This window comes from Ochotona princeps, chromosome 20 (assembly GCF_030435755.1).
Source record: "Ochotona princeps isolate mOchPri1 chromosome 20, mOchPri1.hap1, whole genome shotgun sequence".
Taxonomy (NCBI): domain Eukaryota; kingdom Metazoa; phylum Chordata; class Mammalia; order Lagomorpha; family Ochotonidae; genus Ochotona; species Ochotona princeps.
Genome location: NC_080851.1, coordinates 38,619,959 through 38,692,047, shown reverse-complemented (window position 1 = coordinate 38,692,047; position 72,089 = coordinate 38,619,959). Strand labels below are relative to the sequence as shown.

General features: G+C 43.8%; 1 protein-coding gene, 1 long non-coding RNA gene and 1 pseudogene across 2 annotated transcripts; 2 read left to right on the top strand and 1 right to left on the bottom strand.

The window, feature by feature from the left end:
- Nucleotides 1–8,694: 8,694 nt before the first annotated feature.
- Nucleotides 8,695–13,784, top strand: LOC131482809 (uncharacterized). Its single transcript, XR_009247309.1, has 3 exons — nt 8,695–8,815; nt 12,045–12,087; nt 13,698–13,784. It is a non-coding gene; the product is annotated as an uncharacterized LOC131482809 (long non-coding RNA).
- A 9,362-nt stretch (nt 13,785–23,146) lies between these two features.
- LOC131482761 (ribonucleoside-diphosphate reductase subunit M2-like) lies at nt 23,147–49,501 on the bottom strand (annotated as a pseudogene).
- Nucleotides 49,502–50,269: 768 nt separating this feature from the next.
- On the top strand, nt 50,270–51,740 carry LOC131482760 (zinc finger protein 501-like). The gene has a single exon (XM_058678163.1). The coding sequence runs from the start codon at nt 50,270–50,272 to the stop codon at nt 51,668–51,670; it is 1,401 nt and encodes a 466-aa protein (XP_058534146.1). The 3' UTR covers nt 51,671–51,740.
- Nucleotides 51,741–72,089: the final 20,349 nt, after the last annotated feature.

Here is a 72,089-nt window from a genome sequence, read left to right as displayed (position 1 = left end):
AACAGTGACAAAACAATACACGATGAGTATTAGCCTAGCACTTCAGAAACTTCTAGCTTCCACTGGAAAACCTGGGCTCCACTCTTAGTTTTTCCCTGATAGTACACACCTTGGGACACACTGGTGATGGCTTAAGGCACTGGGGTTCTGCAACCCACAGGAAAACCTGCATTGAGTTCTCAGCACCCAGCCTATGACCTGACACATACCTGCAAGTTGTGGACATTCGGGAGGTGAACCAGTGAATTGGAATTCTGATTTTCTCTCACATTCTCTTAAACAAATAATCAAAAAGTACAATGTGATCTTGCATGTCAGATCATTGAAAGACAAGTGTATGACATCACGAGAGTATATTCAGGTTTTTTGTTCCCTTATAATTTAATATATACCACTTTCAAAATGATATTACCAGCAATGAACAAATTTGGTACAATTTACAATTAAAAAAAGGAATGTAGAGGTGGTGAGGGTTGTTTGGACTTAGCCACAGCATCAGCTGGCAGAAGCTGGCACTAGGGGCTAATTCTCTCAAGTCAAACCACAGAACCACCAGAAGAGTGCATAAACTGGGATTGAGAGAGACCTGGGAGGGAAATAGTGGGCTCCTCCATCTTGGGTTACTATTCCTGTGGGTGGGCACGAAAACTAGGATGGGAGCTGCGGTGGCTAGACAGATAGGCACTCAACAACATCCGGGAGAGCTGGAGAGTTGAGCTGGTTAGATGGAACTAAGCTTCAATACCTATCGACATGTACGAGAGCCAAATGGGATGTGGGACAGACTGGACTAGTCTATTGCATATACGGAAACCAGGATAGGGGTCGGGCCTGGTGGGGGTTACTGTGCGTCACTCTGACTAGGCTGCAGCTCTCACTGGTTTATGTGAGGCCGAGTATGTGTTGGGAAGAACCAGGCTGGACTGCAACACCCATTGGTTCCAGTGCAAGTCGGGGCTGAAAAGAACCAACCCAGTGATTGAAACCACCACCAGCTGATCATGGTGATGGACTGTGCTGGGCCCTGTGCTTGCAAGAACATACAAGAATCTGGTCTGAGGATACCTCAAAGCTTCTTTGGGGATCTCCCCAATCAAAATGCCGGACTCAGAACCCTAACCAAGAAAAGACAGAAGGCAGAACAAGTCAATCAACCACCTCAGCTATTTGTTGACAGCGAAATACTGCGCAAATGGAGACTCTAGGATGAACTATAACAATCAGTGGATTCTTCAACGACCTCATTGTGCTCGGAGTGGAGAGACTGGCAGCAATTCATAACTAGTGAACTATCAAAACTACTTGAGCAAGTATCTCAGAGCATGCCCACATCTGAGACTTGAGGTGCGTGAAAACTGGGTGGGGCTTCTCTCTCAATATCCCCCTTTACCTCAGATACATGAAGGAAACAATATGGAAATAATAGTCTTACCCACTTTCCTATAGCCCTTGAACTTTTTTACCATAATTAACGATGTAAAGATTGTTAAAAACATAGTAAAAAATATCAATCAAAAACAAAAAAAAAGATCAACATTGAAATTCATGATCTTCATTTGCAAAAAAAAGGGAATGACAAAAATGATATACAGGATGGGTAAAAAAGAAATTCTGACTGTAACATACCCGAACTTCTTTGAAATAGTAAGTGCTATTTAAAATTGGGTTGAAGGCAAAGAATGGTAGCCTAATGGCTGAGGTCCTCACCTTGAACACAGAGATCACAATATAGCTACCAGTTCATATCACAACCGCTCCACTTCCCAAGTCACCTATCTGCTTGTGACCTGGTGAAGAAGTAGAGGGTGGTGCAGTCTTGGGACCCTATACTCATGTAGCAGACCTAGAAGAACCTCCCGGCTCCTGGCTTCAGATTGCTTCGACCCTGACCAGTGAGTCCACTCTGGGAGGGAATCAGTGAAAGGAAGAGCTTTCTGTCTCTCCTGTAAATCTGATTTTCCAACAAAAACAAGTAAATCATTAGGATTTGTTTGGGATTATTTGCAAATATTCATTGCAGACACTAGGGAACCTACCCAAACAAACATTTAGGAGACACCAATCCTTGACATCTTAATCAAGGACAGAAATGCGATCCTATAAGATATTCAGTTAACATGAGGAGGTGTGGGCATCTGGGGGAGTGGCTGAGAAACTGCTTAGGAGACCCTCACCCTACACTGGACTTCCGGTGAGTCTGCTATGGTTCCCCAACAAATTCCATCTTGTTGTCAATGCATTCCCTGGAGGCAGGCAGGAAATCTCTCAAGTATGTGAAACTTTGCAACTGCTCTCATGGACACAGATTTACTTCCTGGCTCCTGTTTTTGGCCAGACCTCATCACAATCTTGCAGGACTTTAAGGAATTAACCACCTGATGGTAGATCACTCTGTCTCTGTGACTTGTATAAATGAAATAAATTCATAAAAATTATTTATAGGGCCCGGCACAGTGGCCTGGTGGCTAAAATCCTAGCCTTAAATGCGCCGGGATCCCATAAGGGCGCCGATTCTAATCCCAGCAGCTCCACTTCCAATCCAGCTCCCTGCTTGTGGCCTAGGAAAGCAGTGGAGGATGGCCCAATGCATTGGGACCCTGCACCCTCGTGGGAGACCTGGAGGAGGTTCCAGGTTTCCGGCTTCGGATTGGTGCTCACTGGCTCATTGCGGCTCACTTGGTGAGTGAATCATCGGATGGAAGATCTTCCTCTCTGTCTCTCCTCCTCTCTGTATATCTGAATTTCTAATAAAATAAATAAATCTTTAAAAAAATTATTTTTAAAAAGATAAGAGAAAAAGAAATATTGTTAAAAACAAGAATTGGCATGGATGTTTGGTGCAGCTTTTCGCATGCAAATTTGAGGACCACAGGCTTCTTCTCAGTGATTGTAAACAGAGCAGCACATTATATGAAGGAAAATCTTACAGAGCAGCAAGGGAAGGTACATACCGCCCGGCCGGCCGTAATCAGGACAAGTTAATGCTGCATTGTCAGTGACCAGCCAGGGGGAACTGCTACTTAGCAATGTGATCAGAGACCTCGGTGAACACTAGATGAAGAAAAGAAAGTCAAACCAAGTCCCTGAAACTCACAAAATAAATAAGTGCACATGGAGGAAATGTTAGACTGCAATCCTTCTGCCCTAGCAACACCTCATATACCATGAGAATTTATCCACAATTTGTAACCTAAGAACATTGCCCCGTATGTAAAACACTTACCATGAATTAGCGTATGAGAAATAAAAAGCAAGAAAAAAAATATTGTCACCAGTATCAAAAACTAAAGCAAAGGCCAGCATAGTGGTATACAATATGTAAAGGTGCCAACTGCACCACCAGCATCCCATATGGAGTCAGCTGCTCCACTTCCAGCCCAGCTCTCTGTGAATCTCTTGGGAAAAGCAGTGGAAGATCGTCCAAGTGTGCCTGGGAACTCAGCTTGGTCCAGCACTGGTCATTTTAGCCATCTGGTAGTGAGCCAATGGGCAGACCTCTGTCTCTTAGGTATAAACTATTAACTTGAAAATAAACAAATACAACAAACAAGAATTAATAATTATAATAACAAACAAACAGACATTTTTTTTTAAAGATTTATTTTATTTTTATTACAAAGTCAGATATACTGAGAGGAGGAGAGACAGAGAGGAAGTGGAGCTGCCGGGATTAGAACCAGCGGCCATATGGGATCAAGGCGAGGACCTTAGCCACTAGGCCACGCTGCCGAGCCCCAAACAGACATTTTTAAGGTTTATTTAACTTGAAGGCAGGGAGAAAGAGATCCATCTTCTGGTTCATTCCATATATGGCAGCACTTTCTGGGCCAAAGCAAAGCAAGGCAATTAGAGCTTCTGGGTGTCCCACAGAGGGGCAGAAGCCCAAGTATTGGGGACATGAAAGGCTGCTTTCCCAGATTTCCTAGTGAGGAGCAGAACTGTAAGAGAAGAAGCCAGATCTTGAACCCATATGCAGGAAAACTCAGGAAAATCAGGCCAACTTAAAACAAAACCTGAAGGTCGAACAGTCCCCAGCACTCTCCCCTCCTCACTGCACAATGTGTTACAATGTGAGATCTATTGCTCCAGGTCAGTCCCGCAGTGAGGACCCCAAGGTCCCGCCACCGGCGCCCTCCCGCCCCGGGGCCTCAGGAGATGCTCGAACACTCACTGTTTCCAGCTCCTCAGGGGTCGAGCGTCCTCCAGGGGCTCCTGCGGGGAGGGAGCGCACAGGGCAGCACCGGCTCAGCCACCTGCGCTTCTCGGGAGCACAACCAGCAACGCAGCAATGGCGGCGCCGGAGAAGAACTTCCCGCCTGCTTCCACAGGCTTTCATATGCGCGCGTGATTGGACCGCTCGCACAGACCTGGCATGACACAGAGAATGTACAACCAATCAGAAGCGCAATGGGTGCAGCACACCCCTAGGAATTCTGGAAGGTGGGGGGAGTAAGGGGCGGGGCTTCACCCCAGGCTGGGCGTGGCCTCCTCTGTTGCAGCTTGAGCTTTCCAACAGCAGGAGCCGCTGTCGCTTCTCACATAAGTCCACCTCCTGGCCTCTCCTTCCCTCCCTGCTTCACGTTCAAGTATGGAAACAGAGGGATATATGACAAGAGTCTCCAATTACAATTAGCTGAATGTTCAATTGATTCTGAGACTGTTCTTTATATTGGCTTTTTTCCCATTAGTTCATTTGACTTTAAAATGCAGAAATGAAGATTATTTTGATAATATGATATAAATTAATCTTTTCAATCTTCATTTCTCTTAGTGATGCCCATTGCCTTATCTATATTTTTTGTTTTCATACTGTTCCATATCTGTTTCTTATTAGCACATAGTAATTTGATTGTATATATTGATCTCCTGCCCAGAATTCTTGCTTGATTCTCTCATCAGTTTCTTTGGTTTTCCACAAAAGGTCCATTAGCATATATTGATAGTTTTGCTGCTTAAACTTGATCGTTCATCTACATTTTCCTTCCTGTGTTTAATCTGATGATTAGACATTCACAACAATGTGTAACAGATAAAGTAACAAGAGGGCTTGTCCAGATTCAATCTAGGGGAAAAATTTGCAGTGTTATATGTTATAGATATTATATTTATATTTCCTATGTTGTAGGGTTTTTTGACCCTGAATATGGCAGCAACCTCTATTCTTCTCTCAGGAAAGAAGAATTTTCATGCAGACACAGTGTTTTATTTTTAAAGATTTATTCATTTTATTACAGCCAGATATACACAGAGGAGGAGAGACAGAGAGGAAGATCTTCCGTCCGATGATTCACTCCCCAAGTGAGCCGCAATGGGCCGGTGCGCGCCAATCCGAAGCCGGGAACCTGGAACCTCTTCCTGGTCTCCCACGCGGGTGCAGTGTCCCAATGGGCCGTCCTCAACTGCTTTCCCAGGCCACAAGCAGGGAGCTGGATGGGAAGTGGAGCTGCCGGGATTAGAACCGGCGCCCATATGGGATCCCGAGGTTTTCAAGGCGAGGACTTTAGCCACTAGGCCACGCTGCCGGGCCCATGCAGACACAATTTGGTTTAAAGCAAGATTTATTAGAAAAAGTTGAGAAAGGAAACTCCAGTCCTAGTGACGGGAGGGGGCTTTGAGATTATCTGCCATAGTGGCAGGAGGACAAGTGAAAAAAAGAGACCCTAGTCCCCTGCCATAGTGGTAGAAGGAAAAGGAAAAAGACCCATTTCAATGGTGGAGAAAACATCTGTTAAATGTTCCCCTCAAAGATGTTTCTCCATAAACAAAGAAAATTCCTGGTTTCCATGGTACCTGACCTTGGGACAAAAGACCAGAAAGGTGTCACCAGCCAACTTCCTCGGTCCCTTTCTAATGATAAAGAGGCCAGTCTCAAGCCCTCCCCCTTGGCAATGGCGGGAGACAGATTAAGGCTGAGACTTCAGGCGGGGAATAGATATGTTAATGTCGCCCTTATCTCTTGGGGAAGCATTCCAAATAAGTTAAGATATGCACTTGTCTTGAGAGAGACTTGTTCTGGGGAATCCAAGACATGGTGGGGAAAATACCCCTTCATATTTGAGGAAATGACTTGGGGACCCAGAAAACCCTAACTGCCTACTATCCAATCTAACTCCTGTCACACTATGTGATGCAACATATGCATTCCTGTAACTTTGTTTCTGTTGGGGTCCATGCAGTGAATGTGGGTCACACGAGGGTGTGAAGAGTATTGTTCCATTGCAGGCAGGGCCACAAGGAACTTCCCACTGTATGGCAGGGCCCAGTGGATGTCTCTACAACCACCTGAATGCAGCTCCACCTCCCTTTGCATGGGCACCGGACCACCCTGCGGAAGAATTCTAATCCACTCAGGCACTGTTTGCTACTGTGAGGTTGGCCTTTTGCACAATGTGAGCTTGGAGGTTAATATAAATAATAATAATATCTTGCAAAAGGGCCTTGAGTTCCAAACTCAGCTGGAGCTGGACTCCTGCAAGTGGTGCCCGACATGAGTGCTCAATGAAGGTAGGTCTTTTCTTTCTCTTTACAGAGTGGATAGGACTTCACCCAGCGTGCCCTAGGCCCCCTGACAGAAGGTCAGGTTAGGAGGGTCAGGTTAGGAGGTCAGGTTAAATAGTCAAAACGTATATTGAGAAATTGTGTACCCTCTGTGCTGTAATATGGGCCAGAGTGATTCTAGTAAAAGAAATCTATATGTTGATATTATTAAACATACCTTACAGAGGAAGCGCATTAATGTTAGCAAGAAGCAATTATTAGAATTTTTACAATTTGCACAAGAAGTTAGCCCGTGGTTTATTGAGCAGTTCACTTTAGACTTACACACATGGGATCAGGTAGGGAATCATATAAAAAGGTGGTATCGGAGTAATGGATGAGTGGGCATGCCCCCTTCTGCATATGCCATTTGGAAAGTTTTATGGCAGGCACTAGATGTGGGACCTGAGCCTTATCCCATGCCTTCAGCCCTTCCAAGAAAAACCACTCCCCTTCTTGATCCTAAGAAGGGAGGCGTAGGACTTAGTTATGGCTCAATGGAAAGTGTACATCCTGAAAATACCGTAAAATTTCATAAAACTGATCTGGAAGGTTTAACAGATGAGGAAGAATATTTTTTTTTTTAAGATTTATTCAGTTTATTACAAAGTCAGATATACAGAGAGGAGGAGAGACAGAGAGGAAGATCCTCCGTCCCATGTTTCACTCCCCAAGTGAGCCACAACGGACCGGTGCTGCGCTGATCCGAAGCCGGGAACCTGGAACCTGTTCCATGTCTCCCACACGGGTGCAGTGTCCCAATGCATTGGGCTGTCCTCGACTGCTTTCCCAGGCCACAAGCAGGGAGCTGGATGGGAAGTGGAGCTGCCGGGATTAGAACTGGCACCCTTATGTAAAGATTGTCAACAACAACACAATAAAATAGATTATAAAAAAAAAAAAAGAAAAGAAAGAACTGGCACCCTTATGGGATCCCGAGGCATTCAAGGCGAGGACTTAGCCGCTAGCCTCAGGAAGAATATTTTTTAAAACCAGTAATATTTAGATCAGGGTTTAGAGTTTGTGGAAATGGGGCAAATGGCTGAATTACATGATAAAACGTCTCCTGGTGTTAATGATAAGCCCTTAAGTTATTCCATTAAGCCATGTGAGCCCTTTCCAGCTAGACCAGATCCAGAAAAAAATGGTTTTAGAGGGGCAATGCAGCAGGCTCATAAGGAAGGTGATTTTTTGTATTTAGTTCCTATTGTCTATGAATGGGATGAACCTGAATGGAAATCATTGCCTTATAAGCTTATTAAAGAACTAAAGCATGCTCTCTGACTATGGGCCAAACTCCCCGTACACTATGGCAATGTTGGGAGGACTAGCAGCAAAGTGGATAACTCCATATGACTGATTTCAGACAGCCAAGGCTTGCATCACAGGAGGAAACTTTCTTTTGTGGAAAATGGAATATGAGGAATTAGCTAAGGCAGAAGTAAAGTCTCGTGGATCTGTGAGGTGTGGCAAACCTTCTCTTACCTTAGACATGCTTTTAGGACAGGGCACTCATCTTGGCATTTCAGAACAACTTACTCTGCCTAAGGCGACATTACAGCTTATCTCCTCCCTGGCATTGGGAGCATGGAAATGCCTGCTGTCTCCAGATCAAAACTCTTCAGGTTTTGTAAGTGTTAAACAGAAGCCCAAGGAGCCTTTTGAAGATTTTGTAGCTCGACTCACAGAAGCAGTGAGCTGGACAGTAATTAACAATACAGCTACAGATCTCATAGTTAAACAGCTAGCTTTTGAAATGCTATTCCAACTTGCCAAACCTTCATTCAGCCAGTGAGTAGGACAGAAGACTTGTCAGGCTATATACAAGCTTGTGCTGAAGTAACTCCATCTTACATGCAAGGGTTAACTATTGCTGCAGCTCTTCAAGGTCAAACTGCCACTCAGATGTTAAAGAACATTAGAGGCAATCAAAGAAATAAAAAAAGAAACAATTGCTATTGTGGTGGAGTAGGGCATTTCAGCCACAGCTATCCTGCTAGAAACTCATCCCAAAATTTCAGACCGGAAAAACTTATATGGATACTCCTAAACCCAATTTAAATATTCCTTGCATTGTCTGTCCATGGTGTGAGAAGGGATTTCATTGGCAAAAGGATTGTCAGTCTAAATTCCACAGGAATGGATCAGTTCTATTGTCTCACAGTGGATCTAAATTGAGCAATCAGCCTGTACAGGGTCAGAAGCAGGGAAACGGAAGATGGGCCCTGTCCTGGGCCCCCCAAGTAATGGGGTCATGTATGGATATTGTCTCTAAAAGGTACAAAACTAAAATGTTGAGTATTGCATTAAGCAATAGGTTAAAGCAAAATAGATTTAAATGTCATGCTAAATGTTTTAATTGTGGTAAGCCCAGCCACTTTAAAAAACAATGCCGAGCAGCATCTCTTTTAACTCAGAAATGTGGCACTAATACTGCTATGGGTCAATGCCTTAAGATAAGTCCTAAATGTCATAGAGGTGTACATTGGGCAAAAGTATGCAAATGTAAATCTAAAATTGATCATGATGGCCAGCGCCTGTGGTCAGGAATCTCCTGGCGGGGCCAGTCTCAGGCCCTGAACAATCAAAGGTTTAAAAGACCGCAGTATCTTACCCAAGCTGTGCCTATAGAAACGTAACAGATTGAAAACCTGATATTGATTGTGAAAATGCTAATTAAAAGTTGGTATCTTGGCAATTAATTATACTACCTACTGTTCATACCCCAACTGGATGCTTGTGACAACAAGGGCCTTTAGAGTGGCTACATCTCCTTTCCATGTATAAAAAGGTTATTACTCCTTATTGTGTTTTGATCTCCACCTTAATTACAAAGAGATGTCATAAGAATAAGGAACTTTTGGGCCCGGCACGGTGGCACAGTGGTTAAGGTCCTCGCCTTGCACACTCCAGGTGTGCAAGGAAGGGATGGGATGTAGGGCCACAACGGTTAGAACCGGTACTCCTATGGGATCCCAGGTATATGCAAGGCAAGGACTTTAGCCACTAGGCTACCTGAATTAATTTTTTTTAGTGTATGATCAGACACCAAAGGTACATTGTCGGCAATGCCCGTGTCACCTCGTACCTGAGCCGAGCGGAGGGACTAGGGTTACAAACAGAGAACACAGAAGACAGCACAAGACAACAAGCAGTGGGTCATTCTTGGAAAGAGAATGCCATTTGTTTGAGGTTAGCCTGCATCTTTTATAGTCTTTCCAGTTCCTCCCAGTATTTTCCCAATGCTCAAGTAACTCCTAAGCTCCCCTGGGGGCATCTTAGAAAAGGGGAAGTAAGGAAGAGGGAACTTGCTGTCAAGCCAGGGCCTAAATGTATCAGGCCAAGATTGCCCATCCTGTTATCCCTTAGAAACAAGCTAAGCTGTGGAGTTAATCCTTGGGAGACCAGGGCCTACACTCCGGGATCCCATATGATCACTGGTTCTAATCCCGGTGACCCTGCTTCTCATCCAGCTCCCTGCCTGTGGCCTGGGACAGCAGTCCAGGACGGCCCAAATCTTTGACCCTGCACCCGCGTTGGAGACCTGGAAGAGCTCCTGGCTTCAGATTGGCTCAGCTCCAGCCATTGTGGTCACTTGGGGAGTGAACCATCGAAAGGAAGATCTTCCTCTCTATTTCTCCTCCTCTATGTGTATCTACCTTTCCAATAAAAATAAATCTTAAAAAAAAAGAATAAGGAGCTTTTTTTTTGCAAAGATGTAAATAATTATTCCTTATAGCTCTAAACAGCTTACTTTTTTAATATCCAAGGATGAGACAAGACAAATAGCACTCTTAACCCTTATAGATACAATTTCAAACCAGTTAGCTAAAAATCCCCTTTTACATTTTGGTAAGTCATTCGGTTATATTTCAAAAGATTTGTTCCTTAACTCCTTTGTTTTTAACCCTTTTTGTTTCCTTAACCTGCTTCTTTAGTCTTTACAGATGGTCATCTAACAGAACAGCTTCTCTAATCATAAATTTTGAAAACATCCTTATGGGCCAACGGAAAGGACATGATTTCCTTTTAATGTTTGGAGGAGGAGAATGCTTTCATTTTTCCACAGGGCTTGGACTTGCGGATTTGGATTCCAGATCGACTAATTAGACATTCTTGTCCAAGTTACATTTCTACCCCTCTGCCATTTCGCAGCGGCAAGCATCCTCTACAGAAGTCCCTCCTCTTGCTCAGCAACTTCAGGATTAAACTCTCAAGCCTCTCCAGCAGGTACTCCCTGACCTCCTCCCCCTTCTTTCTGTTAGGGTACTCATCCTACCAGTGCAGTTTCTCCAGGACATTTTACTTTTTTTTCTTTTGTCCAGTCTCACACACCCAACCTTTTTTAGCCAAGAGCAGCAGGGTAGGAGATAAACTAAACTGGGCCCACAGAAGGATACGCAGTGTCTTGTACTTCATACATAATGTTTTTTCATAATTAACATTTCTTTTTTAACTATTAAATTTTTATATTGCAAATAACTCTTAAGGTATTGTTTAAGGCATTCCTTTAAAAGTGTAACATTAATTGGTGTAAAAGTAACATCTAATCCACTGTTAAATTTTTTTCCAGGTATGGGTTGCACCCATGTGCTTTTATCTGCTAGTCTTTAATTTAGATATATAGTCTTTTTTTTTAAAAGATTTATTTATTTTATTACAAAGTCAGATATACAGAGAGGAAGATCTTCATTCCAATGATTCACTCTCCAAGTGAGCCACAACGGCTGGTGCTGCGCCGATCCAAACCCGGGAACCTGGAACCTCCTCCAGGTCTCCCACGTGGGTGCAGGGTCCCAATGCATTGGGCCGTCCTCGACTGCTTCCCCAGGTCACAAGCAGGGAGCTGGATGGGAAGTGGAGCTGCCGGGATTAGAACCGGCTTCCATATGGGATCCCAGGGCTTTCAAGACGAGGACCTTAGCTGCTAGGCCACGCCACAGGGCCCGATATATAGTCTTTAAAATACTGTTTCCAACATTTTCTAAAACATTCATCATTGATTCATGGAATTGCAATCTGATCCTATGTTGTAACAACAAAGTTTTAAAAGCACATGTTATTATAACATCTCTTCATAATTGTTTTTATCTAATTAATGATTATATTTTTCTAGTTAGCTCCAACCAACTCCAGACCTGACTTTGCTGAAGTGTCGCAGAATATGATTAGATTCTATATTGAAGTGATCATTGTGTTTTCTGCCTTTCAGTATGTTCACAATGCTTAAGATTGATAAAAGTTATGTACTTATTTTATAGGTATTTAAGTGATCACTTATTGCCAATAATTACATCTCATCTATATTGAGTTATATAAAGAGATTCTATTTCAACTAGATGTTATAAATCTTGACATCCTTGATATGCATTTTAAAAATTCAAAAGTTTTATTTAATAGATGCAACTGAGTAGGCATTTGGATTGTATTAAAGACACTGTCAGATGCCAAGTGGGGCAAAATTTTGTCATATCAATACACTACTATAAAACAATTTTTTTTCACAGAAGTCTAATTCAAATTTCAGTATTTCCAAAATTTCCAGGACAGGTAATGCTTAATAACAAAAAAGCCAGAAAAGGATAAATGTTTACAGTTTTGTAAATATGTCTAGACTGTTAACTGCATGTCTCCTAGGTTAATTTATATTGCTAGGATAGCTGAAATCAGAGTCTTCAGTAATGACCAATTTTTTTTTTCTCTCAGGGTTTCAGTTCAGACTGAATTATCATTACTGACTTTTCACTTAGTAATTTTTTAATGGGTACTGCTATCACCAAGCTTGGTTTATAAAGGCGCCTTAGTAAATCCTAAATTCATTGGACCTGATCTCTTGTGCATTTTGTAACATTTTGGAGGCCTCAGTCAGAGGGTATTAGCCATCCTGAGTTCTAGAGCCTGACTCGGTAGCCTTGGGAGTCCACTGGGCTGATTAGCATGGCACCAGCTGCCAGTGTTGGCTTCCTGGCTCACAGGATTTGCACTGACCTCTGCCTATATACAGATACCTCATCATCCAAATTTGCTTGTTTTGAGTACTCATCTGGGACTTGAGAATTGGATGCAACACAACTTCTTGAGTCAGGTTCCATATGAAACCCTCATTACCTATTTAAATTTGAATGAGTGTGGTGGCCACCTATGTCTGTCTTGCTGTACGTGTTCTATAGTTTAAACAAAAAAGAGAGAGAGAAAGTGTGTGTGTGTGTGTGTGTGTGTTTTACTGTTTGGCCTCAGTGATCCATGAGATCAGACGAGAAATGGGCACGATAGATCTTAGTTTTATGCCATTTTTTCCCAGCTACAGTTATTATAAAACGATTTTTAATTGTTATTATACATTACTACATTTGCTAGTTGGGAAATGTTATACTTTTAACTAACTCTTAAAGTTTTTGTAACAAAAATTATTTAAAGAACAGATGTACTTGTCTGATATATGTTCCCTAAGCCATCTTGGTAAAATCTTTACCATAATCCATTTTGTATTCTCTTCCATCTATATTTGTACACTATCTGAATAACCTTGCAAACTTAGTTTACTACAAACAACAGGGTAATTCTAACCAAGTTATAATTTTAAAATGTCTAAAGATCTTAGATCATTACTGAAACTACTTTATTGTGCTGTCCTAAACTAAGATTGCTTTTGGCTCACATAATGTAAATCTCAGACTATCATTGAAAATGTTCTAAGTCATCCATATGCTTGTGCTCAAGTTCACTTACCAAGTTATTCATGGTATATTCTCACTGCCCTTTTCAATGTACGGTTTAAGCTTGTATCTTTGTTTTAAATGTTATTTTCTAAAAATGTTATTTAATAGTTTTTACCTGATATTGTTACTAAGAGTGATTAGCTTTCTCTTCACTTCTCTTCTACTTCCTTTCTAAAAACTCCAAAAGACCTCTCAGAATATACAGGTAGATCTCCAGAATTTATATAGGTATGATTAACTTATAAACCTGACATTCCAAAGACTGCCTCTACAGCCCACTTTCCCAGAGGCCCAGAGGAAGAGTAGTGAGCTAGGTACCAGGAGGAACCCTGGTACTATCTCTCCTTCCTGCCTCCCTCTGGCCCAAACAACAGAGTTTCTCTAGCCTCAGTGCTACCCTGCTGAGATCCACAGACACTTCTACCCGGAGCTGTTTTAAAGGCCAAGTATACACAGAAGATTAACACCTGCCATGAGGACATGTCACGTGTACATCTGCTGACTACCCTCAACCATCAAAGACATCCCTCGCAGAACTCAAGCTACTTCCAAAAGGACTGCTGATACGTAACATTCCTCTCTTACAAGATGTAGCCTGAAGCTCCCTCTTGCTTTCCTGAGATGGCTCTGTATACACTGTAACTTGTACAAAGTGTGTTGTCACTAATTGTCTTAATTGTTCCCTGATGCCCTGGTACTTTTGGTGTCTTGAGAAGGTCCTCATATGTAAAGTTACCTGTAAATTTGACTGAATCATGGTATGATGATGTTGCTCGTTATGCTTTGGAATTGTTTTCAACAACTTTGTCCATGCTTTGTGGGTCTCATTGCATTTGTTACCCTTATTGGACCTCTTACACCTGGTGCAATAAGTTCATAGGAAACTTTTGGTAAAGAATTAGAGGCCAAGATTGGGGCATTAGAAGAAGCAGGTATTTATATTGACAATGAAACTTAACATTTAAAAACCAGATTTGGTACCACTTGCCATAGTATTTACAAATGGATTTGTGTCACTCCTCTCCCTTAGAATGACTCAAATGTCTCTTGGAGTGATGTTAAGACTCATCTCCAAGGCGTGTGGAATAACACAGCTACTAGCCTTAGCATTCAGGAATAGCATGCCCAGATTTCTGCCATCTCTCACTCTCATCTTCAGGCTCTCTCTGCAGGAGGCATTACTAACCAATCCTTATGTTTCTCTTTCATCTTATTTCTGACAAGACTCTTTACTCTTTTTATAAATTTAGGAATCACACTAATTGTTCTTTTTGTATTGTTTTTTGGCCCAGTCATCCTCCAACGTTTGAGCTCCATGGTTCAAGCCACTCGCAGAGAACTTCGCACCCTCCAACTTAATAATAAAAAATAGGGAGATGTTGGGGTCTGTGCAGTGAATGTGGGTCACACAAGGGTGTGAAGAGTATTGTTCCATTGCAGGCAGGGCCACAAGGAACTTCCCACTGTATGGCAGGGTCCAGTGGATGTCTCTACAGCCACCCGAATGCAGCTCCACCTCCCTTTGCATGGGCATCAGACCACCCTGCGGAAGAATTCTAATCCACTCAGGCACTGTTTGCTACTGTGAGGCCGGCCTTTTACACAATGTGAGCTTGGAGGTTAATATCACTAATAATAACATCTTGCAAAATGGCCTTCTATGATTCCTACTGTCTGGGCTGTCCCCATTGACTTTATGCTAATCAAGGGACCTATATTTAGGGTTTCATTCTTTCCTTGATCTTAAGGTTCTCCTTTTTTTGTGATACAAGATTAAGTTGTAGAATAAGAATTGTAGTAGGAAATCCTGTTGTTTTTAGGTAAAGCAAATGGAAGAATTATCCTAGAACCACCCACTTGAGCCAGAGTTTGACTGTTTCTGTATAAATAAAGCGGACAGCTTCCCAGCATGGTCCATTATGATCATGAAATCCTAGTGGTCCTTCTTTCTTTCTTCTTTACGCCTCATCCACGCACCCTTCTTGAGTTCCGAACTCAGCTGGAGCTGGACTCCAGCAATAAATGCTAGTGCTAGGTAAGCAGGACAGCTGGGTTAGTCTTTGGGGTCCAATGTTTTAGTCACTCCTTACATTCACAGGCTGGAAGAAGCAGAGAGGGGCAGTGTCCAAGTCAGAGTGTGGCAAGTGCTGTCACAGGAGCTGTCCTGTCCAGCAGGACAGTCAACAGGGTCACAGTCACCTAGGAGAGAATGAAGGGACAAGAGACACAAAGAATGGACAGCAAGACAGTAGGTCTGATCAAGCTGTCAGTTTATTGATTTCAACTGAGGGTTTTTATATTCTTCAGTAACTAAGGCTCAGGGAAAGAGAAACTGGGACGCAAGCCATGGTCTCAAGACTGATTGTTCGTGAGCAGCCACCATATCAACAATAGTAACCAACATATCGACAATAGCGTAGGTAATCAGTAACAAGATGTCGGTAAGTACAGCATCAATCACATTCTGAAACAGTTGCTAGGAACAATTGAAGCTAAGCGTGTGATTAGTTTCATAACTTCTTTCCCAAGCATCTAGCCAACCGGGGGTTTTCCACTGTCCCATAGGTCTATATTCAAAATGGCTTCAGTGTGGCTATAGTGCATGGCTCCTGACAAGGAGCAAGCACAGTTACCTTGAGTGGTGGAAGCAGACTAGGTGGAATAGTTGAGGAATTAATTCAGCAGGGCTTGAGGAGCTGTAGATTTTGGTCTTTATCTTAATGTCAATCACTTTGAAGGGCTTTTAATGGTTATCTAGGAGTAAAATTGACAAACTCAGTCCTGAGGAGACATGAGCCAAAGGAGATCACTGGGTGGAGATGACACACTGAAAATTGCTGTAGAAACGTTGAGGGGCCTGGTGTGGTAGCCAAATGGTTGAAGTCCTTGCATTGCATGTGCTGGGATCCCATATTGGTGCTGGTTCATGTGCTGGCTGCTCTACTTCCCTTGCAGCTCCCTGCTTCTAGCCTGTGAGAGCAACAGAGTATGGGCCAAAACATTAGGACACTGCAAGAATGTAGAAGATCTGCAAGAGTCTCTTGGTTTCTGGCTTCAGATCAGCTCAGCTTCAGCCATTGCAACTGCTTGGGAAATGAATTACTGGATGAAGATCTTTCTCTCTGTCTCACCTTCTCTCTGTAAATATGACTTTCTAATAAAAAGAAATGAACCTTTATTTTAAAGAAAGTAAAAAAAATTAAATAATATATTGGAATGTGAGGAGGGAGCAACGGATTTAGTTGGTTGTATCATGGCAGGCATTACGGGTATGAAATTAGTATCTTTCTAGTTAACAAGGTAGAAAGGCTATTCCAGAGAAGCAAACTGCAAGTAGAGATGGGCAAGTCCAAAGACTTACAGGAATTTTCCAAAACACATCAAATTATCCTTCATAGGTTGGGACACAGGGCCGGGGTTGGTGGTGAGCCTCAGAACATGCAACTGGAAATCTGTAATGTCAAGAAGTTTCAGATTCCTGAAGGTTATATCTGGGGTGTTGATCTGCATCCTGAATATCAGGCTTAGAGCAAAGTTGTCAGGTTTTTTTTTTTTTTAAAGATTTATTTATTTATTTTATTGCAAAGGCAGAGACACAGAGAGGAGGAAAGATAGTGAGGAAGATCTTCCGTCCAATGATTTACTCCCCAAGTGTGAGCAATGGGCAGTGCTATGCCGATCCGAAGCCAGGATCCAGGAACTTCTTCCAGGTCAGCCACATGGGTGTAGAGTCCCAAGCCTTTGGGTTGTCCTCGATTGCTTTTTTTTTTAAAAAAAGATTTATTGGGGCTCGGCAGTGTGGCCTAGTGGCTAAGGTCCTCGCCTTGATCCCATATGGCCACTGGTTCTAATCCCGGTGGCTCCACTTCCTCTCTGTCTCTCCTCCTCTCAGTATATCTGACTTTGTAATAAAAATAAAATAAATCTTTTAAAAAAAAAAAAAAGATTTATTTATTTTTGTTGCAAAGTCAGATATACAGAGAGGAGGAGAGACAGAGAGGAAGATCTTCCATCCGATGATTCACTCCCCAAGTGAGCCGCAACGGCCGGTTCTGTGCCAATCTGAAGCCAGGAACCAGGTACCTCTTCCAGGTCTCCCACGCGGGTGCAGGGTCCCAATGCATTGGGCCATCCTCGACTGCTTTCCCAGGCCACAAGCAGGGAGCTGGATGGGAAGTGGAGCTGCCGGGATTAGAAATGGTTCCCATATGGGATCCCAGCACTTTCAAGGTGAGGACTTTAGCCGCTAGGCCACGCCGCTGGGCCCAAAGTTTTGTTTTGAAACTGTTATATTGCTGTAGTATAGAAGTAGAACTTGAGGCTAGAACTTCCAGGCTAAGCTCTATGCACCAGTCTGGGTATTCAATAGAGATACATTTGGGTCCGGCGCAATGCTGTAGCAGCTAGATTCCTCACCTTGAATGTGCTGGTATTCGATATGCACAGTGATTTTAATTCCGGTGGCTCCGCTTCCCATCCAGCTCCCTTCCTGTGGCCTGAGAAATCAGTCAAGGATGGCCCAAAGCCTTGGGACCCTGCACCCATGTAGGAGATTTAGAAGAAGCTCTTGGCTCCTGGCTTTGGGTTGGGTCAGCTCCAGCCATTGCAGTCGCTTGGGGAGAGAACCAGTGGATGGAAGATCTTCCTCTCTGTCTCTCCTCCTCTCTGTATATCTGCCTTCCAATAAAAACAAATAAATCCTTCAAAAAAATAGAAAAATATATATTTGCTGTTCAGCAGTGATGGACTTGGTGTATGTAGCTAATAATCATACACATGGACTATTGAGTGATGATCAATAGTCAAAGTTTATTAACATCAGACTGTTGAAGAATGAGGGTCATATGGGCACTAGGGGGGAGGGTTTGAGGAATTTAAATATCAACTGCTAGAGGGAATTGAAATTGAGACTACAGTGACTTGGATGCCTGGCAGACATTCCAAGAGAAACACGAAGCAGAGGCCTTCCTGTGTACATACATGCAAGAGGTGTACATAGGCCTGGAGTCATGGAAGTAGCTATAATGTCTCTTGTAAGTCAACCCCAGTGTCTGTTGTTTTATTGCCTCATGGAATGTTGCCCGGTTCTTATCTTCCCACAGAAGAGCTGTTTATTTACCTTGTCCTTGCAAATGTTAAGGGCCATTGTGACCATGAGAAAAACCAAGGTAATCTGTACTCCACACAGCAGCTTTCTCATCCCTTGCACTATGATTTTGTTAAAGTATAAAAATCTTACTCTCTTTGGCTTGGGGCATCATCCTGTGAGATGATGGCTGCCCTACTACAATAAGAAAAAGTCACTTCTACATGAAGTCATGCCCTCCCTTTATTTATCTCTACCATCTGGCACCTATGCGAGGGTGTGAGTGGGCAGTGTGGAATGCGAAAAGGAAGCAGTTCAACATATGAATGAGAATGCTCAAGAGAAGTGAACTTTTGGTTAAACTGGTCAGCATGAGAAGTTACCTTTTCTGATTACAAGCAGTACGTGGAAGTTTTGCTGGAGCTGGTAAAAGACTCCGGACACGAACTCCACAAAGAGACATATGGAGAGTTTTTTGGGTTAATAAATAAACATGGTCATTGGTTTCATTTCAGGGGAGGTATTTTAACCTGAAACCACCCCAGGGTCCTTGACGTGGGGCATGCTTCTGAGGGTCGTGCTCAAGATGTTTGATAGTTCAACAATTATGAACTGCTGCAAATCTCGCCACTCCAGGCAAAATGACATCATTCCAGACTCAATTTGTCCGGATATTCACTGCCAATACTTGGCTGTGGTTGTTGATCAATTTGTTCTGTGCTCCATCTTCTGGTGTACCAATCTGCATCTTAATATACAATCTAGCAGATAGAGAACATGGGTTCATCTCTTACCTTGGAACAAATTTACAATTGATTAGATTTTAATTCTACAGCAGTTGATCCTTTCAATAATTTTAAATCTCTTTTTTTAAGATTTATTCATTTAGGACCTATTGGCTAAGGTCCTCACCTTAAATGTGCCCCAGATCCCATATGGGCACCTGTTCTAATCTCGGCAGCTCTGCTTTCCATCCAGCTTCCTGCTTGAGGCCTGGAAAAGCAGTCGGGGACAGCCCAAAGCTTTGGGATCCTGCACCCATGTGGCAAACCTGGAGGAAGGTCCTGGCTTCGGATCAGCATAGCACTGGCCATTGCAGTCACTTGTGGAGTGAATCATCAGACGGAAGATCTTCCCCTCTGTCTCTCGTCCTTTCTGTATATCTGACTGTGCAACACAAATAAATAAAACTTACAGAAGACAAACCAAGATTTATTTGTTTAGTTAGTTTTGCGTGTTTATCCACATAAGGAGAAGATTACTTTTATTTTTATTTTTGAAATTTATCATACAATTCTGTATAGTCTGGTATTCCCTTCCCCCCAGTTTCCACCCCCTCATTGATTTTTCCCATAATATCAAAACTCTTCATAAGGAGTTACAATTCCATCAGTCTGCTACTTCAGTATGCCCTGATATTGCTGCTACAGACAATGTCAGACAGTCCATCATCCCATTGTCTAGATATATCCAACTCATTCATTGGGAGTCCATCTTTTGTTTAGAAGTAGGGATGCATGTTGCAATGTGTTTTCACATCTGGATATGCTAATCTCCATTACTTCACCACTATACATTCCAATTTGCATGACAGATTCCTTATATTAGAGAGAACATATGGTATTTCTCATTTTGTGATTGACTTATTCCACGGAGCATAATGGTCTCTAATTGGGACCATTTAGTAGCGAATTGTATAATTTCATTTTTTTAATGACTGGAAAATATATATATGTTTAGATTTACTTTAATTGGAAAGGCAGATAAACAGACAGGAGAAGAGACAGAGAGAAAGATCTTTCACCTGATGATTCACTCCCCAAGCAGCTGCAACAGCTGGAACTGAGCCAATCTGAAGCCAGGAGCCAGGAGCTTCCTCCAGGTCTCCCATGCAGGTACAGGGTCCCAAAGCTTTGGGCCATTCTCGACTGCTTTCCCAGGCCGCAAGCATGGAGCTGGATGGGAAGTGGAGCTGCCGGGATTAGAACCAGCGCCCATATGGGATCCCGGCATGCGTACAATGCAAGGACTTTAACACTATTGTGCAAGGCTCATGATTAATAATATTCCATGGAGTAGATGTACCACAGTTTCTTAGCCACTCCTATTTGGGTGGGCATTTGGGTTATTTCCATGTCTTTGCTATTGTAGATTGTACTGGTGTAATTATAGAATTACAGTTCCCCTTATCATATGTAATTTTAATCTCTTTTGGATATATATTTCTTTTGGGATATCTGTGTCTAAATATTGTATTTCTTAGAGAATACTTTAAGAGTTATATTAAATCATGCAGCAACACTGTCCATAGGGTACAAGAGGCTAAATATTCTTTTTTTAAAGATTTATTCATTTGGGCCTAGCACAATAGCATAGCGGCAAAAGCCCTCGCCTTGCATGAACCAGCATCGCATATGGGACCTGGATCTAATCCCAGTAGCACTGCTTTCCATCCAGCTTCCTGCCTGTGGGCTGGGAAAGCAGTCGAGGACAGCTCAAACCTTGGGACCCTGCACACACATGGGAGATACGGCCGAAGCTGCTGCTTCTTCTCTCTTTGTCTCTTAAACATTGTGGTGAATGTGTAATCAGGAAGTCAAATGCACAATAGAAATTTCAGCAACAGAACGATCAATCTACACTAATGGCCCTTTTACATACAGAGATAATCCTACAAAATGGAAAACCAAACAAACTGATGAGAGAATTAAGAAATATTTCTAGGTGGAGATCAATATATACAATCAAGTTACAATGATTCCTGACTTGGATTTATTGGCTTTAGGGAACACTAAGTTAAAGACTGGAAGAGCTCCATATTACAGGAATGCTTAAATAGTGACTTGCATAAATACAAACTGTGAAGACCTAACAATGCACAAACCAAGTAGCCACAATGGCGTCACGAGGACAAGACCCACAGCACACCCAATACCTTCCAGAAACACTGCAGCCCCCCAAAGCTCCTCTCCCCAGACATAAACCAAGTTAAGCCGAACTAGCTATTAGCTGTATTTATACTCTATTTCCATGGAACATGTAGGAAGAGCCCATATTTTCCACTCAAGTTTAAGAAGCCAGCAGGTGCCATGCAGACTTGGGTAAATATTAGTTACTTTGAGAAATTTCTTATTTCCAGAGAGTATAGAATGATTTTCAAAGCATGAACCATAGGTAACACCTAAAGTCATCCCTAACATTCTAACCTGAATATGGATGGACCAAGGCCACTGTACCTACGTAGGCACACAGAAACAAAACAGCACTCAGGAGCCATCACAGGTCTGGCTTCTGCATGGAGCAGGATGAGGCAGCAAGGACTCCTGGGAAATCCACCATGCTATCTCTTAGATCTTCACACACAGCAGGCTGGGAAGAGCCCACTCAACCTGGGTACTGGCATCCCCACCCCCACCAGCCCCCTGATGTCACCCCTCAGCTCCTAAGGCTGGAAGCTGCAAGCGCCTGGCCTTGAGACTGCCCTGGACATCTCAGGCCACAACACTACCTCAGCTGGACCAGGAGCCGTGGGAACAAAATCAGAACAACCTTCTCTGCAACATCAAACTAGGAGTGTACAGGGCTACCTTGCAGTTGGTCAAAAAACAATTAACTGAAGAAAGTAAGGGTTAAAAATCACGTCATTCAGGCAAGTTCCACTGATTCTAGTCGCTTACAAATTCCTGAATTAGCTCCCAATGGTGGTAAACACAAGATTCTCTACTTTGTAGAAACCAAATGAATGGGACTTCCCCCCTACTGGTAAAATGTTTGTATGTGAAATGCTAATTATATAATTCTGTGATGGACTATGTCAATCAGTGGATTCTTCAAAGACCTCATTGTGCTTGGAGTGACAAGATTGGTAGTGATTCATAATTGGTGAACCATCAAAACCACTTGAGGGCCTGGCGACGTGGCCTAAAGGCTAAAGTCCTCGCCTTGAACGCGCCCCGGGATCCTATATGGAAGCCGGTTCTAATCCCACCAGCTCCACTTCCCATCCAGCTCCCTGCTTGTGGCCTGGGAAGGCAGTTGAGGAAGGCCCAAAGATTTGGGGCCCTGCACCCACGTGGGAGACCTGGAACAGGTTCCAGGTTCCCGGCATCGGATCGGCGCAGCACCGGCCCGTTGATGCTCACTTGGAGAGTGAATCATTGGATGGAAGATCTTCCTCTCTGTCTCTCCTCTCTGTATATCTGACTTTGTAATAAAAATAAATAATTCTTAAAAAAAAAAAACCCAAAAAACTACTTGAGCAAGAACCTCAGAGCATGCCCTACATCCGGGACCTGGGGAGGGTGAAAAATGGGGTGGGCCTTCTCCCTTAATACTCCCCTTTAAACATGAAGGAAACAATGTGGAAATAATAGTCATACCCACTTCCCTATAGCACTTGAACCTTTCTTTACCCTAATTAACTATGTAAAGATTGTCAAAAATATAATAAAAAAAATAAATAAACATGAACTGACAAAAAAATGTTAATTATATGGAAGCTAGTTATGTAAACCCTAAACTCTGCTTTGAAGCTGTGAGCTGACATCTGGCAATGCCCATCCCACTGGGCTCCCCTCGTGCAAGAACCGAGGTGGCTGCTGTCAGTGCCAGGGTGAGCTCACAGGCAGGTGGCGGGACTGTGCCTGGAAGCGGACCACAGCCAAGCCCTGTCCCAGGTGTCCCAGGAACTTTCCCTGATGTTCTCTCTAGTGACGAACAGCCCACTGAGGTAGCCACACACAACCTTGAGAGGCCACACACCAACACTTGGGACAATTCATGGGGTAGTTTGACAACACTTCCAGCTCATCTTTTTTTTTTTTTTTCAGATGGATGGGTAAAGAAACCAGCCATCAGAGTGCCTCTTCATAGTTCATCTAGAAGTCAGCGTCCAAGGTGAAAGAGTTTTCCGATGGACTTGACATCACTCCCATCCTCTGGTACTCGCCTACCCGTTTTTCAAAGTAGTTCATCTTCCCTGCCAGTGAACTGTTCTCCATGCAGTCAAACGGATTATCTACCCTGAAAATCTTGCTGAAGCCGAGCTCCAGCAGCAGCAGCCTGTCTGCCACGAACTCGATGTACTGCTTCATCACAGCGCAGTGCATGCGGATGAGCTTGACGGGCAGGGCCTCCGTGAGGAACTCCTGCTCGATCCGCACGGCGTCGACCATGATCTCCCTCACTCTCTGTTCAGAACATGAGGCAGGCGAAGTCGCAGTGCAGACCCTCGGCCCTGCTAATGAGTTCATTGGAGATCAGGCCTCGCTGCTTGAGCCAGAAGACGGACGCGAAACAGCCAGGGAAAAGAAAACGCCTTCCACTGCAGCAGAAGCTACGACCTGTTCTTTAAAGGTCGCCTCTTTGTCCTCCAATCCAGTGCAAGGCCCAGTCGGCCTTCTTCTTGACACAAGGCATCGTCTCGATGGCGCTAAAGAGGAATTCCCGTTCCTTGCGGTACTAAAAGGAAGTGTTAGAATAAGGAAATATTTCTGGGTGGAGATCGGTGTATACCATCAAGGCACAGTGCACCAATAAGAAACAGGTGGCCTCTTCATACCTGAGGCGAAGCCCCGCCCCACTGCCCCTCCCTCCAGAAACTCAAGTGTCCGCCCTCTTCGCCATCTTAATCCTGGTTGGCTGCGCATGCTCTGACACCATGCGTTCAATTACGCGCGCCCAGGGAACACGATAGAACACCGCGGGATCTTCTTTGCTTTTCTGGCGCCGCTGTATCCCTGGTTGTGCTCCCGGGAAGCGCAGGTGGCTGAGCCGGTGCTGCCTTGTGAGCTCCTTCTCGCAGGAGCCCCTGGAGGACGCTCGACCCCTGAGGAGCTGGAAGCGGTGAGTGTGCGAGCATCTCCTGAGGCCCCGGGGCGGGAGGGCGCCGGTGGCGGGACCTTGGGTTCCTCACTGCGGGACTGACCTGGAGCCTCAGGACACACCTCGTGCAGTGAGGAGGGGAGAGTGCCTAGGCACAATTGCACCTTGATTTAGGGCCTTTTTCTCTCCTTTTTAATTTGACCTATCTTTTCTCCATTTTTTAAAGATGTATTTATTTTTTAGTGGACAGTCATATTTTACAGAGAGGAGGAGAGACAGAGAAAGCTCTTCCGTCTGCTGGTTCACTCCCGAAGTGACCGCAATGGCCGGAGCTTTGCCGATTCCGAAGCCAGGAACATGGAGCTTCTTCCGGGTCTCCCACGCGGGTGCAGGGTCCCAATCCCAAGGCTTTTTACCGTCCGGCACTGCTTTCCCAGGCCACAAGCAGGGATCTGGATGGTTACTGGGGCTGCCAGGATTGTTCTGGTAGCCATTTGGGATCCTGGGCGCAGGCAAGGACCTCAGGACTTTAGACACCAAGCTGCCTCTCCAGGCCCAACATTATCTGTTTAAGAGAACTGTTTTCTGTGCACAGTAGGTGTGAGAGAAAAGCAATGATTGCCACTTGACACAGCACAGGAAGGGATGGATCACTGCCCTGTGGGTGTGTGTGACTGTGGTTAAGATGACATTGGGACTCCTGTGTCTCCATCAGAATGCCGGGGTTTCAGTTCTGTTCACATGCAGTGTGCAGCTAATGCCCAGGCTGGGAGGCAGCAGACATGGCTTGGGCACCAGTGTGAAAAACCAGGTTATTTTCAGCCTTGTGCCATTTGTGGGTATGGGGGAGGTGAGCCCGTGGATGAAAAGGCCTGCCTTTCTATCTCTGCACAGTAAATAAACAAAACTAAGTTAAGTTTCCACAGTCTTAGTACATCTCCTATTAGCTAACTTAAGTTGCAGACGTTATATCAGAATGTCCTCAGTTTGTGAGCCCTCTTGAATAATTTATGTGATCCTGAGTACACTCTTTCCTTTTTGTTTTGTAGTTTCAAAATTGTAGCCAACAACCAATTTATCCTTGCTGTCTCATTCCCCAGAAGGATAGCAATAGAATGGGGGTTGCCGGGTCCCAGCATGATGACCTAGCAGCTGAAGTCCTTGCCTTTAACCCTCCGGGATTCCAATTTCGTGCTTGTTCTAATCCGGCAGCTCCACTTCCCATCCAGCTCCTTGCTTGTGGACTGGGAAGGCAGTCGAGGACGACCCAAAACCTTGGGATCCTGCACCTGCGTGGGAGGCCTGGAAGAAGTTCCAGGCTCCTGGCTTCGGATCAACACTGCACAAGTTGTTGCAGTCAGGTGGGGAGTGAATGATTGGACAGAACTTCTTCCTCTCTGTCTCTCCTCTCTGAATATCTGACTTTACAATAAAAAAGGAAAAAAACTTAAAGAAAGAAAGAATAGGGGTTGCCATTTAGTGTGGCAGCAGTGCCCTAAAACGGGAGGATATCCGTGGTATTCCCTCTAGTTTATAAGCTAATTGACCCCTTGGATCATTAATATTTTCTGTACCTACCAGTTGAAGGATATTATGACCCTGGAAAGTCAGAGAGCACAGGATTGCAATTGGTTGGATTGTGTTTGAATGATAACAAGCAAATGGATACCTTTTGTGTAACTGATTGGATATCATTTATATGAGAACAGTTGAGTGGACAGAATGAGAACACTTGGTAGGATATACAAAACAAAGGAGTTCCAAACAAGAGTATAGAATCAGTTGATGGGTTTTGTTGATAAGCTCAATAATTCCTCCCTTATCACATATGACCCTCAGTGTATAAAGTCTGATGCCACTTACAAACGTCCACTATTGACCATCAGTCAGTAGTCCATGCATGTTATGGGCTGCACACACCAAGTCCATTGCTGCGGAACAGCGACACCTAGCCACAGCCTCATTCCTAGGTGACATATTAGTATCAAATAATTAGAAGCTGATATGTAAAGGGCAATGCAGAAATGATTGATGCATTCTGGGTTCTCTCAGCGCCGCCTACCTAGGGAGTAAAACCTTTGCAAGGGCCCAGCTAAACCCTCAGAGTATGTTCTTGGGGTACACAGCAGCTTCGTTTTGCATGCTCAAGTGGGTTCAGTCAGAGGAGAGCTTGTACCAAAAAAGAATCTTTGCCAAGGTAAAATTCTGGTGGCCTAGAGCACTTAGAAATTTGTGAGTGTGTTAGCAATTGGTTGAATAAGTTATTTCAGAGAATATTTGCAGTGGTCCAGTTCCAGTGACAGAGGTTATAAATGTGTAAGTGTATTTGAATGGTTTGCTAAAAAGTTACTTTTGTGCTCAATATCTGGCCCGAGGATCTTAAGACCCTGGGGATTTACTGAGACATAAGAGCCCTGGTCTGTGGAACTTGAACCTGTCAGACCCTAGATAAGGTTCTGCTAAGGAGATAGCTCGGGGGGGGGGGGGGGGGGTCCCTGGGTAACTGCTTAAAGGACACAACAACCAGAGTTAAGACCTATCATCCACCAACATTAACTTGCTGCTGGGCATAGAGTTTGAACCTTGACCCTGAGGCCTCTACTAACTCTATATTAGGGAAGAATGGAATTGCTTTGTAATTGACTGTTTGGAATTGCTTTGTAATTGACTGTTGATGGTAAATTGGTATTAAACAGACATAACACAGCTGGTGTTAGAAGTGATAAAAGAAAATCCCAGTGATCACTCTAACTTTGGAACCTGTGGCTGCAGAAGAGAACTCAGCTGCTGGAGGAGGCACGCCAGGCTGTGAGGAGTTCCCAGGTCCACTTTGTCACATTTCTGGCTGCTTAGAATCCCCTCAGTCAGTGAGATGGGCCCCCAATGTGCTCTGTGTCCTCAGTCGGAGTGATCCCCAAGGCCTGGGAAAGGGGGAAGCTGCTGAGTGTGGGTCTCCCTGTGAAGTGTAAGCAGGCTGCTTCCCAGAGCTCATTCTCTGTCATGTCTTTGTGCTTTGATTTATAGTTTGCTCACTTATGGAGTGATCGCGTGCCCTGATTGGGATGTTACATCTTTGTTTTCTTGCATGGAAGCTGGGTTTACTCAGTGATCTCAAAGCAAGAAAAGAAAACATCTTGGCAATTTTATTTTCTGCCAAGTTTCAGTAAGACTGAAAGCAATATAAACTGAATGCCTAGTGAGAAAAAAGCCTTTGTCAGTTCAGGTCTTGGTCTTTCCTGCTGTTGTTCACAGAGGTGACTGCATCCTGCCTCTGTCTGATGTTTGATGCTTTGGATTGCTTAAAATATATTTATTTGGTAATGATGCTTTTGATTGCTTAAACTTTATTTCTTTGTTAATGTAGCACAGCCAATCAAGCTGCTACCTGCATGTGGGTGCCATTTCAAGATCTGACGGCCTCAGTTACAATTCTGCTCCTCACTAGCACATCTGGGAAAGCAGCCCAGGTGTCACAGGTGCTTGGGTCCCTGCTCCCTGTGGGACACACAAAGGAAGCTCTAATTCTCTTGCTTTTGCCTGGCACAGCAAGTGTTACCATATATGGAGTGAACCAGCAGAAAAGATGATCTCTGATTCTCTCTCTGTGCCTTTCTAGTAAAAAAAAAAAAAAAAAAAAAAAAAGCTTTAAAAATATGCATTGCCTTATTTTCAAGTGAAAGTTAATAAAAGAGAGAGATCTTCTATCCAATGGCTCTCTCCCCAGATGGCCCAAATGAGCAATCCTGCACCAAGCAGAGTCCTGGAGCCTGCAGCTTCCTCCAGGTCTTGCATGTGGGTGATCAGGGCCCAGGCACTTGGATGATCTCCCACTGCTTTTCCCAGGTGATTACAGAGAGCTGGGTTGGAAGTGGAACAGGTGACTCCATATGGGATGCTGGTGTTGCAGTTGGCAGCTTTACATATTAGACCACAATGCTGGCCTTTGCTTTCGTTTTTGATACTGGTGACAATGTTTTTCTTGCTTTTTGTTTCTCATATGCTAATTCATAGTAGGTATTTTACATATGGGGCAATGTTCTTAGGTTACAACTCATGCAGAAGTTCTGATCCTGTTTGAGTTATTGGCAGGCTAGAGTGAAGTCTAACGTTTATTTCTTGTGCACTTAACTTATTTTGTGATTCTCTAGGACTTGGTTTGACTTTATTTTTTCGTGTGGTGTGAACTGATATCTGTGTGGTCAGATTGCTGGGCACTGACAATGTGGCACTAACTTGTCCTGGTTACTGCCAGTCGGTGTGGACTCCTGCTTGCTGTTCTCTGAGATTTCCCTTCAAATAATGCTCTGCTGTGTATAGGATCACTGGGATTAAGCAGGTGATCCTCAAAAAATAATTTTTAGGGCCCGGCAGCGTGGCCTAGCAGCTAAAAGTCCTCGCCTTGAAAGCCCCGGGATCCCATATGGGTGCCGGTTCTAATCCCGGCAGCTCTACTTCCCATCCAGCTCCCTGCTTGTGGCCTGGGAAAGCAGTCAAGGACGGCCCAATGCATTGGGGCACTGCACCCGCGTGGGAGACCTGGAGGAGGTTCCTGGTTCGCAGCTTCGGATCGGCGCGCACTGGCCCGTTGCGGCTCGCTTGGGGAATGGACGGAAGATCTTCCTCTCTGTCTCTCCTTCTCTCTGTATATCTGACTTTGTAATAAAATAAATAAAAATCTTTAAAAAAAAAAGGCTGTTGCCATGACCTTCGTTTAAAAAAGAAATTTTATTCATGTGTTTTATGTATAAAAATCATGGAGACAGAGCGATCTAAAATCTTTGCCTCACTCTTTAATTTGCTGCAAGATTGACAAGGTCCGACCAAAAGCTGGAGCCAGAACTCAGTGTGTTTCCATGACAGCAGTTGCAAAGACGCATATGCATTTAAAGATTTCCTGCCAGCTTCCAGGGAGTGCATTAGTAGCAAGATGGAATTTTGTGGAGCCATAACAAACCCAGGTTTTTCCTGTGGATAGCAGAAGCCCAGAGCCTTAAGCCATTGCCACTGCTTTCCAAGGTTTACCTGAACACATAGCTGGAATCAGAACTAGGAGTGGAAGCTAGGTACGGTAGTGTAAGATGGAAGTTCCTTACCTGCTAGGCTAAGCACTCATCTTATGACTTGTGTTATTTTTTTTGAGATTTGTCTATTTTTATTGCAAATTCAGTTATACAGAGAAGAGGAGAGACAGAGAGGAAGATCCTCTGTCTGATGATTTACTCCCCAAGTGAGCCACAACGGCCGGTTGGTGCTGAACCAGTCTGAAGCCAGGAGCCAGGAACTTCGTCCAGGTCTCCCACGTGGGTGCAGGATCCCAACGCCCTGGGGCGTCCTCGACTGCTTTCCCAAGCCACAGGCAGGGGACTAAATGTGAAGTGGGGCTGTCAGAATTAGAACCGGTGGCCACATGGGATCCTAGCATGTTCAAGGTGAGGACTTTAGCCATAGGCCAATTGGCCAGGACCATCATTGTTGTTTAACTGAGCTACACTGATTAAATTTGAATGCCTTCCTGTAATTTTAAGTATGGGTATGGTGGAGTGAATGCACCTCTCTTCAGTGCACCTACTTCTAATCCTGGCAACTCTGCCCTTTCAATCCAGCTTCCTACTGCATCTGAGAAGCGTCTGGTGGTGGCATAAGCAATTGGATGTCTCCCACCCACATGTGAGATGCAAGAGGGGGACCTGGAGTCAGTGTGACACAGCCACAGCAGTTAAAGGCATTCAGAAAGAAAATTGTGCAAAACATCTGTTTTTCTGCCATTCTTGCTTTTAAGTGAATAGACATAGTGTAAGTAAAGCAGTATGACTATCTTTCCATCTACGTTGAAGGTTAGATTTTCCAGCAGTAGCTTATACAACATCACTGTAAATCATGTACCAGGTGAGCAAGAGGTTCAATGGCAAAAGCAACACTGACTTTTGATGACAAGGTTGTGTATATTTGAATAACCCTTAGGATCAATGTTGTGATATAACATCTCACATTGCTCCATGCAATGCCAGCATTCCATATAGGACCAGTTCTAGTCTGTCGTGTTCACATTCTGATCTAGCTCCCTGCTAATGAGCTTGGAAAACAGCATAATATGCGCCAGTTCCTTGGATGGCTGCACTCCTGTGGAGGACCTGAGTGGAGTTCCTGGTTTGAACCTGGATCTGGTTGATTATTGTGGTCACATGGACAGTAAACAAGTGGAGGAAAGTACCTTGAGTTACGTGGTGACTATGGGTTTGTCATGTGTAGATACTATTTGATTGGGGTATATGTCTACATACCCAAATTGAGGTATATCCAGGTATATCTACACATAGTTATAGGTTTGCACAGCTTATAGATATGTAAGGCATACAAAAGAAATGTAGAATTGTATTGAAAGTTGTCTGTAAGATGGTTTCAATACTGCTTATCCTTCATCCTGTTTATGTACAATATTTAGGTGGTTGATTTGTATTCATTGCCCCATTGTCTGCATCCTCAGGTTAGATATATCTTGATTATCATGTGTAAGTTTATTGGTGTTTTGTTGGATTCATTTTGCATGTATTAGAATTTTGCATGTATTTTTATCAGGTATACTAGTCTGTAATTTTTTTAACTGGATTTCTTGGGTATGAAAAGTTATTTCAGAAGAAACATTGAAAAATAAATAGATAGAAAACCAACTGTGCAGCAATGGGGATAGCTTTTTTACTGAGCCATTCTATTGTGTTTTTCAATTTAAAACACTGTCAGATGTAGGGTAAGATCTCCCAACTGCTGATTCAGTCTAGTTTTGGAAGCTAAGTATTGTTAGGCTCAGCATAAGTTTGGAAGTGCTTTCTCTCGCAGATTTTTCCAAGAATTTGAAACAATTTGGTGTTAATTTAGTAGTGAAGACACTTGGTGTTGACATCTTGTTTACGTTTTTATTCCTGATTTGAATTTTGTTATTTACCTATTGTTTTTAAGAGTTTTTTTTCTTTTGCTTTTATTTTAATTTTTTTTAGTTCTTTTTCATGGGAAAGGCAGATCTACAGAGAGGAAGATCCGATGGTTCATGCCTGCGTGTTTGCATTGGCTGGAGCTGAGCCGATCCAAAGCCAGGGTCCCAAAACTCTGGGCCATCCTTGATTGCTTTCCCTGGCCACAAGCAGATAGCTGCATGGGAAGTGGGGCTGCACGGATTAGAACCAGCATTCATGTGGGATCGTGGTGTGTTGAAGGCAACTACTTTAACTGCTGAGTTATCGCACAGGCCCTGTAAAGTTTGTAGAGGCTTTCTGATTCAGATGGTAGGCTAATAAGTATCCAGAAATTAACCATTTCTAACAGTTTTTTGTTTATAATTACTCCTAGTAGTCTGTAGTGCTCCATTGCATTCCTTCATTTTTTTTTTTTTTTCAGTATGGACTTATCTATATGGAAGACAGAGTTGTAGAGAAAGAGCGAGAGTTAAACAGAGATCTCCATTGGCTGTATCCCTCTCCAAGGAACCACAATCACTAATGCAGGACCAGGTTGAAGCCAGGAGTCAGTGGATTCTTCCAGTTCTCCCACATCAGTACAGGGACTCAAGCACTTGGGCCTTCCTCTGCATCCCCATGTGCATTAGGGGGCTGGATGAGAAATGAAGCAGCCAGGACTTGAAGTGGCATCCACATGGGATGGTCACACCACAAGCACTGGCAGAACCCACTCTGTCACAGGCAGCCCCGGTGCATTGTACTTCCGTGAGAGCAATTTTCTTATGTTTATTTTTCTTTTTGGTTTTATGTACTTAAGTCTACTTTTTTTCTTGATCTAGCTAATGGTTTATTAAATTTGTTTTTCTATTTAAAAATTAATGCTTCCTTTATCTTCAGTATTGCAAAATTGAGTTTACTGATTTCCTCACCAATCTTCATTTTGAATTTTTTTTTTTTAGTTTTTTTTAGACATTTATTTATTTTTTATTACAAAGTCAGATATACCAAGAGGAGAGACAAAGAGGAAGATCTTCCGTCCAATCATTCACTCCCCAAGTGACCACAACGGCTGGTACTGCGCCGATCCAGAGTCAGGAGCCAGGAACCTCTTCCAGGTATCTCACATGGGTGCAGGGTCCCAAACATTTGGGCCGTCCTCGACTGCCTTCCCAGGCCACAAGCAGGGAGCTGGATGGGAAGTGGAGCTGCCGGGATTAGAACCGGCTTCCATATGGGATCCCAGGGCATTCAAGACGAGGACTTTAGCCGCTAGGCCACGCCACCGGGCCCAATTTTGAATTTTCTTTTACTGTTCCTAGATTTGCGTTTTTATTTTCTGGGACTTGGAGATCAGTATTTAGGTAGCGTGTTTGATATTTTGTTGTTGCTGTTTAGGTGTTGGGCATCTGAAGTCATAGCTTTTGATCTCTGTATTTCTCTGATGATGGTGGGCTTCTTTCTTATTGGCTATGGAAAGTATAGTTACAAAGAAGAGTGTGCTTTGGTTGCCATGACATAATACTATAGAATGTGTCTTTAAGGGCAGGACAATAATAGGCTTGGTTTCTCCTGAGGTCACTCCCTGGCCAGCTCAGTCCCCATCTTCCTGTACCCTCACAAGGCATTTGCTCTGTCCGTGTGCATCCTTCTCTAATGGAGCCTAAGTCCATTTTTAAACAGGACTTTGCAGTTATGATGTTAGTTTCCAGTAATCACCTTCTTAAAACGTGCTGTGTTAAGGAAGAGTCACATTGGTGGTCTACCCTTCATGTTACAAAATTGAGGGATAACCATTTCTTTCCATAGCAGTTAGAAGGTACCCTACGATGTATCTACAGAAACAACCATCTTTGAAGTTGATTTGGTGTTTGAAATTAGTGTTATGCTTACTCATAGCTTCGTTTAAAATATTGTCACATATACACATACCTGTACACATACGCATACACACATATCTGTCAGCACTTACACATGCCTGTATATGCATAAACATGAAAATGTTTGGTAATCATATGGTAAATCCGCAGGACAGATAAAGTAGAAGAAATGATAAAAATTAACGTGTGTGCTATAATATTTTTACAGTTTCTAAAATAGAAGCTCTAAATTTTGAAAAATCAAGCAATGCAAACTCACACAGTACAGTCTTCCTCCATAGTCAACATGAGGAGTGTTTCCTTATGTCCATACACACTTCAAATCGCTGTTACGGGAAAGTAGTATTTGGGACTAACTGGAACATGGAACGATATACTTCTAAAAACAAACCTGCTATCATTATAGCACAATTTTGGTTATTTTCTTAAAGTATCTACTAAATTAAAAACAAGGGAGAAGTAATTATCTACATTAAAAACAGGGAAGGAATTAATTATCTACATTAAAAACAGAGAGGAACCTTGAGTAGCAACATCTGCACAGGAATGACGGCGGAGGTTGCAGCCTGCTCAACAAGTTCTGTGCCGCATGATTTCACGGGATACTCTGGCCACACTGTCCTGCTTGCTGTGGCCCTCGTTGCCCAAGGCAGACTTTGCAATCCAGCAGGCTGCCAGGCAAGTCAACAAATCTGTTAAATCTGTTACTCCCAACACAAAGCAAGAACAGAAAATTGCACTGTGGTCTCCCATGTGGGTGTCAGGAGCCCAATCCCTGGCATCATTCACTGCCATGTCAGGTGTATTATACAGCTGAAAAGAAGTAGAATGGCTGGTACAGCAACTGGTGCTGTGATGACAAGATGCCAGCATTACAAACGGTGGCTCAACCTGTTGCATCTCAAGGACAACACTGGTAAAAACTATTTTAAAGAAAAGAAAATTCTTACGAAGTTTCTCAAAGTGGTGTCAAAGAGCAGTTGGAGACATTTGAAGAGGAAAAGTCAAAATTGATCAAGGCAGGGAGACTCCGTGTTATTTGAATCTAGAACTGGTTCCTCCCTCCCCCATCCTGACCAGGTCACAGGGGAACTACACACCAGGCAATTGCAACTGAGAATACAGACCTCCACCTCCTACTGACTGCCAGCAGAACAGGGCATCACCACTTTTGCTGTGCTTCAGAACCATGCTCTGGCTGAGTGGTGCTGAGCGGTATGGGTCCAGAGCCTGCTAGGGTGATGAGACTGTTGAGCACGGGGGCACCTGGATCCCATCTTCACCATATTTAGCACATTGGTGTGACTTTAGATTGGAAGTATTAAAGGCACTAGGGAGAAATTCAAAGAGTACTGAGGGTTTTTTTCTTTTTCTGTTTTTTTGAAATAAACATTATTTTATAATCCTTTTTAAAGAGAGCATTAATGAGGGGGAAAAAAGAGACAGAGAAGGATCTGCCATGTGGTGGAACACTCCCCAGATGTCCTCAGTCTGGTCCTCATTAGGGACTTGGAGCTGCTTGCCCTCCCCCATGGGTATAGGAGCCTAAGGATTTGGATCATCCTTTGCTACTTTCCCAAGCCATTGGCAGAGAGCTGGATTGTAAGTGGAGCAGCCTGGACTCAAACTGTCTGGGATTCCAGCAATAATGGTGGACATGTAGCCACTGGATGCTAGTACATCTTGTTACATGTTTTTTTGTTTTGTTTTGGAGGCAAGGACAGAGAACGTGGAGAGAGTACTCTCAGAAGCTGGCTCACTACACAGATTCTAGTAACATCTTCAGTTGAAATGGGAGCTAATGAGGCAGATATGGTAGGTTAGAAAGTGATTTGGATACTGTAACTTTTTTAAGAATTTTATTTTTATTGCAAAGTGAGATATAGAGAGAGGAGGAGAGACAGAGGAAGATCTTCCATCCGATGATTCACTCCCCAAATGACCACAATGGTCGGTGCTGTGCCGATCCAAAACCAGGAGACAGAAACTTCCTCAAGGTCTCCCATGTGGGTGCCGGATCCCAAGGCTCTGGGCTGTCCTGACTGTTTTCCCATACCACAAGCAGGGAGCTTGATGGGAAGCAGGGCTGCCAGAATTAGAACCAATCTCTATATGAGATCCTGGCAGATTCAAAATGAGAACCTTAGCCGCTAGGTCACCACACTGGGCCCTGTAATTTCTTTCAAGAGTGCCAGTTTGGAATTTGGCTACTTCTGTTCCAAGCCAGCTTCCTGTTAATGTTCCTGGATAGACAGCAAAAATAGCACACCAACTTAAGTTTCTAACCATCCGAATGGGATCATGAATACAATTTCTCATATTTTGCTTTGGATTTGCTCAACTTGGATCTTATAAATGTGTGCGGAACTTGAGCCACCAGATTTGCTTGTATTGCCAATAAATAATTGTTAGAAGTTTGAAGCTATATGTTAAATCTAAGTATCCAACATACTGAAAGTGTCTACTTGCACTTCACATGTCAGTGATGTCCTATCGGGGACTTGTGCAGGAAGACGTAGTTGAGTCAGGCATGGAAATTGCAGTCAGATCAACACTCTTGGTTGTGTTTATCCCCAGCAGAAACTTCACCACTATGGTCAACTTGAACAGTTTTTAGAAGATTTGAAAAAGAAAAATTTTGATGGTGGTGATGATCAAAACTGAAAAACAATTACATTTATAAATTTTCTGGTGAGTTCTACTCACATCTCAAGCATCCTGTTTAAGGAAGTTTCAGCCCCAGCATGATAGCCTAGAGGTTAAAGTCCTCACCTTGCATGCCCTGGGATCACCTATGAGTGCCGATTCATATCCTTGCTGCTCCACCTCCTTTCCAACTCCCTGCTTGTAGCCTGGCAAAGCAATTGGGTGTCCCAAACCCTGGGGACCCTGCAATTATGTGGTAACCTGGAAGAAGCTCCTGGCTGCTGCTTCAGATTGGTTCAGCTCCAGCCATTGTGATCACTCAGGAAGTGAACCAGTGGATGGAAGATCTTTGTTTCTCTTATTCTCTGTTAACTCTGTCTTTTCAATAAAAATAGGCAAGTTTACTATCTCAAACTTCTATTCACATTAAATGTGATTTTCCTCTGTAAGCTAGCTGTACATTTGTATGTTGACAGTGATATGAATGTAACATTGAGGGATAGTCGCAAAAATTGCATGAATTACAATGATTGTTTCAGGGCCAAGATCTTTTCGGGAAAGGTGGTTTAATGTGTTTGTCTTTTTAAGGCTTGCAGTATAAAATGAATTTAAAATTTTTACAAAACCTTTTCTTTGGGGGAAGTGTGGGGGACAAGTTCTGTCCATTGATTCACTCTCCAAGAAGCTGCAATGGCCGGAGCTGTGCCAGGCCAAGCCAGGAGCCCGGAGTCCCTTCTGGGCTTCCCACGCAGGTGCAGCGTCGCAAGGCTTCTGGGGCATCCTGACTGCTTTCCCAGGTGTCAAGCATGAAGCTGGATGGGAAGTAGGGCTACAAGGGTTAGAGCCGCTACTCCTATGGGATCCCAGGTACATGCAGGGCAAGGACTTTAGCCACTAGGCTACCATGCCAGGCCCCTGAATTAATTTTTTTAGTGTATGATCAGACACCAAAGGTACATGAGAATATTTTTAGTAGTAATGAGTCAAAAAGACTAATATTTGCTGGCATTGTGGTGCAGTGTGCTAGTCCCTGCTGATCATGCTGTGCACAATATTGCAGTGCCCGATCGATTCATGGCTACTCCTGATTCTGATTCCTGATAATTCCTAGGAAGGCAGTGGAATTGGCCAAGACTTGGATATCTGCCACCCATGTTGGAGAAGTAGACAGAATTCATTGCTGCTGTTTCCTGGCCCAATGATCTTGTCTCTGTTTCTGTACCAGTACCAGGCTGTATTGATTCCCACTGACCTGTAGTATGTCTTGAGGTCTGGAATCATGATTCCTCCAATTTCACTTTCATTATTCAGGATAGGGCCCAGCAGCGTGGCCTAACAGCTAAAGTCTTCTCCTTGAATGCCCCGGGATCCCAATATGGGTGCCGGTTCTAATCCTGGCAGCTCTTTCCCATCCAGCCCCCTGCTGTGGCCTGGGAAAGCAGTCTAGGACGGCCCAAAGCTTTGGGACCCTGCACCCGTGTTGGAAAACTGGAAGGAAGTTCCTGGCTTGGTAAATACCTCCAATGAAAGAATCTCAACTGAATTTGAACTATGGTAATGCAATAAGGTGGAGCAATCCAACGTGGTGGGAGGGTTTTTGGAGGGGTGGGGGGGAATGTCAGTGCAAATAAAAATGTGCCACATAATGCAATGTAATTAATTTAAAAAGTCATAATAACAAAAAAAAATAAAAAGTCTGATGCTGTTAGTAAACTTTGGCTGTTGACCATCAGTCAGTAGTCCACTGATGCCATTATCGTCTCCGTGCACCAAGTCATTCGCTGCAGGACAGCAAACAGCTCCAATAGTCTCTTCATTGAGTCTTTTTAATCTTTACTTTTTGATGCAGTGTGTCATGTTTATGGATTTGTGTGTGTTGAAGCATCACTACATTCCAGGGATAAATCCTGGTCTTGGTTAAGTGATTTGTCTGATACACTGTTGGATTCTGTTGGCTATTATTTTATGTAGGAATTTTGTATCTGTCTATTCATCAGAAATTTCAGCTTGTACTTCTCTGTTGTCTCTCTATCTGGCTTTGGTATTAAAGTGATATTGGCTATATAGGAAGAGTTTGGAAGGATTGTCTCCCTTTGTGTTGTTTTGAGTAGATTATGGAGGATTGGTGTCATTTCTTCTTGAAATGTTTGTTAGAATTCAGCAGTGAAGCCATCTGGTCCAGCACCTAACTTGGCTGGGATGGATCTAACTACTGTTTCAATCTCCATCCTTATTATATGTGTATCTACATGATTAATTGTATCATGATTTGATTTTTGGTAGATTGTAGAATATGTCCAAAAATCTGTCCATTTCTGCTAAGTCTTCCAGTTTGTTGGTGTGCAGTCGTCTGTATAGTTCTTGATTATTCTAGGGATGTTCGAGGTATCCATTGCTATAGTTCCTTTTTTGTCACTGATTCTATTGATTTGCATATTTTCTCTTCTTTTTTTGATTAGTTGGGTTATCAGGCAATCCATTTGGGTGATTTTTATCAAAGAACTTGCTTTTTTATCCATTGATCTTACATACTGTTTTTTGGTCTCTATTTGTTTTTTTTCTTCTTATTTTTGTTATTGTTTGTCTTTGCTAATTTGAAATTGTTTTTGCTGCTTTTTTTTTTTTCCCTAGATCCTTCAGAAGTAGTATTGACTCATTTACTTGATGCTTTATTAATTTCTTGACAGGCATTGAATGAAACTTTTGTCTTAACACTGCTTTGATCCTGTCCCATATGTTTTGACATGCTGTGTTGATGACTTCATCCATTTCAAATTTTTTAAAATTCTTCAATTTCTTTCATAACATATTACCCATCCTCCAAGTATTTGCATATCTTCTGGTCTGTTTTGACTTGTTCTCCAGTTTCACTCCATGATGGTCTAAGATGGTGCATGGTATGCTATTGATTTGTAAAAATCTGCTGAGGTATGTTTTGTGACATATGTTAATTGGATGTTACAGTTCCCCATCATTATTGTGTTGGACTCTATTTCTCCCTTTATATCCACTAATACTTGTTTCACATAGGCTAGTGCCCTTGGCATTTGGCATTTGGTGCATTTACATATTGTTGTGATTTGTTTTCCTTGCTAAATGCTGAATGAATTCTTTGATCATTTTGTGGTATCCTTCTTCATCTCTTTTTTTTTCATGTCCAAGTATTTCTATATTATTTTGGTGTATTTTTCTTTGAAATTTATGATACAATTATGTATAGTCTGGGATTCCCCTACCCCTATTTTCCAACCCCCCTCCCATTTTTCCCATAATATCATACTCTTCATAAGAAGTTACAGTTCCAACAATCTGCTATTTAAGTGTGCCCCAACATTGATGGTACAATGTCAGACAGTCCATCATTCCATTGTCTAAATATCTACAACACTTTTGTTGGGAGTTCGTCTTTTGTTTGGAATCAGAGATGCGTGTTCCATTGTGTCTTCTCTTCTGGATATGGTATTCTCCATTACTCTACCACTATACATTGCAATTTGCATAAAGGATTCCTTATATTAGAGAAAACATATGGTATTTCTCCTTTTTGTGATTGACTTAAATCACTGATCATATGGTCTCAAGTTGGGACCATGTAGTTCTAGCAAATTGTATAATTTCATTCTTTTTAATCACTGAATAATATTCCATGGAGTAGATGTGCCACAGTTTTTTTTTTTTTAAATATCCACTAATATTTGTTTCACACAGCCTAGTGCCCTTAGCATTTGGTGCATATACATATTACTGTGATTTTTTTTTCCTGCTAAATGCTGAATGAATCCTTTGATCATTATGTGGTGTCCTTCATCTCTTAATTTTTGCATATCCAAGTATTTTTATGTGATATAAGAATGGTGAGATCAGCTCATTGTCATTTCTACTCACCTGGAATAGCCTTTTTTTTTTCCTTTCACTTTCAGTTTCTGCATATCTTATTGGTGAGATATGTCTTCAGTAGGCAGCAGATAGATAGGTTTTGTTTTTAAATCCATTTTGCGAGCCTATGATATTTGATTGTTGAGTGTAAGCCATTTACATTTTGTATTACTATTCATAGGTAGCATTTTGGTCCTGTCATTTAGCAGTGATTTCCAGTTGTGTGATTTAGGCTTTTTTTGTCATTGTGTTGGGATGTTCTCCAAGTTTACCTTTGTTTTGGTAGCTGCAATTCCTTTTCTTTGTCTGTGGGACACCTTTAAGGATCATCTATAGAGCAGGTCTGGTAGAGATGAATTCTTTGAGGTTTTTGGGGGGGGTGTGCTCATTGTTTTTACATTCTCTTTATTCCTTCCTGTATCTGGCGGGAGGGGAAAGTTAGGGGGAGAATCCATACCCAGCATCCCAACAATCCCAGGGCATGCTCCGAGGGTCCTGCTCAAGTGGTTTTGATAGTTCAGCAGTTCTGTATTGCTGCCAATCTTGACCCTCCAATCATGAAGAAATCTCTTCAGACTCCATCAGCTAACATAGTCCGCTTCAGAGTCTCTCTTTGCCCAGGTATTCACTGCCATCTCTTGGTTGGAGTATTGATTGATTTGTTCTGTCCTCCATCCGCTGTTATAGTACCAGGTGTCCTCTGCAAGTTCCTATAGACTGCCATATCCTCCACGTGCTCCTGGATATGTTGAACTGCTCCATCTGAGCCTCTGATGAGGCTCAGCTTTGACACATGCACTCCGTGGTCAGACCATGCAACCTGCAATTGTCAACATGGTTGGGATTCTGAGATCAGCAGTTCAGTTGAAGGGATCCCTAAAGAAACTTCATCTGAGGTGATCCTAGACCTGATTCTTGTGTGTGCATGCCAATACAGGGCACAGTCTGTAACCCGCATTGGCCTATGTGCACACTGTTAGTTGAAATTGTTGGGTCAGTTGTCTCCAACTCCATGAATTAATAGGTGTTGCAACCCAGCCCAATCCTGCACCACTATCCAGCTCACACATGTGCTGGCAGGTGCCCTTCCCTCCTATACCCCGTGGCAGCATATGCTCGCTGATGCTGCAGCAAAGCCCAACCAGCCCTTACCCAGTCTGTACCCAGTATGTACCAATAGGTACAGTCTAACCAGCCTGGTTTGTCCCCGATCGAGCTTACATGCAGGCAAACAGGGGTTGTAGCCCTGCCCTGCCTGGTCTGCTCCCAATCCTAGCTCTCCTGCTCTCCAGTGAGAATAATGGTCCAGCAGGATATCTCCCTGCAGCCGCCCTACACTGGGTTCACCCACTCTCCCCTGAGTCTCACGTGTGCTAGTTGGGTGCTACAGCCCAGTCTGCTAGTTACAGCCTGCCTGCCTCACCTGGGCATTTGCCAGTGGGTACTGTCGTCTGGCCGGGCCCAGCAGGCCCCAGTCACAACTCTCGCTGGTGGGTGCTGCCACCTGGCCCTGCTCAGGCTGATCTCATCCCTGACTCATGCAGACCAATAGTTGTGGCAGCCTAGCCCAGCATAACCTGCACTCCATCCTGGTTTCTGCACTTGCCAGTTGGCTATGGTTTGCTTGGTCCTGCCCAGTTCACCCCCTTCCAAAACCAACTCACACTTGCCGATGTATGGAGCTACCATGTCCCATCCTTCCTGGCCTTTGTATGAGCTGGTGTGGCCCAACCCAGCACACACCCTTTTTGAGGGTGCTCATGCAGGTGCTGCCTCACTCATTCCTAGCTCCAGTACTGGTGAGCATCGGTGAGTTTCATAGTCATGCCTAGCTCAGCCCTCACCATCCCAACTTTCAAGCGAATCAACAGGACTTGTAGTTCCATAGGGTTGGGCCCATATATCCCCCACAGAATACCCAACCCGGGCTGTGGTTCTCCTGCATGCTGGTTGGTGTCATGCGCCAGTCTAATGTGACCCATCCCCTGATCCAACACTCATTGTCAGGTCCTGAGATCTTCCTGTTAGGCAGTCCCCTAGCCATAGCTTGCATGTGTGCTGGCATGTGGTGGGCAGCCATGTTCCATGCTAACAAGCCCAAACTGGGACTTTGGTGGGCTAGTGCATCAGTGTGACCCCAAAATGCCTTCAGATATCTACCCACCAAACCACCACATCTCAGTTCCTGTTCTTACATGCAAGTACAGTGGCCCTGTTTTTAGGTGTCCGTCTCGATTCATTCCTTACCAACACATCCTGTGGCCTTATCCATGGATGTCCCTAGGCAGTAATTCCATACCCCCAAGACCCCAGAAAGAGCTCGCCACTGGGTAGCCAGCAGGCAGAGCCTGGCACCAGTTTACACACTGGCCACCAACAAGCCCAGGACCTTCCCCCTGCTGAGCAGCATTGCATGGGAAGCAGGAAGTTGGGCCAGCACAGATGCCCCAGCCACGGCCACATGGCTGGGAGACCCAGACACCCCTGCTGTCTCTGCTCAGACCTACCTGGACTCTGCCCAGGCTTTTTTTTTTTTCTAATTTTTCCCCCCTTAAGAATCTGAAATGTGTCACTTCATTCTCTTCTGTTGTGTAGATTTTCCTCTGAGAGAATAGCTGTGAGACTGACTGGGGTTCCTCTATTAAGTAAATTGATTTTTAAAATATTTATTTTTCCTTAATTCAACTGCAAAGAGCTCGATTATGATGTGTCATAGTGAAGATCACTTTTGGTTGACCCTGTTTGGAGTATGTGTCCCTCCTGCATTTTTTTTCCAGTTTATTCTCCAGATTATGGAAGAGCTCAAACATTGCATTATCTCTTTTAGCCAAACTCTTCTTTTTGAAATTTCTGACACTCCCATAAATCTTATATTTAGCCTTTTAGTGATGTTCCTTCACTCTAGAATGTTTTTCTTACCTTGACACTGTCCATTCTTTTAGCTTTTCCACTTTTTTAGTTGTTGTAGATGTTGTTCAATTCAGACATTGTTTCTTCTTCCTTACCTAATCTGTTAAGGTTTTCATTTGAATTTTTTTTAAATTTATTTTTGAGGATATTTTCCTAGTTAATTAGGTTGGGAAATGTGGAGGGTCATGGGAAAGTAGGTGGTAAGAGAAGTCACACCCAGTCTCCGAACTGCCTCAGAACCTTGGTGTGGGGAATGGACACCATGTGTCATCTCAAACCAGGGTCTCCTGTATGGAGCATGTGCCAAGGGTTCTGCTCAAATGGTATCAATAGATCAGTTGCTCTGAAATGCTGTTGATTTTGCTGATTCAAGGATGAGGAAATCTGTCCAAGGTCCACTGGCTGATATAGTCCACCTCAGAGTCTCCATTCAGACATTAGCTGCCAACACTTGGCTGGGGTAGTTGACCAACTTGTTCTGCCCTCCCTCCTTTGTTATGGTACCAGATGTGCTCTGCAGGCTCGAATGGACTGCCATATCCTCCATGTGCATCTGAGTATCTGTCACTGAGGAGGCCCAGCTCTGACACATGCACTCCACGATCAGACCACAGATACTGCAATTCTCCCCATGGTTGTGGTTAGGAGTCCAGCGGTTCAGTTTGGAAAGGATCCTCAAAGAAAACTCATCTGAAGTGATCCCAGACCTGACTCCTGTGTGTGCTTGCCGGTACGGGGTCTGCCTCTGCCTATCCCCCACATCAACCTACGCACACCCTAGTAGTTGCCATCATTGGGTCAGTTCTATCTCCAGCCCTGTCTCTTGCATAAACCAGTGGATGCTGTGGCCCAGCCCAGTTGTTCCAGCCACACACTTGGCACTCACATATACCAGTGAGAACTGCAGCCTAGACAGAATGACCTCCAGTCGTCCTACTGCCCTACCTCCCCAGCTGTGGTTCCTGTGCTTGCCAGTGTGCAGCAAACTGACCCAGTCTTTCCCACATCCCATCCATCTCTGATACATGCCAATGGCTCATACCAACCAGCTCCACTATCCAGCTCACATTGTAGCAACAGGTGTCTGTTACCTCCAGCCCTGGTTCTCATACTTGCCAATGGGAGCCATCAGAGGGGTGCCCACAGTTTCCCTACATGGCCCACTCCTAGCCCCCGATATTGCACTTTGCAGGTGGTTCTACAGTCTAGCTCGACAGGATTTGTCTCAGGTCCTAACACTTTTCAGCTGAGGCTGCAGTCAATTCCAAGCAGCTTGCACTTACTCTGGCTGATGCATGTACCAATGGGCACACTCAGTTAGCCCAGCCTGGCTCTTGCCCAAACCCAGTTCAGATGCTGGCCAACAGATGCTGTAGCCCTGCCAAGCATGGTCTGTCCCTGCCACAGCTCTCTGATTCACCAATGGGAGCAGTGTCCTTGAAGGAGATCCCCGATAGGCCCCCACACTAAGCTCACACCTCAACCCCCCACCCAGATCACGTGTTCTGGCTCAGGCTGCACCCCAGTCTGGCGTGACCCACCTCATCTCGGCATCAGCCATTGGGTGCTGTATCCTAATCAGTCTTGACCCCAGTTCCATCTCATGCTGGTGGGTGTTGCAGCCTAGCCCAGCCCAGCCAGCTCCAAGTCCCAGTCCCATGTGAACTGGCTGGTATTGTAGCTTGAACTGACTTTTCATGTACACTTTCTTGTTTTCAGATTTGGTACTGTGTGATTATGAACTGGCCCAACCTGGCCCAGCCCCAGACCTGACCCCCATGTATGTTGGCAGCCTGCTTCCCAGTCTTAGTTCTTGGCACTCACCTGCAGGGACTGCATCCTGACAAAGGAGTTTCCCAAGCTCCTCTAGCAGGTCTCTTCCCAGTGGGAGATCTTGCATTCACCAGTGGATCTTTGGGACAGCCTGACTTAGTCCACCTCCTGTCCTGGCAGGAACAGTTGCACTGCCCAACCAGTCTAAATGAATTCTGGTTCTTACTGTTGGTTGCTACAGCCTAGCCACAGCTGGACAATTAACTTGTGCTCCGGCCAGCCGAGCCAGTAATTTGGACATGGCAAGGCACCAACAGGAGACCAGTGATGGTGGAAGTCTCTTTGCAGCCTCCCTTTTTACTCCTTATATACTCTTTTCCCCTAGCCCTTATTCAAACAGGATGCCAGTGAGTCTCATCAGGCCAGGTGCTTTTAGCTGCAAGCCCATTTCCTGTGGTGCTCTGTTTAATGAGTGCTAAGCAACTCCTTAGCCTACAACTTGTTATACCACTTTGCTAAACCTTGAATGTCCTTTATTAGTAAATAGTTGAGAGAATGGTCTTGCCAGAACTGTTTTAATTATATATCTTGTAGTGTGTATGTGTATGTATGTATGTACATACTCTTTGATTCACTCCCCATGAGGTCACAATGGCTGGAGTTGTGCCAATCTGAAGCCAGAAGTCTCTTCCAAATCTCTATATGTATACAGGATGCCAAGTGTTTGAGCCATCCTCAGCTGTCTTCCCAGGCCACCAGCAGGGAGTTAGATGGGTAACAGGGCTGCTGGGATTAAAATTGGAGCCCATATGGAATCCTGGCGCATGCAAGGTGAGGTCTTTAGGTGCTATGCTACCGCATCAGGCCAATATATACTTTTAGGTTTACAGAGGAAAAAAAGAAGAGATTGCCCATAAGCTGGATTGTTCCCGAAATCACTGCACTGGTTGTAGCTGAGCCAGTTAGAATCCAGGAGCTTCCTCTAGGTCTCCTGTATGGGTGCAGAGGCCTGAGGAACAGGGAGGTGAAGCAGAAATAGAGCAGCTTGGACTAGAACCAGCACTGTGTGTGATTCCAGGACTACAGATGAGGTCTATCTTGAGCACCACCCTGGCCCCTTCTTGACACCGAAGTTCAGGACATGAGGGTTTATAAAGACAAAAACTGCAAACTGTGAAGGTTTCATAGTTAGCTAAGGCTCGGCTAAATTCAAAACTACCTTATAGATGGAAAAGTATTAACTTAGTAATTACCATCTTATGGCTTAGTAGGCAGAACTCATTTGTTCCTGTAGTGACGGTTGAGCAACCTCCCTAGTGGGTTCAAATGTTTTGCCAAAAAGAATGCGATTTTCTTATTCTGGCATGACTGCAGTTCATGGGTAGAGTTGTACCTGATCTAAGAAGTGGTCCCTAATATCAGGTTTATTACTTCACTATCGGATATCGTGACACTTGGATACTCTGCATGTTAGCATGGGCCATTGGAGATCACTTTTGAGATCCATTTCAGGAAGTTAAGTCAATTTAGAAAAAGACCCCACTGTTTTAGGGCACGTTCTTGCACATTACTAATCTTTTTCTTTTCCGATACTTGGGGTTGTGTAAATACAATATGCTTATAATGACCTTTTTCTTCATTTAATGGCAGTTATTGATTAATGACAATTGAATTTGAAATGCTATGATTTTTTACTTACCAAGATGTATCCACAATTAACCTAAAATACAGATTATGATACAGTATAATTGCCTATAATTATTTTATAAATACTACATTTACTTGAAAGCTAGATTACAGAGAGCAGGGAGATGTTCCATCAGTTGGTTGATTCACTCACAAGATGTCACGACTCTGCCATGCTTAGTTTAGCCATAGGAATCCATCCAGGTTTCCCAGGGGATTCTTGGAACGCACCCACTGTGTTCTAAGACCAATAGCAGGATACTGCACTGGGAGAGTTAAATAGTCAGTAGAAACAAACAAGGCATTTGGGGATCATATGTAATCTATCCCAAGCAGCAGCCCAACCCCCTGTATCAGTACATTCACTCCTCCAAGTCTGATGGTTTTCTCTGGCTGCTGCCTTAATGTAGCTATTTAATGAGGTAAAGTAAAAACACTCTTAAAACAATGTTGCTGTCATATTTAAGGATGTCCCTTGGGCTAAAGCAAATGAATTGGCAAAGCCAAGTGTCATTGATGGTTTAGGAACTGGGAAGTCTCTTTGAAGTCTCAGGAACTTAAATTTGGAGAAATTAATGGAAATCTGTATAGAATAAATGTGCATTATATTTATTTTTCAGGTGTAGACAAAAGTACTCTGGCAGATGTCTGCCTTCTGCAGAGCTGTTAGTATTAACAGCAAGAAGTGTTCTATTGGAAGTCCTTATATGGAGTCCTATGCAAGCAGCTCATCTGTAGAAATAGTGAAATACTCAATACCACCCAATTATTTTTCTGTAGCATAAATTTTAGTGACAATATGATATTTTCTCATGGGATGTGGTAATTTGAACAGTAGTTTTTTTTAAAATAAGTATTTGGCAGTAATATTATTAATACTTTAATTTTCAATGGAACGTCAGATTGCAGAGAGAAAGCTTTTCCATCAGCGGGTTCACTGCAGAAGGAGTTGCAATGGCTGGAGCTGAGCTGAGCTGATGCCAGGAGCTTATTCCAAGTTTCCCACATGAGTGCAGGCGCCCAAGGTATTAGATTGTCCTTGACTGCTTTCCTGGATCTAAACAGGGTGCTGGAATGGAAATGTGGCAGCCAGGATACCAAACAGTGCCCATATGGGATTCCGTCACAAGATGAGAACTTTAGAAATGAGTTTATAGAGCCGAGCCTAGTAACATTATTTCTAAACAAGTAGTAATTGTTTGTATTAACCTAATTATACCTTCAGTTTAATCACTGCCAGTCATTAAAATTATTGATACTGTTTCCAGGCAGATTTCTGGCACTTGTAAAGCACTCTTCCTGCCCAAGAAGCTGCTGATTATTTTTGTTTCTCCAGCTGTTGTGTCTGCTTCCGGTCTTGACATGGCTTACTTAGCACAGTAGGAACCACTGAGGAGACTAAAAGACAAGCAAGCCTGACTCATAACTCCCTCTCTCCACCTTCTCTTGCAGGTGTAGTCCTGCATCCCACTACATCTTCCAAGGCTGGAGAACGCAAACACACCTCCGGTAAGTTATTTGTTTACTTCTCAGCTTGTTGCACATTGTATTTGATGAGCTTCATGATGGTTTTTACACTAAAATAAAAAACCAAGTATGAGATAAAGGAGGTAAAATTCTCCTAAGACCTTAGAGCTGTCAAAAATGATTGTTATTACATGATTCAAATTGAAATGAAGAATTTGTTATTGATTGTAGGATACCAAGTTTCAAATAGCATTTTTAAAAAAGATCCGTTTTATTTGAATTGCAAAGTCGGATATATATAGAGAGAGGAGGAGAGACAGAGAGGAAGATCTTCCATCCAATGATTCACTCCCTAAGTGACTGCAACGAGCCAGTGCTGTGCTGATCCGAAGCCAGGAGCCAGGAAGTTCCATGTCTCCCACTTGGGTCCCAAAGCTTTGGGCGATCCTAAAGTGCTTTCCAGCTCACAGGCAGGGAGCTGGATGGCAAGTGGAGCCGCTGGACACTAACTAGTGTGCATATGGGATCTCGGTGTGTTTAAGACATGGACTTTAGCCGTTAAGCCCCCACCACAGATGTTATAATGAAAATCATTTAGTACCTTCGTGAAAATTAACACTCAAAATTTTGGAGTAGTAGGTGTTTCCAAATATACAAAAACAATTGTTTATTAACAGGATATGAACCAATGTCTATGTGGGATGCCAGTGGCTTTATTTGCTATACCACCGGGCTAGCCCCCCTTTGCATTATGTTTGTTTTTTATTTGACATACAAAGTTGCAGAGAAAAAGGTAATATGGAGAATGAGAGAGAGACGGAGAGATCTTCCATCTGTAACTTTACTTCCCACAGTAAAGTTGCTTGCAATGGCAAGAGCTAAGCCAATCCAAAGACAGAAGCCTCTTTTGGGGTCCCACATAGGTACATGTGGTACATGTGCCCAAGGACCTGAACCATCCTCTTCCTCTCCCAGGGCAACAGCAGGGCAAAAGTCCACTGATACTGACAGCTTTAATGACGCAGGGGCAGACCATGCTTGCTGCTTCTTCAAAGTGATAACCAGGGCTGATTCCAAAGTTTGTGAGAAGGTTAACGATGTAGGCTTGAGTACCATTTTTAATATTACTTTCATCATTTTACACTTCAATCAGTAATGCCTAACTTCAGTGTCTCTTTGTGAACATTTTTGAATGAAGAGCATTGCAATGGATATAAAATGGTATCTCATTGTGGTTGTATTTCATTCACCTAATGACAAACCATTGTGAGCATCATCTTTGTAGAATTGTCTGTTTACTTATTTGTCCAGTTTGGAATTGTTTTTATTGCTTCTGAGTTTTACTGCTTTTATTTTATTTTTTTTATTGGAAAGACAGATACACAGAGGAGATACAGCGAATGAGCTGCTTAGAGCTAATTAGAAAAGTGAAGAAATAAACTTCAGGCAATGTTTTTTTTTTTTTTAAGATTTTATTATTATTGGAAAGCCATATATACAGAGAGGAGGAGAGACAGAGAGGAAGATCTTCTGTCCGATGATTCACTCCCCAAGTGAGCCGCAACGGCCAGTGCGCGCCGATCTGAAGCTGGGAACTAGGAACCTCCTCCAGGTCTCCCACGCGGGTGCAGGGTCCCAAAGCATTGGGCCGTGCTCGACTGCTTTCCCAGGCCACAAGCAGGGAGCTGGATGGGAAGTGGAGCTGCTGGGATTAGAACCAGCCCCCATATGGGATCCCGACGCGTTCAAGGCGAGGACTTAGGCTGCTAGGCCGCACCGCCGGGCCTGGCAAATTGTAATTATAAAAATTATGCAATGATCCAAAAGAGAATTGCATTGCCAAAGATGCTTAATACTAACTCTGGCCGTAATTGACACATGGTATGAAAGGGAAATTGTACAGGAAGGAAACTTAAGAGTATGATTTTTTTTCTCCATTTGTAGGCAGTAGTTTTATTTTGAAACTGACCAGGTAGATGGAGAAAGCAGAGGGAATAGAATAGCATTTCTTGGCAGAGAGCCAGGATGTGGTGTGCCTCTTGAATGGACAGAGGTAGAGTCACTAACATTTTTCAAAGGGTTCTTAGGTTTTTCAGTGTGCCCTGACCTTTCCTTGTCCGGGCTGGAGTCTGTGGGTAAGACGTTTCCCATCGGTCGTCTCTCAAGCAGCCAGGAAATAGCTCTTACTGGCACTCCAGATACACCACTGCCATTCTATGGTTGTTCAGGTATCACTGGTAGGAAGCCACTGGAGTGATCAAACTGGGACATGAGACAAAATAAAGAAACTTGTCTATTCTCAATTCATCTATTATTAAAAGACCCGCCCCACATAGGTCATTTCAAAAGATCAAACACAATAGCCTGGCCTGTTAGCCTAGTGGCTAAAGTCTTTTTCTTGCACACCTGGGGTGCCATATCAGCAGTGGTTTAATCCAAGCAGTCCTTGTGGCTCTACACCTGTGTGGGAAACAAAACTCCTGGCTCCTGGCTTTGGCTCAGCTCAGCTCCAGCTGTTGCGGCTTCTTGCAAAGTGAATCGGTACACGGAGGATCTTCCTCTCTGTCTCTCCTGCTCTCTGTATATCAGACTTTCCAATAAAAATAAATAAATCTTAATAAAACAAAAAAAGGCAAGTAAAATACTTGGGGATTCCAGGATGCTCATCACTCCTCCAACGAGGATAAAGCAACCTGAAACATGAGAAAGGAGCTCCGAGCTTGGGTATCATGTCCAGTGGTTGGCATTGAGAATGTACTGAGGGAGTTTTACTTGCTAAGTGACCGGGTGAACTTGGAAGAGTGGAGGGGGAAAGCACATCCCATGAGGGTATGCAGAGATTGGGTGCCTTTTGAAAAGAGAGAGGAAAGGGCTGAGGTTTATTTGAAATCTTTTTTTCCCTCCAGGAAGCCTGGTAAAATGGCATTTGAGAAAAAGGATACCTTTAATGTCCCTGAGAACAACCTCCAGAATGGGGAAAATCTCATTCAGCATGACAAGACACACATTTGTCAGCAGTCTTTTGAGCACAGTGAGGAAACAGAAAGCGGGAAGAAAATGTTCCTTATGTGCGAGAAAGATTATACCAAAGACTCATGTACTGAGCCACTTGGCAAAGTGGGAGAAACAATTCATGTTGAAAAGCAAATATTCCAAAACGATCCTTGCTTTGGTAAATATCAGCAAACACAATCAGGAGAGAAACTCCAAGAACATTTCAGCAGTGAGAAATCTCTTATTTATAGATCTGATCTTAAGGTAAATGAGATAACCCAAACAGCACAAAGTCACTATATATGCTGGTACTGTGATAACATTTTTAGCAGTAAATCTTGCATTACCATCAGACAGAGAATTGACACAGGAGAAAATTACTATGTGTGCAATGAATGTGAAGACATTTTTTACCAGAAGTCAGAACTCACAGGAGGTCAGATCTTTCACACTACAGAGAAGCCATATGAATGCAGTGAACTTGAAAAAGCCATTTACCAGCAGTTATCTCTCATTGGACATCAAAAAATTGACACAGGGGAAAAACCTTATGAATGTCCTGGGTGTGGAAAAACATTTTCTCGTAAGTCAAATTTAATCATGCACTGGAGAACCCACACTGGGGAAAAACCTTATGAATGTGGTGAATGTGGAAGAACCTTTGCCAAACAGTCAGGTCTCATTATACATCAGAGAACCCACACTGGGGAAAAACCTTACAAATGTACTGAGTGTGGAAAAGCGTTTATCAGCCAGTCAGATCTCATTAGACATCAGAGAATCCACACAGGGGAAAAACCTTATGAGTGTGTTGAATGTGGAAAAGCTTTTTCTCAGAAATCACAACTAAGCTTACATCAGAGAATCCACACAGGGGAAAAACCTTATGAATGCAGTGAGTGTGGAAAAGCCTTTATATGCCAGTCAGGTCTCACTATACATCAGAGAACACACACAGGGGAAAAACCTTATGAATGTGATGAGTGTGGAAAGGCCTTCAACAACCAGTCAGGTCTCATTAGACATTGGAGAAGCCACACAGGGGAAAAACCTTATGAGTGTATTGAGTGTGAAAGAGCCTTTTCCAATCAGGCAGATCTCATTAAACATCACAGAACCCACACAGGGGAAAAACCTTATGAATGTAGTGAGTGTGGAAAAGCCTTTACCAACCAGTCAGGCCTCGCTAGACATCAGAGAACCCACACTGGGGAAAAACCTTATCAATGTAGTGAGTGTCAAAAAGCCTTTGCCAGCCAGTCAGGTCTCATTAGACATCAGAAAGTCCACACCGAGAAAACCCTTATGAATATAGTGAATATGTAAAGCATTTTCTCATAAGTGAAACCTAACCATACATCAGAAAATCCACACTAGGGGAAAACTATAAATGTACTTTGTGTGGGAAAGCCTTTACCGACACTCAGGTCTCGTTTTACATCAGCAAATTCACAAAGAAGAAATGTGATGAGTAATGAATGTGGAAAAACATTTTTTTTTTTTTTTTTTTAGTATTTCTGCTCTAGAGTTGAAAAATTCATACACAAATAAATATTGAGTGCAATAGAAGTATCACTGCATTGACTGAAAAATCCTTTACTGGAGTCACTGTTCAGTAGAAATCAGAGCTTAGGAAAGCAAAGCCATGTATACCTGCTGTCATGGTTTGTCAGAGCTTACAAAGTGAATGAAACCAGCATTTGTAAAAGTGCAATGGATGTGGGAAAAACACTTTGAAAATCTCAGCAAATTTGCACATAATCCTTTGTTCTGAGGGGGAAAACGTGAATGAGTTCTGCTTTCAGACTTTAATTTTGACAATAAATGCTCGGTTCATGACACTTGTTTAAAATGCCGTCCTTGTCTTTTCCACACATATCTGACATATAGCTTCTTCAGAATCTCAGAATTCCACAACATTTTATGACTAAACTTAGAACCACAGCTGATGCTTATGGCAACTTCAGTGATACAGATCCAGTTTTACAGGATGAATGTTGTCCAGATTGAAGATTGTCTTGTGACCTCTGGCCAAATGTGCATCCCATACAGCCATTGTCTCTCCTTGAATACTCTACTATGGGAGATTGCCCATGGATCTCTGCCTGGTCATTCATGTGGAGAGTCATAGGCACATGGCTATTTTCCTTTCCTCCGGGGAATTCCCTGACAGTCGTCTTGACTGAGACTCCAACCTGGCCCGTGCAATCGGCATGTAGCCAGAGTTGTGGATTGTACTCCAGTTTCTCTGTCTGTGGAGGAGCTGTGCTAGAATTTCCCTGACAAGCAACTCTTAGAAGTTAAATGCAATCCTCATCCTTTTGGGTGGAAGTACTATTGAGACCACCCTTCTCGCTTTCTGCTTTTTGCTCTATAAATGCTTTCAAATTCTCCCCGATTAATGGACTAGAAGGCCCCTTGGAATTTAGGGAATTTAGGACACGTAGTGAAGCCAACCTGAAATACTTTTTATTGATTTATTTTTTTTTTTTAGGATTTATTTATTTTTGTTACAAAGTCAGATATACAGATAGTAGGAAAGACAGAAAGGAAGATCTTCCATCCTATGGTTCACTCCCCAAGTAAGTGCAATGCTCGGTACTGCACTGTTCTGAAGCCGGGAACCAGGACTCCCACGCGGCTCAGGGTCCCAAAGCTTTGGCCCATTTTCGACTGCTTTCCCAGGCCTCAGACAGTGAGCTGGATGGGAAGTGGGGCTGCCGGGATTAGTACTGGTGCCCATATGGGATCCTGGCGTATTCAAGGCAAGGACTTTAGCTGCTAGGCCATGGCGCCAGGCTCTGAAATATTTTTTAGTTGAATAACAGTTTCAGAAAAAACTGGGTTCGTGCTCGAATTTTTTTTTTCATTTTTATTATATTTTTGACAATCTTTACATGGTTAATTATGGTAAAAATGTTCATGGGCTATATAAAATTGGGTAAGACTATTATTTCCATATTGTTTCCTTCATGAATCTGAGGCAAAGGGGGATATTGAGGGAGAAGCCCCACCCAGTTTCCCACCCTCCCCAAGTCCCGGATGTGGGGCATGCTCTGACATTCTTGCTCAAGTGGCTTTGATAATTCACCAGCTATGAATTGCTGCCAATCTTGCCACTTCAAGCACGATGAGGTCTTTGAAGAATCCACTGATTGACATAGCCCATCTTAGAGTCTCTGTTTATCCAGTATTTTGCTGCCAACATATAGCTGAGGTGGTTGATTGACTTGTTCTGTCTTCTGTCTTTTCCTGGTTAGGGTTCTGAGTCCGGCATTTTGTTCGGGAGATCTCCAAAGAAACTTTGAGGTGTTCCCAGACCAGATTCTTGTATATACTAGCAAGCACAGGGTCCGGCACAGTCCATTGCTTCAATCAGCTGGTGGTTGCCATTGCTGGGTTGGTTCTTTTCAGCCCCGACTTGCACTGGAACCAATGGGTGTTGCAGTCCAGCCTGGGATGCCAAGTGGCATGTATGAAATCTGTGTATAGGAGTGGGTCAAGTGGGAGAACTTGGGGAAACTGCCCTAGTGAGTCACAGCTCTCACTGTTGATCACATGGTCCAGCCCTGGCAAGCTGGGCAAAGTAGGTGTAATGGCTGGCTAATGTGTGGGTTGGTAATAGAAGGGGGCAGATTTGGCAGGGCCAAGCAAACCTTAGCTCATCTGCAAGAAAAGAAATCAGGATGGACCACAGGTGATGTCAAGCTGTCCCTTATACTTACAAGTCTATGTGAGCCAGGGATGCTAGGCCACAGCATAGAAGGCAAAGGCCAAGACCGGGACTATGCCAAGCAGGGTCATAGCAATCACTGGTATGCACATAATCTAGGGCTGGGAACAAGCCTGGTTGGGGAGCTAAGGGGACACCCTGGCTGCGTTGGAGGTCCCACTGGTGAGTGTTGTGGCCATAGTAGGGGCTGAATTCTGGTCTGGATATGGCTACAGTCTCCTTTGGCACAAGTGTGGAGTGGGGCGCACCAGAGCCAGGCTGGACTCCAGCACCAACTGGTGCTTAGATGTAGGACGAACTGGGATAGGTCTCTGCCACTACTGAGCCACTGTGAGCTGTGTCTGCATATGGATTAGACTTGGCCGGACTGAAACATCCAACAGTAAGAACCAGAATGGGTTGAAGGCCAGTAAGGAAAGGCCACTGTTCCTGCCAGGACAGGAGGTGGACTGAGTAGGGCTGGTCCATGGATCTGCAAGATCTGGCATTTGGAGAGGTTCTGAAGGAGCTGCTTGGGAAACTCCTCTGGAAGGACACAGTCTCTGCAGGTGAGTGCAAGAATTACGATAGAAAGCAACCCTGAGCAGGCCAGGTAAAGGTACTCACCAGCACACATTTGGCATAGGTTGTAGGCGAGCAGGCTGACCCAATTCACATCACCCACTGGTGAATCCAAGCACCAGAACAGTGTGGGTCAGACCAGGTTGGGTCGAAACACATACCTGTGAACATTCTGGCTGGAATTGGGTGCCTAGAAGACTGGGCCATGCTGTAACCCCCACCAACATGAGCTGGAATTGGGGGTGGGCCTGGATGGGCCAGGCTACAGCACCCACTGGCAAGTGCCGAGGTGAAGCAGGCCATGCCAGACTGGGATACAGTGACTAACCAGCACATGTACAAAAGAGGGATGGTAGGGGAAAGCTGGTAGGTGGAATGTGAAGTGCTCCCTTGCTGAACAGCCACTTCCACTGGAGAGCATTAGTTGGGATAGAGGCAGACAAGGTTGGGCATGGCTACAACACCTGGGGGCCTCAGGTAAGCTAGATCAGCAAAAAAAGGCTGGACTGACTGTTTCTGCTGGTGCATGCATAAACTGGAGTGGATGATGGTTGGTTGAGCTTTGCCATAGCATCAGCTGGCAGAGGCTGACAGTGGGGGCTAATTCTGTCAAGTTAAACTGTAGAACCACCTAGAGAGTGTATGATCCAGGAGTGCCGGAGTCCAGCTGCAGCTGAGTTTGGAACTCCAGAAGGGTGCGTGGATGAGGCGTAAACAGGAAAGAAATGGACCACTATGATTTCATGATCATAATGGACAATGCGGGAAAGCTGTCTGCTTTATACAGAAACAGTGAAATTCTGGCTCAAGTGGATGTTTCCAAGGATAATTCTGCCATTTGTTTCACCTTAAAGCAGGATGTTATTCATCCTGACCCTGTGTTCAGGAACTTCTCAATCAGTAACACATTCCTACTACAATCCTGATTCTACAACTTAATCTTGAATCAGTTAAGGGAGGAAATGCATCACAGAAGGAAGGACCTACAGATCAAAGAAGGAGGGAAAGAATAGATTCCCACTTTACCTGGGGACGCAGCACCCTTGATTAGCATATGGTCAATGGGGGCAGCTGACACAGCAATAATAAAAGGCCCTTTGACTAAAACAGTAACAGCAACATCAACTTCCAAGCTCACATTGGTCATAAACACTAACTCCACAGAGGCAGACAGTGCCTAAATAGATACAGAATTCTCAGCAGGTTTGTCTGGTGTCCATGCAAAGGGAGGTGGAGCTGCCTTCAGGTGGTTGTGGAGACATCCGCTGGGCCCTGCCATGCAGCTGGAGATTTCTTGTGGCCCTACCTCTACTGGAACAATACTCTTCACACCTTCCTGTCTTCCACACCCAATACATGGACCCCAGCATCCACAGGAGTGAGAGTGTGCCCAGGAGGGAAATAATGGCCACCTTTCTCTCGGGTTATCACTCCCACCAGACAGCATCAAAACCAGGATTGGGGCAGCAGTGGCTTGACAGAACAGCACGCACAAGCATATGTGTGGGCTGGATAGTGGGGCTGGTTGAGTTGAAGTAGGCTTCAATACCTATGGACATGTATGAGAGATAAATTGGATGTGTGAACAGACTGGATCAGTCTGTTTTATATACTGGAAAGCATGGGAACCAGGGAAGAGTTCAGGCTTGGTGGGGATTATTGCGGGTCATTCTGACTAAGCTGCAGCACTCCCTGGTTTGTGTGAGGGCCTATTGCTAAGTGAGCTCTACTGAAATACGCATTGATTCGTGTGGAAGACAGGGCTGTGCATGAAATAGCTGTAGAGAGGAAAGAAACAGACCACTACAATTTCAGCATCATTGTGGACAAAGCAAGGAAGCTGCGCTCTTTGTTTATACTGAAGCAGTTACAGACTGTGTCACAGACCTTTTACGTCATGGTGCTGCATCCACTCGACTGCAGAGTGTGGACCCGAGCAGTACTATTACAAAGTTTTTTTTTTAGGGGCAGTTCGATGTAGCTTCCAAGGAGGCACAGTTTACAACAGGTGAGTGAGGAAGGATTGCGCATTCCTTGCTTAGTTCAGCTTGCCAGCCCTTGGCTGCTGTCCTTAGGTCTGGGCTCTAACGTTGGTACCACCTGTGACAACAAGACCCCGATGTTGAATTATCTATCGGTTAACAAGTCTGGGGGCTTGGTTTATGGGGATTGGGGCCATTGACACTAGTTGGCCATTAGTCCTGTATGCTCATGCAGTTTGTTAGCTAAGCAGGTAAAGCAGGAGTTATAATGGCAAAAGGAATTGCAGTTAGCAGTGAGCCATATTTACTCCATTTTGATTTCAACTCTACAATGGACTAGCGGGAGTTTTCAAAGATAATTCTGGAAATTGTTTCACCTTAAGGCAGGGCATTATTCGTTCTGGCGTAGCAGCCAGGAATTCCTCAGTAGATAACACATATTAATCAGTAATATACTCCTACTACAATTTTTATTCCCCAAGTTATCAGAGGAGAGAGTATATCACAGAGGGGAAAAGACAAAGTTCAGAAACAGAAAAACTACAAACACAAGTTCCCACTACAACTAAGGACTCAATAACCCTAAGTTAGTTTGAAAGCATGTATTACGATGTTAGTACATACATTCTTTTTTTTTTTTTTTTTATAATCCATTTTATTGTATTGTTGTTGACAATCTTTACATAGTTAACTATAGTTGAAGGAAAAACAAGAAAGAGAAAAAAAAAAAAGGTTCAGGGGGATAGGGAGGTGGGCAATGCTATTATGTCCATATTGTTTCCATCATGTATCTGAGGTAAAAGGGGATATTGAGGGAGAAGCCCCACCCGGTTTCCCGCCCATCCCAAGTCCCAGATGTGGGGCATGCTCTGAGATATGTGCTCAAGTGGAGTTAATAGTTCTCCAGTTATGAGTCACTGCCAGTTTCGCTCGATGAGGTGGTCCACTGATTGATATGGTCCATCATGAAGTCTCCATTTGTCCCATATTTCGCTGCCAACATGTAGCTGAGATGAATGATTGTCCTATTCTGTCTTCTGTCTTTTCTTGGTTAGAATTCTGAGTCCAGCAGTTCAAGTGGGGAGATCTCCAAAGATACTTTGAGGTATTCCCAGACCAGATTCTTGTATGTTCTAGCAAGCACAGGGCCCGGCACAGTCCATCACCCTAATCAGCTGGTGGATGCAATTGCTGTGTTGGTTCTGTTTTCAGTCCCGAGTTGCACTGGAACCAATGGGTGTTGCAGTCCAGTCTGGTTCGGCCCTTACATCAACCAGTGGGAGCTGCAGCCTAGTTGGGGCGACCCACAATAACCCCCACCAGACCGCCCCCTACCCTGGTTTGCCAGTATGTGTAGCAGAAGACCAATCTGTCCCCCATCCCATTTGGCTCTGGTACTTGTCGATGGGTATTGAAGCTTAGTTTTATCTAACCAACTCAACCATCCAGCCCTCACAGATATTGTTGAGTACCTCTCTATCTAGCCATCCCAGCCCCCGTCCTAGTTTTCATGCCCTCCCACGGGAATAGTGACCCAAGAAGGGGGAACCCACTTTTTCCCTCCCAGGTCTCTCTGTCCCGGTTTATGCACTCTTTAGGTGGTCCTGTGATTTGACTCGACAGAATTAGTCCCCAGTGCCAGCTTCTGCCAGCTGATGCTGTGGCCCTGATCTAGTCCACATGCAGCGCACAGGTGTTGTAGCCTTGCTTAGTCGTGTCTGTCTCTATCCCAGCCAACACTCTCCAGTGGGAGTGGTTGTCCAGCGAGGGGACCAGCCCCTTAACCCCCCCGCCAGCTCTGCCCCTCCCTTCCTGGATCTCACGTGTGCTGGATGGGTGCTGCATTCATATCCAGTACAGGCAACCACGCCCTGGCGTTCCATAATGTGTACTGGTTTTGTCGCAACCAAACCCGGCCCATTCCACACTCTGTTCTGGTGATCGGATTTGTCAGAGGATGACATGAACTGATTCAGCCTGGTCTGCTCCTGACCCATGCCGAATGCATGCCAGTGGGAAACTTTCCATGGCCTATTCTGGGCTGTTTCCAATCATGCTTCTCGCGCTTACCTGCAGGGACTGTGTCCTGCCAGAGGAGTTGCCCAGGCTCCTCCATCAGAACCCCTCCCAATGCCAGATTTTGCGCTTGCCAGGGGGTTCTTGAGCCAACCCTACTCAGTTCACCTCCTGTCCTAGCAGGAACAGTGGCTTTTCCTGGCTGGCTTTCACCCCATTCTGACTCTTGTTGTTGGATGTTTCAGCCCAGCCATGGCTCGTCCATACCCACATACAGCTCACACATGGCTCAGAAGGGGATTGAGACCCAGCCTAGTCAGTCCCACATCTACCCTGTTTCTCCATAACACCAGATGGTGCTGGGATCTGAACCGGCCTGGTGCATCCAATCCCAGCCCACACTAGTGCCTCGGGTGACTGCAACTGTTTCCTAGATAGAACGCAGCCCCCATTCCAGCACATACACCCCTTGGTGGGAACCTCATCCCAGCTGTGGCATCCCAGATTGGGACCGTTCCTAGCCGTAAATCACGCACCTGCACGTGGTTGCTCCGAGGACCATTAGGTGCCAGCCTGCTACACAAGCCGGAGCTTATCTTTTACTTGATAGGTGTTCAAAGCTCAGCATTATTAAGGGATTGGAAGTTCTTCAAAGGAAGAGTTACTGGCATTGGGAATCTTTAGGATTGGCTCAGATCCCAGAAACAGTGGGGTCACTCTAGAGCTATCTCAGCAGCGATTCAGATGTCCAATACCCCAGAGCTCCCCGGCCGGGCGGCCAGCAGGCACAGCCTGGCGCCAAATGGCGCATTGGCCGCCCTGGCCCAGCCCGCCATGAGCCATGGGCACATGGCGGACTGGGTTCGGGATCCGAGCTAGACGTCCTCTCCCGCAGCCCTCGGCTCGCCTCTGGCAGCCGGAGGTTAAATCCCGCAGGCCCAAGGTTGCGCCCCTCCCCAATCCCGTTCACCCACCACCCAATGAGGGTGATGGGTGGGTCCCGGACATGCCCAGTCACGGAGGCCTCCCCCCTCGGCGTACTCACCCCAGAAGGAAGCAGGCCTCGCACCCAGGCATGTCTGGGCCCAGCCCGCCATGAGCCATGGGCACATGGCGGACTGGGTTCGGGATCCGAGCTAGACGTCCTCTCCCGCAGCCCTCGCATTCTTTTTTTTTGTAAAGATTTATTTATTTTTATTGGAAAGTCAGATATACAGAGAAGGAGAGACAGTGAGGAAGATCTTCCATCCTATGGTTCACTCCCCAAGTGAACACAATGGCCGGTGCTGTGCCGATCCGAAGCTGAGATCCAGGAACTTCTTCCAGGTCTTCTACGCGGGTACAGGGTCCCAAATCTTTGGGCCATCCTCAACTGCTTTCCAAGGCCACAAGCAGGGAGTTGGATCAGAAGTGGGGCTGCCGGGATTAGAACCGGCGCCCATATGGGATCATGGTGTGTTTCAAGGTGAGGACTTTAGCCGCTAGGCCACACCGCGGGGCCCAGTACATACATTTTTGAGCTCTTCCAGCCAAAGGGCCATAAGAGCCACTGAGAGAGCATACATTCTTTTTTTTTTTTTTTTTTTTTTAAAGATTTTATTATTATTGGAAAGCCGGATATACAGAGAGGAGGAGAGACAGAGAGGAAGATCTTCCATCCGATGTTTCACTCCCCAAGTGAGCCGCAATGGGCCGGTACGTGCCAATCCAAAGCCGGAAACCTGGAACCTCTTCCGGGTCTCCCACGCGGGTGCAGAGTCCCAATGCATTGGGCCGTCCTCAACTGCTTTCCCAGACCACAAGCAGGGAGCTGGATGGGAAGTGGAGCTGCCGGGATTAGAACCGGCGCCCATATGGGATCCCGGGGCTTTCAAGGTGAGGACTTTAGCTGCTAGGCCACGCTGCCGGGCCCTATAAACTCATAATTCTTTTTTTTTTTTTAAAGATTTTATTGTTATTGGAAAGCCGGATATACAGAGAGGAGGAGAGACAGAGAGGAAGATCTTCCATCCGATGTTTTACTCCCCAAGTGAGCCGCAACAGCCAATGCGCGCCGATCCAAAGCCTGGAACCTGGAACCTCTTCTGGGTCTCCCACACGGGTGCAGTATCCCAATGCATTGGGCCGTCCTTAACTGCTTTCCCAGGACACAAGCAGGGAGCTGGATGGGAAGTGGAGCTGCCGGGATTAGAACCGGCGCCCATATGGGATCCCGAGGCTTTCAAGGCGAGGACTTTAGCCGCTTGGCCACGCTGCACTGTGCCCAAGAGCATACATTCTTAAAGGCTCTTTCACCAAGATGTTATTAGCAGCATTAACTCACAAGCTCACATTCGTTGTAAAAGCCATCTCGCAGAAGAAAACAAAAATGCCTCTATAGATTACAGAATTCTTACTGGGCTGCTTGGGTGTCCTTACAAAGGAAGGTAGAGTTGCATTCAGTTAGTTGCAAAGACATCCGCTGGGCACTGCCATGCAGTGGGAATCTTCTCCGGACCCTGCCAAATAGGGGAGCTGTTCTCTTCACACCTTCATGTCATCCACACCTACTGCCTGGACCCCAGCAAGGCTGAAAACAGAACTGACCCAGTCATTGCAGCCACCAGCATGTGCAAAGCTGATTTGGATGACAGACTGTTCTGGACCCTGTATTGGCATGCACACACAAGAATCAGGTCTAGGATCACCTCAGATGAAGTTTCTTTGGGGATCCTTCCAACTGAACTGCTGATCTCAGAACCCCAACTATGAAGACAATTGCAGGTTGCATGGTCTGACCACGGAGTGCATGTGTCAAAGCTGAGCCTCATCAGAGGCTCAGATGGAGCAGTGACAACATAACGTGGAGGATATGGCAGTCTATAGGAACCTGCAGAGGACACCTGGTACTATAACAGAGGATGGAGGACAGAACAAATCAATCAACTATTCCAGTGAAGAGATGGCAGTGAATACCTGGGCAAAGAGAGACTCTGAAGCGGACTATGTTAGCTGATGGAGTCTGAAGAGATTTCTTCATGATCGGAGGTTCAAGATTGGCAGCTGTAATACAGAACTGCTGAAGTATCAAAACCACTTGAGCAGGACCCTTGGAGCATGCCCCACTTTAGGAACCTGGGATGAGTGGGAGCTGGGCGGAGCTTCTCCCTTTTTCCTTCCTTGTACCCCAGATACAGAACAGTAACAATAATGTTGAATCCATGTTCTTGCCCACTTTTCTGTAGTCCTATTGAACTATGTAAATATTGTCAAAATGAAAGAATTATGAAAGAATAAAAATAAAAGCTTAACTTTCTTAATCTCATCTAGATTGTCACAAATAGGCCCACAGCATACAGCACAATAGGACATTATTGAAAATGTTTACCCTGGGGTTGGATGTAAACAAAGCTGCATTTTCTCCTGACCTGGCACCAGGTTTAGAGTAGAAATTTGATCATGGAAACAACCAACATACAGAAAATGCAAGACCTAAGCATCTATTTGAAGCATGCGCATATAAATAATGAATAATGCGAGGAATACTTTACATAATCCAAACCAAAAATGAAATAATTGACATGATGCCTGGGTCCAAAGGAGGAAGAAATACAATTCCCAGAATGACGCAATGTGCAATTGCACCAAGAACAAACACAGCATGCTGTTTCATGAAAACAAAAAAACTAGGAAGGGAGACTGCCTAAAATTGAAATGCCACAAAAGAATATGTATATATGTAAGATCTATAAGCATTATTTATAACAAGCTTGTAAATAACACCCATGACGTAATGTGCCAAATGAGTGGAGTGTATGAAGAAAGTTCCAAAAGAAGGGTGTGGGTTAACTTGTGGAAGTTACACTCATGGGATTGTGGCTCAGCTGCCACAGGTTGTGTCAAGCCCCAGATCATAGGAAGATTGTAGGCACGTTGCTAGATGAGTTGGACCATCAAGAAGGCAGCACACAAACTTCAGTGGGCCATGAACAAGTGAAAGGTCAAAGCTCTGAACCTCAGTTCTGGCCTTGGCCCTCACTCTTGCTTCACTCACATAACCCCCTGTGACTGTCTTGGTGATAAATAGGGAGCATTCTGATTGGCTGTATCTCTTTGACCCCATAGGGCTCCATGGCCATACAAGCTGCCCAATCAGTAGCTACCTGGTCATAACAGCCCAGAATCCTTCAGCCTCAGCATTCTAGAACAGCCATGGTGACACACAGGCTTCTCTGCCTGGTGGAGAAAGCAGGTGAGTGGCTCAAGCTCTGCTTTCTACAGCATACAGCACAAGTAATATGGCATTATTGAAAATGTTTCCCCTGAGATTGGATGTAAACAAAGTTGCATTTTCTCCTGACCAGACAGACACCAGGTTTAGAATGGAAATTTGGTCGTGGAAACAAGCAACATACAGAAAATGCAAGGCCTAAGCATCTAGATGAAGCATGAACTTTTTTTCCCCCTCACAGGCCCCAGCAGGGAGGATGCTCAGGCTCTGTGCAAGCCAGCAGATCGTGAGTGTATGGGGCTGGGTGTTGTTTAAGTGTGCAGATCCACTGAAAATGTAGTGAAGCCTAGGGTGTTTTTCAGCACTGCTATTATGGAAGTATTACACTTTTCCATTAATGACAATACTTGTATATCTTCAAGGAGCCAAATTGATCCTGGTTCTCCATTACAGGTAGTGTTTTGAAAAACACATGTCATGGAGAAGAGGCAACGCAAGCTGATTTCCATAGGCAGAACAGATCTCATTTCCCATCCCATCTCTCAGTGGGGCTAATTGTTAAGGTTAGGTTTAATGGTAAGGTTACTGTTAGAATTGAGAGTTGAGTTATGATTAGCCCTATGGTTAGGGTTAGGTTTAGACTTACAAATAGGATTATGTACAATCCTAGCATTAGTGTTAGTATATGAAGTAGAATTGGCACGAGGATTAGTGTTAAGGACAGATTAGTGTTTGAATTAATGCTAGATGTAGAGTTTTGGTTATTTGTATGGTTTGGATTTAGTTTTAGGTTAATGCTAGGTTATTGAGCGTTATTGTTGGGATTAGGGTAAAGGCTGTGTTTCATTAAAATGGAGTTAGGTTTGGGCCTGGCACAGCGGCCTAGTGGCTAAAGTTCTCATCTTGCACACATTGGGATACCATATGGGTACTGGTTCTAATCTTGGCAGCCTCATTTCCCATCCAGCTTCCTGTTTGTGGCCTGGGAAAGTAGTCAAGGATGGTCCAAAGCCTTGGCCCTGCACCTGTGTGGGAGACCTGGAGAAAGTTCCAGGCTCCTGGCTTCTGATCAGTTCAGCTCTGGCTGTTGTGGTCACTTGGGGAGTGAATCATCAGACAAAGGATCTTCCTCTCTGTCTCTCCTCTCTGTATATCTGACTGCCATAAAAATAAGATCTTAAAAAAAGAAAAGAATAGTGTTAGGGTTATAGTTAGTGTTAGGATTAAAGCTGTGGCTACATTTAGCATTAAGATGTTTGGTGCTAATTTTTGTATATGGTTAGGTTACAGTCAATGCTAGAATTACGTTTAGAGCTAGAGTTACTGTTCAGGTGCGGGCAAATGCTAGTGTTAAAGTTTTTCTAGGATTAAGGTTAGGTCAAAATCTAGTGCTAGGCTTATGTGTAAGGTTTTGGCTACAGTTGGATTTAGGCTTAGTGTTATAGTTAGGGTGATGATAAAGATAGCATTGGAATAAGGTTTATAAATACAGCTAGGGTGAGCTTCAGTGTTAGGGCTAGGCTCAGTATTATAGTGATGGTTCCATCTGTGCTATGGTTGGAGTCAGGGTTGGGGCCATGTCATAGGTTGGGGTTGGGATTAGGATTACATTTTTTGGTTTGGGCTACAACTGGAGCTAGTGTCGGCCTGGGGTGTTAGGATTAGGGCAAGGACTGAGGATAATCATCACTTCTGGATTAGGGTGTGCTCTAGGGTGTAATTAGTATTAATTTTAGGCTTCTAGTTATGGATTGGCTTAGTGCTAGGGCTAGGTTTAAGGTTATGTTAGTGGCTAGAGTTGGAGTTGTGTCACAGCTAGAATTTTTTTCATTATATTTGCACATTTCTTTTTTAAAAAAGATTTATTTTGTTGGAAAGGCAGATATACAGAGAGGAGGAGAGACAGAGAGGAAGATCTTCTGTCTGATGATTCACTCTTCTGTCTGATGATTACGGCTATAAAAAGTTAAGAGATTGAGTTAGTGTCATAGTCAGGGTTAGGATGAGGAGTAATGCTAAGGTTGGCACTAGGTTTAGGGTTAGGATAAAGCCTAGTTAAGGTTAGGATAAAGCCTAAGGCTGGGGTTAGAGTTAGGGATAGGGTTAGCTCTTGAGATTGCTACTGTCTTTGCTTAGGTTTAACCACATTCATAATCCTCTCATCTAGCCTTAATTTGAGCACTGACCATAGCCCAAATGCTAATCCTTTTTTTAATTATTATTTTTTTATTTATTTTTATTACAAAGTCAGATATACAGAGAGGAGGAGAGACAGACAGGAAGATCTTCCATTCGATGATTCACTCTCCAAGTGAGCCACAATTGCCGGTATGCACCGATCTGATGCCGGGAACCAGGAACCTCCTCTGGGTCTCCCACGCGGGTACAGGGTCCCAAAGCATTGGGCCGTCCTTGACTGCTTTCCCAGGCCACAAGCAGGGAGCTGGATGGGAAGTGGAGCTGCCGGGATTAGAACCGGCGCCCATATGGGATCCCGGGGCATTCAAGGTGAGGACTTTAGCTGCTAGGCCATGCCGCCGGGCCCCCAAATGCTAATCCTAACCTGATTCCAAATTTTAAACCAAACCCTGATTCTTAATCTAGTCCTAACCCTAATACTAACCCTTGCCGTAGTCCTAACCTTAATCTTCTATCCAACTGTAGCCCTAGTGTAGATTTCATCCCAGCACTAACACAAAATCGATTTCTAACTCTAACCCTAATAATATTCATGCCCTAACCCAAACTCTAACCCTGCCCTAGCCCTAAGCATAGACTTAACTCTAACCATAGCTTTAATTATAATACCAAATGAATCTTAGAACATAACCCTCATCCTGTCCTAACCCTGACACTTCCCCTAACATTAACACTAGCTCTAACCGTAACCCTCACACTAACTCTAATACCAACTGTAGTCCTAGGTCTAACTGTAATCCTAGCTCTAAATACTGACACTAAACTTTGCCCTAGTCCTAATGCTAACCTTTCTCTAACTATAACCATTGACATATTCCTAACATTGACTACAACATGAACACCAATTAGCCATAGTCCTAACTCTAATCTTAGTCTTCATCCTAACCCAAAACCTGTCCTAGCCCTAACCCAACCCTAAGAGTATTATCAAATCACAGCCCCAACCTTAACCTTAACCTTAAGCTTAATAGCAATATTCACTCTAGTCCTAACTTTAATTATAACCTTAACCTCAATCTTAGCACTTGTCTTAACATCAGCCCTAATGCTAATACTGATCTTAATCCTAGTGCCAACTGTAGCAGTATCCCAAAGTTTAACACTAGCACATTACTAACACTGTAATTTTCCCTAACCCTAATGCTAATCAAATCTCTAGCCTTAATTCTAATGTTAGCCCTAATTCTTGCTGTAAAACTAACCTTACTTCTAATCTTGTTTTTTAATGTTTAAGTTATTTTTGATGATTTTTATTTTTTATTTAGTTTTATTTTTTTGAAGATTGATTTTTTAATTTTTATTGGAAAGTCAGATATACAGAGAGGAGGAGAGACAGAAAGATCTTCCATGCAATGATTCACTCACCAAGTGAGCGCAATGGCCGATGCTGCACCAATCCGAAGCCGGGATCCAGGAACTTCCTCCAGGTCTCCCACACGGGTGCAGGGTCCCAAGGCTTTGGGCTGTCCTCGAATGCTTTCCCAGGCCACAAGCAGGGAGCTGGATGGGAAGCAGGGAGCTGGATGGGAAGCGGGGCTGCTGGGATTAGAATTGGCAGCCAATATGGGATCCTGGCACGTTCAAGGCGAGGACTTTAGCCGCTAGCCCATGCCGCCGGGCCCGATGATTAGTTGATTAGGATGTTAACGGTCAAAGGCTAAAGTAAGGTTGGTGAGATCATCATTTCCATATTCTCTTTTTTTTCCTTCCTGCATCTGGGGGAAGGAAGAGGCCTATTTCTAGTCTTAACCCTAACACTAATACCTAAAATAGGCTATCCTTTCTCTTAACCCTAGCCCAAATACTAACCCTAATCCTTGCCCATCTATGCTACTCTGTAGAGGCAGACAATGGCTAAATAGATTACAGAAATCTCAGCAGGTTTGTACGGTGTCCATGAAAGGGAGGTGGAGCTGCCTTCAGGTGGTTGTAGAGACATCCACCAGACCCTGCCATGCAGTGGGAAATTTCTTGCGGCCCTGCTTGCAATGGAACAATACTCTTCACACCTTCCTATCTTCCACACTTACCCACTGTGACAGGTGCCAGTGTTACTTCTTTATTCTGCAAGCTGCTACCCAGCAGCATTTGTTGAATAGACCAGGCCTTTTTCCTGGATTGTTTTCAGTTTTCTTGTCAAAGATTAGTTGAATATACATGTGTGGGCTCCCTTCTGGTGTTTCTTTTTTGTTGCATTTATCTTTGTTTTTGTACCAGTTCCAGACTGTTTTGATGACCACTGCTCTGTAGTATGTGTTTAAGTCTGGAACTGTGATTCCTCCACCTTGATTTGCATTTTTCAGGATAGATTTGGCTATTCGTGGTCTCTTGTGTTTGCAGATGAACTTTGGTATCATCCTCTCTCTTTCTGAGAAGAATGTTGTTGGGATTTTGTTTGGGATTGCATTGAACCTGTATATTATTTTTGGTAATATGAACATTTTGATGATGTTGATCCTGCTAATCCAGGCACATGGTAAGTTTTTCCATTTTTCAAGATCTTCTTCTGTTTCTTTTAAAAATGTTTTATAGTTTTCCTCATAGAGGTGTTTTAAATATTTAGTTAGCTAGGGAGTATACTATATTTTTAGCGATGGAATTATTTATGTACACTAGTACCATCAATTTGTGTTCTTTAATTTTGTATCCTGCTATCCTGCCAAAGTCTCTTATGAATTCCAGTAGTGTATTGACTGTTTTGATTCTCCTATGTAGAGAATAATGTCATCTGCAAATAGAGATAATTTCAGTTCTTCGTTTCCAATTTGGATTCCTTTAATTGCTTTTTCTTGCCTAATACCTCTGGCAAGGACTTCCAATACTATATTGATGAGTAGTGTTGACAGTGGACATCCCTGTCTAGTTCCAGATTTTAGCACAAAGGCTTCCAATCTTTTCCCATTTAGAATGATTCTGGCATTGGTTTTTTGTAAATTGCTTTGATTGTAGAATATTCCCTCTATGTGTATCTTAGGGTTTTCAATATGAAGTAGTGTTGGATTTTATCAAATGCCTTCTCTGCATCTATTGAGATGATCATATGGTTTTTATTTTTTGTTTTATTAATGTGATGTATCACATTTATTGATTTGCGGATGTTGAACCATCCCTGCATGCCTGGGATGAATCCCACCTGGTCCAGGTGAATGATCTGCCCGATGTACTGTTGTATCCTGTTGGCTAGTATTTTGTTGAAAATACATGTGTCTACGTTCATTGAGGATATCAGTCTGTAGTTTTCTTTTTCTGTTGTTTCTCTGTCTATCTTAGGTATTAAGGTGATATTGACTTCATAGAACGAATTCAAAAGAATTCCCTCTCTTTCTATTGTTTGAAAAAGCTTGTGTAGGTTTGGGGTAAGTTCCTCTTGAAACATTTGGTAGAATTCAATAGTGAAGTCATCTGGTCCAGGACTTTTCTTGGTTGCGGGGCGGGGGGGGGCTTTAATTATTGATTCAATCTCAGAGCATATTATAGGTCTATTTAGTTCATTAATTGCTTCTTGATTCAATTTGATGGATTGTATCTATCCAAAAATCTAGCCATGTTCTTTAGCTCTTCTGATTTGTTTGCATATAGTTGCTTATAATAGTCCCTGATGATTCTTTGTATTTCTGAGGTATCTGCTGTTATATTTCCTTTCTTGTCCCTGATGCTACTGATTCACATCTTCGCTCATCTTTTTTTTTTTTTTTTTAATTAGTTTGGCTAGTGGGGAGTCTATTTTGTTGATTTTCAAACAGCTCTTTGATTCATTGATCTTATGTATAGTTGTTTTGGTCCCTATTTGGTTTATTTTCTCCCTTATTTTGATGATTTCTCTTTTCCTACTAATCTTAAGATTGCATTGCTGTTGTTTTCCTAGCTCCTTCAACTAAGGTTAGCTGATTTACTTGATGCTTTTTTTTAGTTTCTTGACATAAGCACTGATTGAAATGAACTTTCCGCTTAGCACAGCCTTGATTGTGTCCATAAGTTTTGATATGTTGTGTTGATGCCTTCAGTTATTTCAAGCAATTTTTTAATTTCCCCTTTGATTTCCTCTATAATCCATTGCTCATTTAGTAATGTATTATTCAGTGTCCTTGTGTTTGCAAGTCTTTCTTGGTGTTTTGACTTCTTGTTCTTTAGTTTTACTCCATGATGGTCTGAGAAGATGCATGGTATAATTTTGACTTTAAAATTTGGTGATGCTTGTTTTGTGGTCTATAACATTGTGAGTTCTGGAGAATTTCCATGTACTGATGAAAAAAGCGTGTTCTCTCTGTAGTATGAAAGGTTCAATAGGTGTCAACTAAGTCCATTTGTTCCAGAGTTTGGGTGAGTTTTGTTGTTTCTTTGCTTAGTTTCTTTCTGTTTGATCTGTCCATTGATGTTAATGGGGTAATAAGGTGCCCCACTATGATTGTATTGGAGTTTATTTCTCCCATTAAATCCATTAATATTTGTTTCATGTAGCTAGATGCCTTGGCATTTGGTGGATATACATTTATTGTGGTGGTCTCTTCTTGCTGAATGCATCCTTTGATCATTTTGTGGTATCCTTCTTTATCTCTTTTGATTTTCTTCACATCAAAGTCTATATCATTTGATATAAGAATGGCTAGAGCTGCACGTTTTTACTTACCATTTGCTCAGAATATCTTTTTCTGTTCTTTAACTTTCAGTTTCCTCTGATCTTTGTTGGTGAGATGTGTGTCCTGTAAGCAGCAGATGGCTGGGTTTTGTGTTTTGATCCTGTCCTCTAATCTATGGTGTTTAATTGATGAGCTTAAGCCGTTTACATTCAGAGTTATTATGAATAAGGGGCAGTTTGGTCATGTCATTTGAGCGATGTGTTGTTCTTTCGTTGAGTCTTCTGTTAGTGTTTTAGCGCAATGTTCTCCACATTTGCCTTTGGTTTTGGCAGTTGCTATTCCTATTTTCTTTCATGGAACATCTTTGAGTATCATTTGTAGGGAAGGTTTAGAAGAGGCAAATTCTTGAAGTTTTTCTTTATTGTGGAAGAATTATTTTTCACTTTCAAAGACAAAGGAGAGCTTTGCAGTGTACATTATTCTCGGCTAAAATTTTTTCCCTTTTACAGTCTGGAATATGTCACTCCATTCTCTTCTGGCCTGTAGTGTTTCCTCTGAGAGGTCAGCTGTGAGTTTGATTTGGGTTCGTCAATATGTCACTTGATTTTTTTTTTTTTTTTGCATGCACATTTAAGTTTTCAGTGTTGTTGTTCTTGTTCAACAGAAGATAGCTTGATTATCATGTGTCCTGGTGTAGTTTGTTTTTGGTCAAACCTGTTGGATTCTGTGGCCCTCATGTATATTGTTTTCCAATTCTTTCTCCCAGTTAGGAAAGTTTTCATTTATTATTTCATTGAATTTACAATTAATCTCAGCTGCTCATTCAGTGCCTTCTGGAACTCCCAAAAATCTTATGTTGGGCCTTTTGATCAAATATTTTAATTCTTGGATACTTTTTTTTTAGATTTAGTATTTATTTTTATTTCAAAATCAGATATACAGAGAGGAGGAGGGACAGAGAGGAAGAACTGGCGCCCATATGGGATCCCGGCGCATGCAAGGCGAGGACTTTAAGCACTACATCATCGTGTCAGGGCCACCTATGTCTTTTCTTTTACCTTCTGTCATTGCCATTCTGTTTGGCAGAATCTTCTCCTTAGTGCAGGTTTCTAAGATGTATTACCTGTAGGTCTATGCGTTGATTTCTATGTTCAATCAGTGCCCTGGATTAGGAAAACGTCAGTTGTCCTGAATAATTGCCTTTCAACGGCCCTGATCTTGTCGGCAGCACTGATCTTGTTGACACCTGCTGACTGATAATTCTGAGTGCCTCCTGGAGTTACTTTGGGTGGATTTGGTAGTGTGCCTTGACGGGGTTGTTGTTTCTGTAGAACTTGTGAAGTGCTCTAAGATGGAGGTGATTTTGTTCCCAGCTTAGCGCTTTGACAGCTCAGCTGTCCTCCCTTCACTCTGATAGTGCCTGACCCCGTGACACTGACATGTGAGCCCTACTGATTTAACACATGCACAGTTTACCACTGCTCCTCCTGCAGTTTATCGGTGCTCCTAGCCCTTGCATGTCTGTGCAGGTTGGTTCCTGTAAGGGCACCAAGAGATATCTGGAGTGTCGGTCCCCAGCTCCAGGGACCACACAGACGCTGCACTATGCAAAGCTAGTGATGCTTTTTTTGTGGGCTCAGTTCACTGCAATTAGCTAAACAAATCCACTCTGGGCCTTCACCTGAAATCCACACTCGCTGCCTCATTACACAAGATATGGTGCCTGTTGGGGCACTGCTGGAAAACTGGGGCTGCTGGCTTTCAGCTCCAGGGACCACACAGACCCTGCAGGGAGCGAAGCTGGTGCCACCCTCCCTACTGGATCACTTCTGTGTGATCAGCCAGAAATGAGCCCCCTCAACTCTGTACTCTACTTCTCCACATAAGTGGTGCCCAGAGTTCCTCACTTTTTCTCTGCTTGTGGGTGGTCCAAGCTATTCAGCGAGATTGGCAGGTCTCAGGCTGCATTTGTCCACCGAGCTCCCTGTGTGAACTCAAGCTGCCACCTGGCTGCCACAGGAGCCACGCAGAGGCCACTACGGTATATCTGGCTGATGCTAGAGCCTGGATTGCAAGAGTGGGTTGCCACTTGCCGACAGCTGGTGGGTTTTTCTGTCCACTACAACACTGCTCTGCTGTCGCAAACACTTTGCTGTGTCCAGGGAATCTCCAGGTTCGCCCCCCCCCCACCTACTTCCTGATTCCTATTTCTTCCCTATAATCTAATTCTTATGCTTCACCCTATCGAAAGATACTCCGTCACACTAAACGTATCTCTACCTTAAGCCGACATCTTGCCTCTGCACTCCGTGTATTTTAACTGATTTGAGTGTAATCATGCCTTCTTAATAATTGTACTTTTTAAGTTTTGCCCATAATAAACAGATGCACACTCCATTCATTTTAACTGATTTGAGTTTCATGCGATGGTTGCCCCTCTGAAGTGATACAACACAGCTGCTGTTTC

Coding starts and splice junctions, on each gene's coding strand:
- LOC131482760 (XM_058678163.1), top strand. CDS start 50,270: ATGGCATTTGAGAAAAAGGATACCTTTAATGTCCCTGAGAACAACCTC.